The sequence below is a fragment of the Narcine bancroftii genome, chromosome 1 (assembly GCF_036971445.1).
Source record: "Narcine bancroftii isolate sNarBan1 chromosome 1, sNarBan1.hap1, whole genome shotgun sequence".
NCBI classification, from domain to species: Eukaryota; Metazoa; Chordata; class Chondrichthyes; order Torpediniformes; family Narcinidae; genus Narcine; species Narcine bancroftii.
In genome coordinates, this window is record NC_091469.1 from 416,381,865 (window position 1) to 416,453,953 (window position 72,089).

The 72,089-nt window shown below is 40.7% G+C and overlaps 1 long non-coding RNA gene across 2 annotated transcripts; it reads left to right on the plus strand.

The window, feature by feature from the left end:
• Nucleotides 1-8,356: 8,356 nt before the first annotated feature.
• On the plus strand, nucleotides 8,357-51,966 carry LOC138753322 (uncharacterized). Of its 2 annotated transcripts, none has more exons than XR_011351106.1 (3): nucleotides 8,357-8,463; nucleotides 10,182-10,261; nucleotides 48,991-51,966. It is a non-coding gene; the product is annotated as an uncharacterized lncRNA (long non-coding RNA). The 2 variants fall into 2 exon arrangements; XR_011351103.1 differs by lacking the exon at nucleotides 48,991-51,966 and adding an exon at nucleotides 17,472-18,153.
• Nucleotides 51,967-72,089: the final 20,123 nt, after the last annotated feature.

A 72,089-nucleotide genomic window follows, 5' to 3' on the forward strand; every position in this document is an offset into this window, starting at 1 on the left:
CCATCAAGATGGGGATCAAACTGTCTTTTTTTTAATGTATTGCACTCAGCACAGAGCAGATACTGCATTTACCAGCAATGTATTTTCATTTATTCAATTCTAATTTCTCTTTCTGTTTTAACTTTACAGAAATTTGTGTAAACCATAAATTGTAAAATTGGAACATGGTCATTCTCCAAATAAAATCTTGAGATATTGCTTATTCTAGCTTAGGCAGTCCCCAATCACAAAGCCAGAGCTCAAGAGTATTGGAGATAATATGTTGATATGAATAAGTGGCTAAGTGGATTGGCTAAGTGGTGAGTATGGATAGCAGGACATTTCAAACTGGAAAACTGTGGGTACTGGTATACCACAGGGCTTAGTGTCAGGACCATAATTATTCATAACATTTAAAAATGAATTGCAGAAAGGAAAGAAAAATGTAGCCAAATTTGTGGACAACACAATAATTGGTGAAAAAGCAAATTTCGGGGAAGAAACATCCAGTTTTAAGAAAATATTAATGGATTATTCATGCAAAAAGTTAGAAAATAGAGTACGACCTGGTAAAACGTGAAGCTGTTAACTTTGGAAGTAAGAACAAAAGAACAGATCATTATATCAATGAAAAAAAGCTACAGCATGCACTAGAATTTTAGGGGTCCTTGTACATGATACACAGAAAGTCAGTACATAAGTACGTCAATTAATAGCAAAGACCAATGCAAGGTTGGCATTTAAAGAAACTAGAGGATAAAAGCAGGAAAGTCTTACAGCAGTGAAAAAACAAGAAAAAAACAGTAAGAGACATTGCCCAAACTTTAGGATTACCAAAAGCAACAGTTTGGAACATCATTTAGAAGCAAGAGTGTACTGGTGTGCTCAGTAATCACAAAGGGACTGGTATTCCAAGGAAGAATCTCCATTGCTGATGACAAAGCAATTCTCATTATATTGAAAAATCCCCAAACGTATGTCTCATAGAGCAGGAGGCAGATGTGGATATGTCAATGACTACTGTCCACAGATGACCATCTTCAGAAATACAGAGGCTACACTGCAAGATGCAAACCATTAGTTAGCTACAGAAAGGATGGTCAGATTACAGTTTGCCAAGAAGTATTTACAAGAGCCTGCAGTACTCTGGAAAAAGGGTCTTGTAGATAGATGACAGGAAGATTAACCTGCATCATGGTGATGGTGAGCAAAGTGTGGAGGCATAAAGGAACTGCCCAAGATCCAAAGTATACCAATTTTGCCATGGTTGACATCTTGCAATGTAGCCTCTGTATTTCTGTTCATGAAGTCTTCTGTGGACAGTAGTCATTGTCGTATCAACACCTGACTCCTGATGAGAGTTTCTGATCTGTCAGATATACATTTTGGGATTTTTCTTCATTTTGATGAGAATTCCTCTCTTATCAGCAGTGGAGGTCTTCCTTGGAACATCAGTCCCTTTGTAGTCACTGAGCTCACCAGTACACCCTTTCTTCTTAATGATGTTCCAAACTGTTGATTTTAATAATCCTAAGGTTTTGGGCGATGTCTCTTACTGTTTTATTCTTGTTTTTCAGCCTCATAATAGCTTGTTTGACTTTCATTGGCACAACTCTGGTCCTCATGTGGAAAAATGGCAACTACGGACTCCATAGGCGTTCAAAAGCTTAGAAGAAAGCCTAGCTCTGGAATTCATTAAAGCTGGCCAACTATTGTCATGAGTCAGAGTGGTAAGGATTTGGCTCAACAGACTTCAGCAAGAATAGGTAAGACGTGAGGGATAGTAGGAGTTGAAATAAGAAAGGGTCATCCAATTCAAGGAGCAAAAAGGATTCAGCAGGTAGGCACAGGTAAGGGCAGGTTTTCGATATATATTTTGTTCCTCTCGTCAGAAACAGAGGAGAATGATCCTCTTGCAGAATGTGGGTTATCAGGGAAGCCAGTCATATCCCTGATGATTTAATTTGAAAGATGATGTGCATCCAGCTGCAGCTCATGACAAGCAGAGTTAAGGAACTGGAGCTGGAGTTGGATGTACTCTAGATCATTCAGGAGGCAAAGGGGGTGATTAACATTACAGGGACACTACCAGGGACAAACCGCAGCAATCTGATCTCTGGCATAGGGTCTGGTCCTGTGGCTAAGAAGGGAAGGGAGGAGATGAGGTGAGCTGTAGTGCTAGGGGATTTCATAGTTAGAGGAACAGATAAGAGGTTCTGTAAAAGAGAACAAGTATCCTGAATGGTATGTTGTCTCCCTGGTGCCAGGATCCAAGATATCTCAGATTTAGTTCACAGCATTCTCAGGAGGCAGGGTGAGCAGCCAAATGTCATGGTTCCTGTAGGGGCCAATGACATGGGTAGGAAAGGTGAGGAGGTCCTGCAAGGAGAGTTCATGAATTCGGCACTAGGTTGAAGGACAGGACCTCTAGGGTTGTGATGTCAGGATTGCTACCCATGCCAAATGCTAATTGTTAGAAATAGGAAGACAATGCAGCTTAATATGTGGCTAAAGACATGGTGCAGGAGGAAGGGCTTCAGGTTTCTGGATCATTGGGCTCTCTTCCAGGGAAGGTTGGACCTGTTTCCAATAGGACAGCTTGCATCTGAACTGGAGGGGGACTAATAACCTTGTGGGAAGGTTTGCTAATGGTGCTCCAGTGGGTTTAATCAAGATTTGCAGGGGGATGGGAACCAGAGTGCCAGATAAATAGAGGAGTGGAGGAGAGAAAGGATGATGTGAAAATTGCATGCATCATTAGAAGTTAACGAGTTGTATGTGGTGGAAATTTTCTAAAGTGCATCTATTTCAATGAAAGGAGTACTGTAGGAAAGGCAGGCAAACTTAGAGCGTGGATTGACACATGAAATTATGATATTGTGAGCATTAGTGAAACTTGGTTGCAGGAGGGACAGGATTGGGTGCTCAATGTTCCAGACTTCCATTGCTTGAGACACGATAGAATGGAGAGGGAATAGTAGAAAGGGAGAGGAGTGGTATTGCTTCTCAGGGAAAATGGTCAGGTAGGACAGACCAGAAGGCTCATCTATACTGAGGCTACATGGGTGGAGCTGAGAAATGGGAAAGGTATGACCACACTCATGAGGTTTTACAATAGTCAGCCCAATAGTTAACAAAAATTGGAGGAGAAAATATGTAAAGAGATAGCAGACAGCTGCATAGGTTGTGATAATAGGGGATTTTAATTTTCCACATATTGATTGGGACTCCTATACTGTAAAAGGACTGGATGGCTTGGAGTTTGTCAAATGTGTTCTTGAAAGTTTTCTAAATAAATATATAGAGGTACCAACTAGAGAGAATGTAATTTTGGATCTCCTTTTAGGGAATGAGATAGGACAGGTGATAGAAGTATGTGTAGGGGAACATTTTGGGTCCAGTAATCATAATGCCATTAGTTTCAAGTTAATTATGGAGAAGGTTAGTTCTGGGCCTCAAGTTGAGACTCTAAATTGGAGAAAGGCTACTTTTGAAGAAATGAGAAAGGATCTAGAATGCATGGATTGGGATTAATTGTTTTCAGGCAAAGATATGTGAGGTAATTGGAGGACCTTCAAAGATGAAATTTTAAGAGTAGAGAGTTTGTATGTTCTTCAGGATTAAAGGCAAGATTAATATCGAGGGATATTAGGGATCTGGTTTGGAAGAAGAGAGATGTGTATAGCAGGTATAGGCAAATGGAGTAAATTAGGTACTTGAGAAGTATAAAAAATGCAAGATAAACCTCAAGAAATAAGTCAGGAAGGCAAAAAAAAAGACAAGAAGTTGCTTTGCCAGACAATGTGAAGATCTGAGATGCTGGGTGAACTGTTGAGTTTATCCAGCACTTCAGGAGAACCAGGAATGACCACCTTCCACTATACATTAATAATTAATTTGTGGAAAGAGTAGAGAGCACCAGGTTCCTCAGATCCCACTTAAGATGTGACTTATTCTGGACACACAACATCTCCTCACTTGTCTGGAAGGTACAACAGTGCAGTCACTGTTGCACCATCCTGTCAACGTTCTATAGGAGCTCTATCAAAAGCGTTCTGGTCAGCTGTATCACAGTCGTTGCTGTAGAGCTTTGGTTCAGAGGTTAATCCACATGACAATAAGAAAGGATCTCTGAGGTCTCTCCCCCACCACCCCACCCCATTGATGTGATTTACTGGGACCGTTGCTTGAAGAAGGCATCCAAAATCATTGAGGGGCCCTACCATCCCACACACATCTTTCAGCTATCCCATAGGAAAAAGATGCAGGAGTATTAGAGACAGATCCACCAGGCTGAGGAACTGTTTCTTCCTGGTCAGTGAGACTGCTGAACAACTGAATGAACTGCTCATACTAACCCTCCGAGACTCTACTATTTATTAAACAATATTTTATTCTTATATATGTGCTACATATGCATTGTTTGTCTGTATGTGTGTTATGTCTGGTTGTATATTTGCCTGCTTTTGCACTGAGGACTGGAGAATGCTGTTTCATCGGGTTGTACTTTTTACAATCAGATGATAAGACTGGACATTGAAGATTTTGCTTCCTGAAAACTTCTGGATGTATTTTATGGATCACAAATATCTCCTTAAAGTTTTTCTATCATATACCTATTTAGACATAATCTATTTTTGTGATTTCCTGTCATTATTTTAAGATGACTTCAAGCTTGTAAATCCATGAAGTGCAATATGTCATTGAAAATTCATTGTCTGCATTTGGTTTTGGGCTTCTTCCCTACTGATCTTGGAGGAGTCAGTGATGAACATGGTGAAAGATCTCACCAGGACATTGTGACCATGGAAAAGTGGTATCAGGGCAACTGGAATCCATCAATGGTTGCCGACAATTGTTGGACACTGACACAAGAGGCATCAGATGCTGAGTACAAACTAAAATCAGCAGCAAAACATTTCTAGGAAAGTTGAACTAATGCAATGTGTCAGCAAAATTCAATAAAAGTAAATTTAATGTTTCTCCAAATTCCTACATGATTCAGCAAATCTGAAATTATCTTTGTGTTCATCTTGAAGTTGACTATCAAAATCCCCAATTTCTCTTCAGGAAGCAAACTTTTTGAAAAAATTGTTGCCCAGTTTAATAAACCGAACTTGAACTTGAACTTGTATTGCCCTTTGGTACTTTCTGTACCAGTGTTCTCCACATTACAGATATTACAGCTAATCCTCATTGTCATCTCCATCAGGGCATTTTGCACTGATTGCCAGACTGCATTCTGCGTCATTTCAGGGTGACATTGAGAGTATGTACAGGTGACAAGACAGCAGTATGTATGGAATCACTCCCTTTCTGACCTGATTTTCAGAGAATTTTCGGTATAATGAGAAAGTAGGGTCTTAGGAGTGGCAGAAAGATTAATGGAACAAATTTTAAAAATCACTAAAATAATGTATGCTTACAAATTCTCAAAATATATAATTAAAAAAGGATGACAGGACATTAATCTCCATTTAAAAACAAGGAATTGCAATGAGGTGGAAGTGACATATTGGAGTGGGCAATGATGCTGGGGCTAAAATCATTCAATTACAAAAAGTTTAAGTTTGTTCGTACAAAAATGAGAATGTTCAATAGAGGTCAACTAGAGCTATTTATGATGATCAAAGGAACTCAGAGTGTTCATCAAAACAGCGTCCTCTTGTGGGCAAGCACAGAAGAATATGGCAGAACTTATGAACCATTGTCCTGACTATTAACTTTCAACCAAAGGTTGATGAAACTGCTCGGAAACTGAATCCTGTAGCACCATGACTTTGTGCACTATATAATTTAGGTTATAAAAATAATGAAATGTATTTGAATTCACTCTGGTTCCTTTGAAAACCTGGTCTGTTCGCACATGGAAGTTCTTGCATCTGTGGTCACAATTTTATGAAATGGTTTGGATTGTTTTGTTTCTTTTAACCTGTTGCGCAAATGAAAGTTATTCTTATTTTTGTTGCTGATGTTACCCTTGTAGTCAGGGATGGTTCCATTAAACCAATGAGACAGGCGACAACATCCCGTTGTATTAACGTCGTACCATTTATGTAGATGCTTTGTGTCTGGCTCTCCACTCAGCTCTGATCACCTAGACTACAGCAGCACATACATTAGGCTACACTTCATCAACTACAGCTCAGTTTTCAACACCACCATACCCTCAGTACTGGTCTACAAGCTCCAAACCCTGGGCCTCTGCATCCCATTGCACAACTGGATACTTGACTTCCTCATTGTAAGTCCACAGTCAGTATGAATCAGAAAAAAATGTCTCCTCCTCCCTGACAATCAACACAGGAGCAAACTCAAGGTTGCATGCTCAGGCCACTACTCTCCTCACTCTACACCCATGACTGTGTAGCTAGGCACAATTCAAATGCCATCTACAAATTTTCCAATGTCACCATCAGCAGAATCACAGACGGCAATGAGAAAGCGTACAGAAGGGAGATAGATCAGCTGGTTGAGAGATGTCACAATAACACCTAATGAAAACGAAGGAACTGATTGTGGACATCAGGAGGGGGAAATCAGGAGAAAATATTCAGGGGTTAAGAACTTCAAATTCCTGGGTGTCAGCATCTCTAAAGATCTGTCCTTGGACCTCTAGTTGATGTAATCATGAAGAAGACTTGCCAGTGATTATACTTCATGAAGAATTTGAAGAGATTTGGAATGTCACCCAAGACTCTTGTTAAATTCTACAAGTGTACTGTGAAGAACATTCTGACTGGTCGCATCACTGTGTATGGAGACCCCAATGCACAGAACAGAAAAAGACAACAAAGAGTTGTGAACTTGGCGAGCACCATCATGGGAATCAATCTTCATTCACTTTACTTCTTCGACTGTGTGGCTCAGTACAACAATACCACCACCTACAAATTTGCTGACGATATCATGGTAGTGGGTTGTATAAAGAAAGATGATGAGTCGGCATACAGTAAGGGGATTGAAAACCTGGCTGAATGGTACACCAACAACAATCTTGCACTCAATGTCACCTAAACTAAGGAGATGATTGTTGACTTCAGGAAGGGAAAGCCGGAGGTATACAATCCAGTGGTCATTGAGGGATCAGAGGTTGAGAGGGTGAGCAAATTCAAGTTCTTGCGAGTCACTATGTTGGAGGATCTCTTCTGGACCCAGCACACTAATGGCATCGTGGAAAAAGGACGTCAGCACTTCTACTTCCTCAGGAGTTTGCAGAGGTTTGGTATGACATCAGAAACCCTGGCAAATTTCTGCAGATATGTGGTGAAAAGTGTGCTGACCGGCTGCATCAAGCTCTGGTATGTGGACACCAATACTCCTGAGTGTAAACCCTCCAAAAGGTAGTGGACACAGGCCAGGAGATCACAGGCAAAATCCTCCCCACTATCGAGAATATCTACAGGGAATACTGCCATCGGATAGCAGCAGCAATCATTAATGATCCACACTTCCACACCACCTAGCACATGCTCTGTTCTCCCTGCTATCATCAGGAAAGAGGTACACCACCAGGTTCAGGAACAGTGGTTACCCCTCTACTATCAGACTCCTCAACAACAGATTCAATGAGAGGCTCATTTAAGGATGCTTAATTTTGCACTTTTATTGATTTTTTTCTCTGTATTGCACATTGTTTACATTTGTTATCTCTTTATAGTTCTTTATTTGTTTACATATATACACTGTGTACAGTTTTTGTTTACTCTACCAATAAGTGCAATTCTGGTTCTCATGCAGAAAAAAGAATCTCAGGGTTTAATGTGATATCATGTATGTTCTCTGACAATAAATCTGAAAAGCTGAGGACATTTACAAGTGCTGGTGTCAAGAAACCAGCCTCGATCCCCAAGGACACTTACCACCTAGGCTCTGGCCTCTTGACATTGCTACTATCAGGAAGGAGGTATAGGAGCTTGAAAACGAAGACCCAGCGATACAAAAATAGCTTTTTCCCCTCCACCATCAGATTTCTGAATGGTCAATGAACCACAGACACAACCTCATTTTCTCTTCTTTTGCACTAATTTATTTATTTTTAAAATGTAGTTTATAGCAATATTTTCACCTCTAAGCTGCCGCAATACAACAAATTTCTTGACATGTTCATGACAATACATTCTGATTCTGATCCTTAGCAAAGTATTAGCAAATATGTGTAGCTTAAGGTGCTATTTTGAGAGAGTTGTACATTTCAATTTAAAGAATGCTCGAAAGAGAAAAGAATGATAAAAAGGAAGAGAAATTTAGGAAAGGAATTCCAGAATTTAGTCACACTGACTTACAGTACATCCACCTATGACAGAATAATTGATAATAGGAATGTTCAAGAATCTAGAATTGGAGTAGTTCATTTCTTGAATGTTTGTAGGGTGAGAGAAAATTACAGCGAACAGGAGGAATGAGGCAATAGAGGGATATGAAAAGAAAGGTTGGGATCTAAGCTTTAGTTGTGCCTTACCAGCAACCATTGGCGGTCAACAGGTACAGGGTGATGAATGAAGGGGATGGCAGGAATAAAGGCACTGACAGCAGAATTTTGGATGACTTCAATATTATAGTGTAAAGTAGGGGTGGCCAAATATTTTTGGATGTGGGCTACAAACAGAAAAATATAAGGAGTCACAGGGCCAAGCAATATTAAGCCCGGCAGTTTTCAACCAGTTACACTGAAAGAAAAAACAATGTTTTTAGACCAGAATACCCCTGTACCATCAAAAATTCATTTACTTTCAAAATAATGATTTGATACTACCAAACAGTTTAACTGTTGACATTACAGTAGTTTATTGATGTCCTCATATATTTCTGTATCTGTAGGCATTTCTGTATCTGCTGCTCTTAAACATTCGTCCACAACAGTCAGTGAATGAAGTTCATGGCCCAAGTGTCCACCTTAATGATTATGAAGCAATGTGTAAATCTGTACATAGATTATTAAGGTTAACTTGCAAATCAAACAAACACACTTCCCCTTGGCTTCTGTGAAAAAGTATTCATTTTACCACCGTCTGAAATTTTCAACACTCACATGCTACTTTCCGTCTTTTTTGTTCCTCCATGTTTAATCAACTGAGGAAAACATTTTTAATGGAGGTAAATGTTTTTTTTTAAACTGAGGTAAATGTTTTCATCAATGAGTAACATTTCAACATTTGTGCCACGTATACACACTCCAATTTATTGTTAGAGCCTATGTTCCAATGGACCATATTCCATTTTATTTTTAAAATTCACCCCAGGCCACAAAATGGGCAATGGGCCTCAGTTGACCTGGGGTGGGGTAGGGGCATAGTTTGGCCACCCCTGTTGAAAAGGAAGCTGTCTATGAAAGCAACAGCATGGTCAGATCTAGTGGTATCTTGCATAATAATTTGATAATCAAATGCCTGCGGTAGGGTAGAATCATGTGATATTATGGAGGTGAAGAATGGAGTATAGTGATAATATGGATATGTAGTCTCAAGTTCTCACACTAGTTCTTAGAGAAGAGTTTTCTCTTACAGAATGGAGCTAGTTACAATACTGTACGAAAAACAATGGCTGCTGTTGGAGGGTATTACTGGATGTAAGATAAGCAGTCTGGTGATTTCATCTCTTTCTAACCCTTCATCTAAGTGTAGAGAGAGTGGTAGTGAAAACTGTAAGGATAAGGTCTCATATGGAAATTGATGTGATTCTGGTTTTCACTGGAAAGGAACTGAAGATGGCAGAGTCTATGCATTCACATTAATGCTGTTTACTTCAACAAAACACAAAGTATGCAAAGTCAGTACAAACAAAGTACCTTAATAATAGGGATTCTCACTGTCTCTTACAAGGACTGGGATGTTCAGACAGTTCATAACAGAAAGTAGAGTCAGAGACAAGATTGATAAAGGTGGCAGAAAATAAACATAAACAAAAAATTTCCACAAAAATATTAGGCTTTACTGATCTCATTTATATTTTCTTTCTTTTCAATTTTTATTTGACTTCCCTCTTTCTAATTCTTATTCTGTGATTATTTTTCCATATGTGGCAGTCAGCTTTGAGAACCTGTAAAATCACTAAACAAAGGCCTTCTCCTTACACATTCATATGAAGTAGTAACTGAGGCAATGTACATGATATTTAATATTGAACAGGGAGGTTATAAATATTGGAAGTCCAGCCACGAATCTGGATCAAGGTGATCTTAATTCACTCTTGATTTTCCTCAGACAACAGACTGCAGTTTGAGAGTCTCCTTGGAAGCAGATGTTCGGTACCAGCTGTCTCTGTTATTTCCCCTCCATCAGAGGTGAGAAGACTTTGCAGACTGTTGCTCCTAATGTGTTGTGTATTGAAATTGGCCCCTCATTATTACTGAATATACTAATAGGCCTTAGGCAGTAGATGTGATAATTACAACACAAGTACCTTGACTCAGTGGTTCTTTGTGGGGGTCTGCTCACAGCGACTGAATGAATAGTGGGCTTTTCTTTTCCTTTGATCCAGTTATTTTTTGGGAGAGAATACTAAATGTGAAGATTCACAATTTTTTCATCCAAAGCAGATTAGACAACCAACGCAGTTTTTTGCAATTCTTCTTTACTTGTACACCATTCACATGCTTTTTAAAGGTGATGTTTACTGCTTCTATCAAAATAACCAAACGATTCTGCAGTTTTTAGGCTGCTTGTGGCGGGGACACATAGAAAATCTTTTGTGTGCTTCATACTGGTCCAATTCTTGCATGAGGTACGGAGCAATATTTTTCTTTCATATGTGCCCCACTTCTGCAGATTTTACATTTTATATGTTTTTGCTTTGTCAGGGTTTAGCCAAGTGTCTGTTGACTAGCATGCTTGCAGTCCAGTTTGAACTGCAAAGATTTATATTCCTGCTCAATGACCGACTACTGCTGATGTGACAGAGGGAAACGCAAGAACAATTCTTCCCCTTTCCTTCCAGTATTTTTCACTTTGCCATTCTGTTGTCTGTTCTTCTGTCCTCGCCTACATACGGCCTTCTTCCAAGCAGTGTTTTCAGGTGAAGCAGTGATTCTGTTGCACTTCCAAAAAATGAGTGAACTACACTTGGTGTACACATTTGGAGAAACCAAAGGCAAATTATGTGATCAGATCATAGTCCAGACGAATGACCATAAACTCCCGGGTGCCTGTTTCCTTAATTCACCATATCATCCCCATGCTGGTCTCTCACTCTGTGTCCTCCTGTAATGTTACAGCAAGACTCAATACTAGCTCAACAAACAGGACCTCATTTTTGCCTGACCATGTTAACAGCTTGCAGGGCTCAGTTTAGGAGACATGCTCTTCCTGTCCATATAAGAACTTGTGTATGCATCTTCTTAACATTTCCTCTCTATGTACAGATGGTCTGCTGGGCATGCCCCAATAGCACAGAAACATATGAGCAACAAACTACATAGCCATAGCAGCTTCACCTGTTCCCATCTGCCACATAACTTCACACCATCACTGAAATTCCCACCATGAGACGATTGAGTTTTGAATAACTTTACCCAGCAAGCCAAAGGGAGCAGTGAATATGGGTGTGTGTGTCTGTGTTTGCATTGTTAAATTACGCGTGCAATAACGATAAGGGTTGCAGAGATGCATTTTGTGTTCATTTGTCTGATGTACATCAGGACCAGGCAAGATCAAACAAATAAAAATATAAAATGAACTGCAGCTTTGAACCTGCTTGATGTATGATGTAATTCAAACTTGTAGGCAAATGTAGCTCTGCAGTCGGCGCGCACACACACACACACATACACACACACACACACACACACACACACACACACACACACACACACACACACACACACACACACACACACACACACATGCACACATTCATGCACGCACACACAAAGCAACTGTGGGATTTGTGCCCAAGATGCCAGTGTCTATGCTCGGCAGTGGCCACAAGGGGTTGCTGACTCAGGGGATGCAGTGGACCAGCACTGGGGACAAGAAACAGGGAGAACACCCCTTGTTAAGAAGGAGAAGCAGAGGAGATGACCCTACAGGACGGTGACCATGGCAGCAGGCCAGCAAAGGGCTCAGCAGCTGAAGAAACCTCACATGCAGTTGGCTGTCAGTGACTTGTGGTCAAGGGATTCAGGAAATCAGGATTCGTGAGGGTGCTGAGGGCAAGAAGGGCTCCTAGAGGGCCCAGGGACTGAAGGCTTCCTGACCTGTTGGAGCATTGGATCTGGAACTCGGGTTGCCAATGGATCAAACAGGGTTTTGTGCAGCTGCAGTGGCTGTGAAAATACTGGAGGTGAATCCATGGACATTCTGTCTCTGAAGGGACTTTCTAGGGTCGGTGCCAGAACAAGTCTTAGCGGGGGACATTAGGGTAATCATGGATGGAACAATCTGATGCTCGAAAACTCACTCAGCAGTGGGGGGTGGGTGGGGGGAGCCAAAAGAGGGCACTTACCATGTTAAATGAAGTATCCTGGGCTCCGTAGGCCATACGCAGCCATGTTTCTTATTCTTGCGTGAATGCTCTAGTGTCGGCTGGCATATGCACTTCCCCCTCCCTCTGACAGAAACGATGCTAGTGGCCCCAGTGCTCCAATCCATTGCAAATGCTCCAGTCAGCACTAACACATGTGCACAAGAAGAAACATGGCTGCGCACGACCTATTGACCCCGGGATTCCACATTTAACATGGTAAGTGCCCTATACTGCCAAATGGAGGACAAATTAATGTCCAGTTCGGGGTGGCGCCAGACTGTCTGGCCATTGTCACAATACCTCATTTTTTGGGGAAATGCCCATGAATGCCCCCCCTCGGCACTAACACTGGGACTATTACTTCTCTTTCTCTCTTGCTATAAGGGGCGGGCAATATTAATGGTGACTTTTTGTCTTTTGTCTGCCTTACGACCAGCAGAAGGAAATTTTATGTAATATTACAGTTTCTGTATTATTATATGACAATAAATGAATCTTGATTCCACTGTTTCCATCTCTTCTTTACCTACTCCTGTACTTACATTTTTCCCTTCTCTCTAAATTTTCTTCCAACACCCCATCCTCCCCTCCCCCACCAACTCTGTTGATCTTTCTCTCCACCAAACTCACCTTTTGTCCTATACCCCATCACCTTTGGGCCCCTCCCCCAGCCTCTTACACCATTTATATCTCTAATTTCACCTTTTTTTTAACCTTTCTTGGTAAATGGTGTAGATTCGAACACTTAACCCACTTCTACCCATGGATGTTATCTGACTGTTTGAGTTCTTCCAGCAATTCTTTGTTTGCTGAAGCTGTCAATCATTCTGGTTACTGGGCAAGACTTGGTAAATAAATTATGTCATTGCACATTTTTCCCTGTACCTGATTTAAACCAAATGGTCAGAATTACATTTTAGACCATGCATGCTCTCTCATTGACCTGACTTTAGCAATGGCTGAAGGTGCAATAGTTCAACATTGAAAATAGGCAACATTCCCTTCTGGTTTTTTTTTTATTGAATATTTGTGCAGAGTTATTTTCAGTAGGAGAAAGGCACTTGCAATGTTAACTGATTCTTTTCTCTCTGCACAAATTCAGCCTAACCTGGCAAGTGCTTCTGGTTAAGCAGGTGTCAGCACCTGGGCAGTCATAAGCAGGAGCCCAGGTCAATTTTCCTCTTCTGAGCTGTGAGGCAAATGGCAGTACCTTGGCTACCATCCTGCTAATTATTTAAATCGGCACTGAGTAAGGTGAAAACCTAATTTATATGGTGCAGAAATGCCATCGTTTTATCAATTAAGTTATTTTTATTCAGTGTGATGCGAATGGTAGCAGTTGGAACCATGGGAGTTTGTTTTTACTTTACAATGTATTGATTTTGTTTTGAGCTTTATCCAGTGATTCTAGTCAGTGCATTCTGTTATTCATGCAAGACTACTTGCTTCAGTCTCCAGATAATCTCATGTAATAAGTAACACAGCACACAACAAATTTCTCCCCTTTTATATTGTTCTCGCATTAAACTGGTGCCAAAATACAATTCAACACTAACCTAAAATTAACATGAGAATTGATTTCTCACCATGCTCTCTCTGATATTTCTATTGACCAGGAATTTTGACAGCTTTTCTAAACCTTGTTCTTTTTTATTTCACACTTAATTTTATATGATAAGCTGCATTGGCAGAAGCAAAGGGACATGACCCAGTTTCATGCCAGGAAGGAAGTAGTTGGAAAAGGCCATTGGGCTGTTGGAAGAGAGCAAACACTTTGTTTGGTAATGGATGTATATTTTTTTTCTACAATTCTGGTTCAGCTAAGTACATTATTGTTACACATGAAAACAAATTAGGAGTGCAGTAGAGGTTTCACCCCCTGAAGACTGCTCCATCAACCTTACATTAAATACAGTAGCGAAAACCTACCGGGGACAAACATTACCTAAGTTGATGGAAGGAGAAGGAAAGAAAAGAATGGACTCAGTAGAATTTCTGGTGTATTTTTGTTGAATGACAACATTGTCTGACTGGTTTAATGCAACTTAGATTGTATACCTAAAATGGATGAGGGGGGGGGTGGGGGGGTGGCTTGGGAGGAGGGGGGGGGAGGGGAGAAAAAGTCACTGTATATGTGTGAAAAAGAAAAAGTGAATATCATGGCAAATGTGATTTATGGTGTGAAAAAAAAATTTAAAAAAAAAACAAAAAAAAAAACAAAAAAAAAAAACTAAGTTCGAGATTATTGTCACACGTACCAAAGATGCAGTGATACAGGTTGTTTAACAAACAGGGTGGTTAGACATCTCATAAATAGTTCAAGATGGACATGATCCATAAAATGTAGAGAAGCAGAGAGATATTAGTGATGATATTCTTGTTGGTTACCAGTTCCACAGAGGTCAGTGTTTGCTTCAGTCTCCAGATAATCTTTTTATGTTGCATATCAATGGTTTTGATTATGGAATGAATGGCATTGTGGAGAAGCAGGTAGTGTTCAGGAAACAGGGAGACTGCAGAAGGACTTAGATTAGGAGAATGGGTGGATTAAATACAAAGTCAGAAAATGCATTGTCATGCAGTTTGGTAGAAGAAATAAATGGGCAGACTATTTTCTAAATGGGGAGAAAATCAAAAATTCACAGATGCAAAGGGACCTAGGAGTCCTTGTGCAGGATACCCTGAAGGTAAACATACAGGACATTTTACCCCCTCCATTAATCTTCGTCCGCGAAGCCAAGCCAAAGAAAACATATAGGTTGTGTCGGTGGTGAAGAAGGCAAATGCAATGCTGGTATTCATTTCAAGAGGAATAGAATATAAGAGCTGGGATGTGAGGTTGAGGCTTTATAAGGCACTGGTGAGATCTCACCAGTGGATTATTGTGAACATTTTTGGGCTCATCATTTAAGAAAGGATGTACTGACATTACAGAGGGTTCAGCAGAGATTCATAAAGATGATTCTGGGAATAAAAGGGTTATCATATGAGAACATTTGATGGTTTTTTGGCCTGCGCTTAATGGAATTTAGGAGAATGAATTGAGATTTAATTGAAACATTTTGAAGGTTGAAAGGCATGGGCAGAATAGATGTAGAAAGGTCATTTCCCATGATGAGGGCATCTAATACAAGAGGAAACAAAGTCAAGAGTGAAAGGTGTCATCTTAGAACAGGGATGCTAAGAAATTTCTTTAGCCAGAGGGTGGTGAATCTGTGTAATTTGTTGCCACAGGTGATTGTTGCCAAGCCTTTAGGTGTACTTTAGGCAGAGATTGATAGTTTCTTGATTAGCCAGGGCATAAAATGTTATGGGTAGAAGGCATCGCAGTGGCACTGAGTGGGAAAATTTATCAGCTCATGATTGAATGGTGGGGCAGACTTGACAGGCTGAATAGCCTATTTCTGCGCCTATGTTTTATGGTCTAAAACAGGGCAAAAGCAACATAATTTTACTGTTTTGATTTTTGTTCAAGAGTCTGACAATGACAGAAAAAATTGTCCTTGAATCTGGTGGCATATGGATCTCACACTTCTGAGTCTTCTTCCTGATTTGGGGGGCAGGGGCGGGTGGTGAAGAGAATGTGACTGAGGTGAGATGAGACTTTTAATGCATGGGCTGTTTGTCTAAGGCAGCAGGAGTTATAGGTGGAATTGATGTTAAGAAGTGGGGTTAGTGTAATGGCCTGAGCATTGATCACAAGCCTCTGCATCCTCTTATTGTCATGGGCACAGAAGTTTCTGTATCATGTAATGATGCAAACTGACAGGATGCTTTCCATGAAGTTGTTAAGGGACGCCGATGACATACTAATTTCCTCAGGCTTCTCTGGAAGTAGAGGCACCGATGCACTTTCTTGGCTTTTGCATCGATGTGGGTGGACCAGGGCAAAACCACTGGAGTTGTTTACCCCAAGAATCTTGAAGCTGTTGAATGCAACATGAATGCAAAATGGAGCTTTGCCCCTCTTTTAGTCTATAACCAGCTCCTTGGTCTTACTAACAGAGGGAGAGGTTGTTATCCTGGCACTAAGCAACATCTTGCTATCTCACAGTCTCCTTTCCTTGATGTTAGAGATCCAGCCTACAATAGTGGTGACATTTGCAAAATTATAGATTAGTTGGAATGGTGTTTAGGCATGCATCTGTGAGTATATATATGGAATATAATAGGGGGCTGAATTTTATTCTCAATTTTGAATTCCTACCTTTCCTCTGTAATTTTTACCATTTTGTTTATCACGTGTGCCTTAAAAATATTCAAAAATTGTCTTTCCATCATCCTTTGAAGTAAAGTTCTAAAGAATCACAAAACTCTCAGAAAAATCCCTCATGGATCTAAACCCTTATTCTGAAACTGTCCCCTGAGTTTTAGATTTTCCCACAAGAAAAGATCCTTTCCATATCCGTCCTATTCAGACCCCTCCGGATCTTATTTTTCAATCAAATCGCCATTTATTCTTCTCAGCCCCTGTCAAAACTATTACATTTGCAAATTCTGCCCTTTTTTTGTTATTAATCCAGTAAACCCTCCCTGAATGATTGCTCTATTAATATCCTTCCTTCAGTATGGAAGCCAATATAGTACATCACACTTCACATGATCTGATCGATATCCTACTTAACTGAAATAATACATCATCACACCCTTTGTATTCAATTCTGTTGCAAAATGATGGAGAGTCTGTTAGCTTTCCTAATTGCTAGCTGTCTCTGCACACCAGCCTTTCCCATTCATGCACTCAGATATCCATGCACGCCTACATCTTGGCACTCTGCAATGTCTAACTATTTAAATAATATGCTTCCTTTTAATTTTCTTGCTAAAGTGGACCATTATACTCTATTTGCTAGATTTTTACCACTCATTTAACCTATCTATATCATTTCAAAATTATTTCATAATGATCTTATCCATATTTGTGTCACTGCAAATTTGGCAACCATACCTAATTCAAGTGATTCATATAAATTGTACATTGGCCCAGTTATAATCTTTGTGGCTCACTATTCATTGCATTTTGCCAACAGAGAAAATCTATAGGTGTACCATGAAGAGCATTCTGTCTAGTTGAAATACTGTCTGGTATAGAGGTACCAATATACAGGACAGGAAAAGCTCCAGAGAGTGGTTAACTCGCCCAGCAACATCACAGACACTAGACTTCTCCTCATCGAGGACATCTACAGGAGGTGGTGTCTTAAGAAAGTAGCCTCTATACTCAAGGACCCCGATCACCCAGGCCATGCCCTCTTCAGATTGCTACCATCAGTTAAAAGGTACAGGAACCTGAAGATGAACATCCAGAGACACAAGAACATCTTCTCTGCCTCTGACATCAGATTTCTGAATGGACCATGAACCACAGACACTTCCTCACTTTCTCGCACTATTTTTTTTATTTTTAAATGTAATTGATAGCAATATTTCCACTATAATTCTGCTGCAAGAAAAATAATTTTGTAACATGTTCAGCCAATAAATTCTGATTCTGAAGTCTTATTCCAATGTCCTGGTGCCAGCACATTGAGGCAACTATGAAGGACGGTCTGCATTATGGAATGTCAGTTTTTCTTTGCATTAGGATTACTATGAATATTTATTATCTTTCAATCTTATGTATTCATTCTCTCTTTTAATTTAATTCAGTTAGTTTATTATAGTTTTTCTTCACAAGTTTTTGGCTGCAGCAAGTAAGAATTTTCGTACATATGTGCATTGTGCAATGTGCAATGTGTTGACAATAAACATTATCTTTCTCATTGTCAGTTGTACCTACTCTGTTTCCTGTTTCTCAGCCAGTCTTCTAACCACATGAATACCTTACTTTTAACTCTATGAACTTTTACTTTTTATAACTTAGGTGGTTCATCAATTATTGTCTTCTTAAAATCTTGGTCTATTTATTGTTTCTCCTTTTATAGCACTGCATGTTACTTCTCCAATTGATAATTAGCCATTAATCCATGTTGATTTCATTTTGTTTCAAAGTGCTCTGCTATAATATAGCTTCTTAACAATAACAGCATCTATATTTTCCATTCCAGCTATTACACTAACTGACCTGTTGTTTCCTATTTTCTGTCTACGCCTCATCCTGAATAAAGAGTTTTTTTTCTATTTCCATTATAATAGAAACTCCCCTTAATCCAAGAAATTTAGGAATATTAAAACAAAGGCATCAACAATCTTACTAAACTCTTCACATGTAGTCAGGATAAAGTCCAACAGGACTTGACTGATCCCCACATATTTTGGAATTGTTCTATGAATATAATCACCTGAAGTCTAACAAAAACCTATCTTGGGTGCTGTTTGCTTCTTTTACTTATTACAGAAGAAGATCCCAGTTTTAACAGGATCATTTTTATCCTTATAGGAAGCTTCTGCAGCTCAAAGGCTGCATCACAATCACTTGTATTCAGGTCTTTATAAAACCATAACAATATGCACCTTTTTAGGCACCTTGACCAGGTCACATTTCTTAAGGTACTTTACAGGAGAACAACGAGACAAAAGCAATGGACTCTGAAGGAGCAATTGGTTCTTCAATATCCCCAATGCAAAAAAAGGGAAAAATAATAAGGATTCTGGAAATTTGAACAATATGCTGCCTGTAAAGAGTTTTAATGATGGTTTAAATTAAAAGGCAATGATACAGCATTGTAATATTGATCTTCAACAAAAGACAGTTAAATTCTCTGCTGGCTTCATCTAGCAACATTTCTACTTGGATCAGATATAGCAATTGGCATTAAAGCAAGAGTTTCATACCCTTCAGATAACTTTCATGTTCTCATAGTAATCAGCTTTATGCTTGCATCCATCTGTCCATTTATGGGAGCTGAGATATTTAAATAAAATATTCAGGAACTTCCAGATCCTCTACTCAGGTCTCATCAGCAACATCTTTTCTTTCTCAGTCATGTTTCCCATTATTCTCTGGAGGTGGCAACTCTTCTCACAGAACCGGCATCACCTGAGACCTGAATGAGGGTACATTGGCATATGTTGAACTGCCCAGGGCATTACAGCTAATACTGATATTGGCATTAGGTGATGCACACATATTCTCACTCTACTGCATCAGTAACTGGCACAGTAAACCTGTTATATGTTATTGCCTTCCTTTTCCTGTGCCTTGTTATCAATTTTAATGCCTTTATCACTTCCCCTGCTTGAATTCGTGCTTTACTCAGTCCGCATGGGCTATCAACCATAGTTTTGAATTAACAAGTATATGCAATCATCACTGCATTTTCTTGACTGAGTAAATGAGTTTCAGGCTCCTGGAATAACTCTGAGTTCTTGTGCATGAAATAGCTGATAGGATCTTAGGTTCGCTCTATAATTTGACTGAACAACTACATATCTGTTAGTCTAATAGCAGAGGAGCAAAAATTTGAATCTTTCCATGAATCTAAGAATATCATGGAAATATCAGCCAGATTCTCAGCCTGCCCGATTCAAAAGTAATTCAGTAGAAGTCAGGTGACATAGAATCTGATGATTGTAGCTCAAACTAATTCACACTCTCTTTCCTTTTTCAATCTTTTTATGAACATTTTATAACATACACTGCATAAGGAGAATAGAAACAACACAATTAAAACGTTATGTCCAAGTCTACATAGTATAAATATCATACATAAATTCCAAAGGGTGAAAATGTGCATTGTAGTGAGTAACGCAGTAGATAAAGCACAACAGAACCAATAGAACTGTTTAATGGAATCTTTCCAGGATTTTGAATAATTATAGTGGACGCGCTATCACAATGATCCGACTTCTGAAGTCACGCGCCTCCCAGAGTTCTTTGTGCCCGCCCCCCCCCCGGCCACTGGAAAGCCCTGATCCTGTGGGGGCCCGCAACTACGGATGCCGGTTTTCATAATGGAGTGGCGCAATCTGCTACATAACTCCCCCCCTACCCCACCCCCCAGAACCAGAGTTCAGAAATGACACCGCAGTTTCACCTATATGGCTAGAATGGGCCGGTGGATGCCCCATGCACCGGGGGCATGCCACATGTACTGGTTGATCTAGCTCCACATTTGCTGGCTTAAGGCAATCTACTGAAACTATTTCTTACCTGCTGCCAATGTCTATAACAAACATGGAACTGTCATTCCGTACCACCTTGGAAGGACCATTGCAACAGCGTCCTGTGCACATCCCTGTGCAGGAATACATAACAGCAGTCCTTGAGTTCAGGTGGAATGTATGAAGTCATAGACCCATGCCAGCTGGCTGGGATAGGCGCCAGTGTATATTGTTAGGTCTGCTTTGTCCATGAATGAGTGAGACAAACACCAGACTGAGTCGAAATCAGGGTTCTTTGTTCTTTATTACCGGATTGTAACACTTGCAACTAACAATGTTAGTCGGAGAATGCATTCTGCCGTTATCAGCAAAATGGTGATTTTTTTATACCCTTGGATACGTGCTTAGAACATCATCATATCATTACTTGTCCAATGACTAAAACTGTTGCTATCCTTTCCCTGCTAGCTTCCTGCCTCTCAATCCATCAATGTCTCTCTTATCTTGTAAGTACAAGGATGCATTCACATCTTGTTACAGCCCTGCACAGGGTAACTCCTTACACATTCCCATCTCATGATGTTTTACCTAACAGGAGTACAAGGACACCTCCCCTTCTTGTTACAGCCCTGCACAGGGTAACTCCTTACACATTCCCATCTCATGATGTTTTACCTTACAATATCCACCTTCTTCCTTAAGCATGTGAGTAGCAAAGTGGAAGATTCCTGTTGCCCACATGTTGCTGGAATGAAATCCCCTGGGCTCCATAAACCAGTGCTATGGAGGACATAGCTAGATCTTCCTTTGGTGTGGTACGGATACCTTAAAATACCCAAGGCAGTTAATTTATCCAATCTGGTCCCTTAAGATGTGCCATGAGAGCTGTTTTCATTATGATGGTGAAAAGTTCCACTGAGCTATTGGTCTAGGGATGGTAGGCCATCGACTGATGCAGTTGTGTGCCCAGCAACTATGTGATTATAACCCGATGTAAACTGAGCTCCTCTGTCAGAGGAAATATGCATGGGTAGTCCAAAACATGCTACCCAATTGGCAATGAGTGCTCTCACACAAGCTGTGGCGGAGGTTTTGAAAGCATCTCGTGAACCTGTCTACTATTGTGAAGAGGTGAGTAGCGCCCTTTGACGGGGACAACGGGCTGATGATATCCATATGGATGTGATCAAACCTGCACTGTGAGGGTGCAAAACCTGTAGTAGGGCGCTGAACGTTTGAAGTCTGACACTGGATGCATGTCCTTGCCCAAGCGCTGACTTGCTTGAACAGGCCATGCCACATGAATTTTCCTGCCATGAGCCTTGTTGTTGTCTTAATCGAAGGGTGAGCCAAACTGTATATGGCGTCAAACACCCGACATCACCACGCAGCAGGTACAATAGGCCACGGTTGGACGGTAGATACATCACAAAGTACGGAGGCATTTGCTGGACCAAAACGCATGTCTTCCAATTTCAGTCCCAATATGGCGTGCGATATACGGCCATCTCTTCATCTTTCTGCTGAGTTGCTGCCAAAGTCTATACCAGGAGCAGGCGAAAGGAGGGAAGCGATAGTGGTGCAGCAACTAGATTGTTTTTCCCGGTGATGTGTTTTATCATAATCATAAAACCTGAAATGTAGGAGAGTTATCATTGTTGTCAAGCTGACCATCTAGCATCTTGGCAAAGGTGAAAGTCAATGGCTTGTGATCTGTGTAGACCATGAACTTTCTGCCTGCTAGGAAATACCCGTATGTCCAAGTAGACCCAAGGCGCTCCCTGTCAAGCAGCTACTTTTGCTCCGGTGGTTTCAAATGACGACTAAAAATACTGATCTCCAGATGCCATTGATAAGCTGTTCCAGGACCTCATCTACTGCAGTTCCCAACTCATCCATCACCAGAGCCATTGGCACAACAACCCTTGAGTGCATGAACATAGTGACTCTCGCAAGCACTCCTTTGGCAGTCTCTAATGTGGCTGTGGCCTCGTCATTCCATTTCAGTTCCTTGGGATGTCCAGACAAGAGTTTGAAAAGTGGCTGTATAACTTCAGCTGTAGCTGGCATGAAACGATGGTAAAAGTTAATCATCCCAACAAACTCCTGCAGGCCTTTAATGGTAGAGGGTTCTGGAAAGGGCCTCCAGCTTGGAAGGTAGTGGAACTGCTCCGTGCTGACTGATGTGGTGGCCAAGGAAATCAATTGATATGGGGCCAAAATGGCATTTGGCCAGGTTGATCTCTAACCCATGGTCATCTAGCTGCTGACAAAGTTGATGGAGATGCACCTGGTGCTGCTGCTGTGAGTGGCTGGCAATATGGATGTTGTCCAAATAAACGAATATGAAATCCAGGCCCGGGGTAACCGTGTCCATTAGACATTGAAATGTCTGGGCTGCACTTTTTAAATCAAAAGGCATAAGGAGGAATTCAAATAGCTCAAAATAGGGCAATCAAGGCAGTCTTGGAATGTTGTCTGGTGAACTGGGATCTGATGGCACCCACACACCAGGTCAATTTTGGAGAAAATTTCAGCTCCATGAAGGATCGCAGAGAAATCCTGTATATGGGAAATTGGGTAGCCATCTGCCGAAGTGATGTCACTCAGGCACCGTTAGTCCCCACAAGGTCTCCACTCTCCAGACGCCTTAGGTACCATATGCAGCAGTGATGCCCAAGGCTGTTGGAGCGGTGAACAATCCTCATTTCCTCCATCATCTTTAGCCAACTGCAATTTACCTGGAAGTAACCTGCAAGCTCAAGCATGCAGGGGATGTCATGAGTCACAATGTGGTGGTGCACTCCATTTTTCAGTTGGGCCATTGAGAAATGTGGAGTAATAATGCTGGGGAATTCTGCTAGGATTCTGGTGTATTCATGGTCTGAGAGCATCACTGAGTCAAGGTGAGGTGCAGTCAATGCAGCAAGGCGAGGGACATGAGAGTCTTCAAATTAACTAGGTGGCGACCTGTGAGATCTACTAGAAAGGGAGTGTGCTCACAAAACAATCAACTCCCAGTAGTGGCTGTTCCACATCAGCAATGGTGAAGGATCATCTGAACCGCGACAAGCCGAAATTGAGTGGAATTGTCTGTGACCCATAAGTGTGGATACTGCTGTTGTTGACGGCTGTGAGAGGAGGGCCCTTTTTTCCTGAACGTGTGTCTGGGCTGGAGGAGGGAAACATGTTAACCTCTGCTCCTGAGTGTCGATCCCAGAGGAAAAGGAGGTTATTCTTTTGGCCGGCTGTTGCAGCCACTACTGATGGCTGGCCTCAGTATTTCCCGGATGTGTGTGGGAGGGACGGCAGTGGCAGGCTGTAGCTCCCCATCTCTGATGGTAATAGCACCACTGCTCTCTGTCTGCGCTGCATCCAGTTGAGTCTGATGCCACATAGCAATTCGGAGTGGCTAAGGTTCTTGCCCTTTGCTAAGGCACTGCTAAGCACCCAACCAAAAGTCTACCATGCTGCTTAGCGTGCCACAGTTCATCAGCATAGGCTGCTAAGTAATGGGTGTCATTCAACTCTCTGTCTGCTAGCAGCAAACGGATGTCTTCTGCCATTTTCTCAAGAAAAAGTTGCTTGAAAAGCAGACAGGGCTTCTGTCTGTCCATGAGCGTTAGCATCTTGTTCGTTAGTTTGGAAGGAGTGCGATCACCCAAGCAGTCCATATGGAGAAGTTGTGCTACCCTGTTGAGTTGGGAAAGACCAAAAATACATATGAGTAGGACTTTGATGGCTTCATACCTGTCGTTGGCTGGAGGCTGGTGTAAAAAAATGCAGTGTTTTGGTCCAGCAAAGCAACGACAGTAGTACTTCATTGGATCAGCGGTAATCAGGCATAGATAGAACTAGGCCTTGGCCTGCTCGAGCCAGACCTGTGGCTGCGAGGTCCAAAATACTGGAAGTGTGTGCGCATCGCCATTCTGCGCATCCACAGCGAGGTCCAAAATGTCGTTTGGACCATTAGGGTCACCAAAGTGGCGAGTGATGCAGCGAATAAAACACAACAGAAGTTGTCCATAGAATTCTATAGTTCTATAGAATTTTCGCAAATGTTATCACAATCACCTGACCTCTGAAGTCACATGCTTCTCAGAGTTCTTTGTGCCCTTAGCCACCAGTAAACCCTGATCCTGCAGGGGTCTGAAATGCCGGTTTAATGTTTGTATATTCTGCCCCCACCAGTGCAAATGCCAAGTAAGCGCTCACTGAACTGTATGGGGCCATTAATAAACTACAGAATGCACACCCTGATGGTCTGCTCATTACAGCTGGGGATTTCAACCATGCGAACCTCAAAACCATGCTGCCAAATTTCCAGCAGTATGTTGACTTTGAGATGAGAGGGGCGAGCGTGCTGGACCTTGTGTACACAAACATTCTCGATGCATATCAGGCAGAGCCCCACCTCCATTTAGGCTACTCAGACCACGTCTCTGTAATACTAATCCCAGCATACAGAGAACTCATCAGATGCTCCAGACCAGTCAAGAAGCAGGTAAAGACCTGGCCGGCAGGAGCTATTTCTGCCCCTCAGGACTGCTTCGAGAACATTGACTGGCACGTGTTTAAGGAGGTAGCAACGGATAGGGATCGCTTCAAGTTAGAGGAGTACATGGCATCAGTGATCAACAAGTGCACTGGTGACGTCACCATGCCCAAGACCATCATTATTCGCCCCAACCAGAAGCTATGGTGATGCAGAGATTCATGTTGAAGAACCGTGACTCTGCCTTCAGAGCGGGTGACAAGGCAGTCTTGGCCAATGCAAGAGCCAAGCTGTCCAAGGCCATCAGGGAGGCAAAGAGGGCTCATCCCTGGAGGATTCAGAGTCACTTTCAGGACAGCGGCAACACACGGTGCTTGTGGGAGGCTATCCGTGCCATCACTACCCACAAAGCCCCACCAGCCACCTATGCCAGGAATGCCTCTCTCCCAGATGCTTTGAATGACTTCTACGCATGCTTTGAGGAGAAAAATTATGTGGTGGCTTGGAAGTCAACACCTCCCCCATAAGAACAGGCATTGCGTCTCACGGGGGCTGAAGTGAGAAGGATGCTGCTCAAGGCCAACCCTCATAAGGCTGTGGGACCAGATAACATCAGTCAGTTCAGATTGGAAACAACATGTCCAACACCATCACGCTGAGTATGGAAGCCTCCAGGGCTGCATGTTTACCCTGCTGACCCATGACTGTGCAGCGAGAAACAATTCTAATCACATCATCAAGGTTGCTGACAACATGAATGTGGTCGGGCTCAAAAACAAGAACAATGAGTCAGCTTATAGATAGGAGGTGTAGAGACAACAACCTACACCTAAATGTAAACAAAACAAAGATGGTGGTGAACTTCAAGAGAGTCCAGGGGTTTCACTCTCCACTTATCATTGACACTGTTGAGGTAGCCAAGAGCACCATATTCCTTGGCATGCACCTGGCAAAGAATTTCTCCTGGTCCCCTATCTCCAGATCCATTGCCAAGAAGGCCCAACAACACCTTTACATCCTATGGAGGATGAGGAAAGTCCAGCTTCCACCTCCCACCTTCACTACATTCAACAGGGGATGCATTGAGAGCATTTTATGTAACTGTATCACTGTACCATCTTAGAGCGCAAGTTCCTGCTGCGGATAGTAAAGACTGCTGAGGGGTTTATTAGGGTCTCATTCCCTGCCATGATGGACATTTATAATGGCTGTTGTTTGTGGAAAACCATAAACATTGTGAAGGACTCCACACACCACTCACACAATCTGTTCTCCCTCCTGCCATTCGGGAAGAGGTACCAAAGCGTTTGGGCCCTCATGATCAGATTGTGAAACAGATTTTTCTCCAAAGCCATAAGGCTTCTGAATTCCGGGGACACAAAGCTAGTATGTGCAACATGAATATTTATAAGTGATATGTTATTTATAAAAAGGTTCTGATGTAATTTAGCCATGTAGATAACCAGCTCCACGGTCTGGAGGAACGCTATCTCGTTATGGTTATGGTATGAACAACAAATAAATGCAGCTTGACTTGACTAGATTTGAAAATGGAGTGGCACGGTTCGCCAAAAAAAATTAGAGATAGTTCACCTAACAAAGAAAACAGAGATAAATAAATAATTATAGTATGATATATAAAAAGACTCCAACTAATCTACTAAAAAAAAATAAACAACTGAGCAGCCTATTCCAAGCGTCTGTCAAATAGTTTAAGACATAGCTCCAGTCCACACTAACAGATAACAAAAATGGCAAGAATTATATTATGTCTGGAAAGAAATAATTAGTTCATGGAATAACACCTGTTATATCCCCAAAAGTATCAATAAATGGTTTCCGTTTCTTCAGATTTAGTAGTTGCAACTAAAGTACGACTTCTGATTTTTTTTTCTAGATCTAAGAAAGACATTGAAATAATGTAGGAGAATCAGAGTCTTTCCATTTAAGTAAAATGGTTCTTCCAGCTAATAGGGTAGAAAAAGCTATTACTCCATATAATCACATAATAATTACAGCATGGAAACAGGCCATTTTGGCCCTTCTAATCCTTACCAAGCTAAGTACTCTCCTCCAATCCCACCTACCTGCACCCTGCCCATACCCCTCCATTCCCCTTCCATCCAAATATCTATCTAATTTTTCCTTAAATGACAAAATTGATCCTGCCACCACTAATTCTCCCGGAAGCTCATTCCACACAGCCTCTACTCTCTGAGTAAAGAAGTTCACCCTCATGTTACTTACAAAACATTTCCCTCTTAACTCTTAACTCATGACCTCTTGTTTCAATCTCTCCTACCTTCAAAGGAAAAAGCCTATCCATATCAACTCTATATATCCCTCTCATAATCTTAAATTCCTCTCAACCTTCTATATGCTCCAAAAAAAATAAAGATCCAATTAGCTCAATCTTTCTTTGTAATCCAGATTCTGAAACATAGGTAACATTTTTGTAAATCTTCTTTGCACTTTCTCTACCTTGTTGATATCCTTCCTATAATTTGGTGACCAGACCTGCACATAGTACTCTAAATTTGGCCTCACCAATGCTTTGTACAGTCTCAACATCACTTCCCAACTCCTGTATTTGGTGAATTGATTTATAAAGACCAGCATACTAAAAGCCTTCTTCACCACACTATCCACATGAGATTCTACCTTCAGGAAATGATGCACCGTTATTCCTAAATCTTTCTGCTCCACTGCATTCCTCAATGCCCTCCCAATTTACTACGTATGTCCTATTTTGATTATTCCTACAAAAATGAAGCACTTCACATTTATCAGCATTAAACTCCATCTGCCATCTTTCAGCCCACTTTTCTAAGCAGTCCAAATCCCTCTGTTATCTTTGAAAACATTCATTATCCACAATTCCACCTATTTTACTGTCATCTACATATTTACTAATCCAATTTACCACCCCATCATCCAGATCATTCATGTATATCACAAACAACAATGGACCCAATAGAGATCATTTGTCACCAACCTCCAACCTGACAACAGTTATCCACTATGACTCTCTGGCATCTCCCTTCCAAGTGGAACTGTATTGAAGGCCTTACTGAAGTCCATATAGACAACACCACTGCTCTACCCTCATCAACATTTCAAGGCACCTCTACAAAAAAATTCAACAAGATTGGTTAAACATGACCTTCCCTGCACAAACCCATGTTGAGTGTTCCTGATCAGACCCTGTCTCTCCAGATACTTATATATACTATCTCTAAAAATGCTTCTAATTAATTTACTTAGCACAGATGTCAATCTTACAGGCCAATAATTGCTAGTCTTGCTGCTCGAACCCTTTTTAAATAAAGGAACCACACGTGCACTACGCCAATCCTTCGACACTATACCCATCTCTAATGGCATTTGAAAAATCACTTTCAGAGCCTTTGCTATTTCCTCACTAACTTCTCTCAAGGTCCTGGGGAAAATCTCATTGGGAGCTGGAGGCTTATTCATCTTTATATGCTTTAAAAGCTCCAGTACTTCCTTCCTTTGGCTTGGCTTCGCGGACGAAGATTTGTGGAGGGGTAATGTCCACGTCAGCTGCAGGCTCGTTTGTGGCTGACAAGTCCGATGCAGGACAGGCAGACACGGTTGCAGCGGTTGCAAGGGAAAATTGGTTGGTTGGGGTTGGGTGTTGGGTTTTTTCTCCTTTGTCTTTTGTCAGTGAGGTGGGCTCTGCGGTCTTCTTCAAAGGAGGTTGCTGCCCGCCGAACTGTGAGGTGCCAAGATGCACGGTTTGAAGTGATATCAGCCCACTGGCGGTGGTCAATGTGGCAGGCACCAAGAGATTTCTTTAGGAAGTCCTTGTACCTCTTCTTTGATGCACCTCTGTCTCGGTGGCCAGTAAAGAGCTCGCCATATAACATGATCTTGGGAAGGCGATGGTCCTTCATTCTGGAGACATGACCTACCCAGTGCAGTTGGATCTTCAGCAGCATGGATTCGATGCTATCGTCTCTGCCATCTCGAGTACTTCGATGTTGGTGATGAAGTCGCTCCAATGAATGTTGAGGATGGAGCAGAGACAACGCTGGTGGAAGCGTTCTAGGAGCCGTAGGTGATGCCGGTAGAGGACCCATGATTCGGAGCCGAACAGGAGTGTGGGTATGACAATGGCTCTGTATACGCTAATCTTTGTGAGGTTTTTCAGTTGGTTGTTTTTCCAGACTCTTTTGTGTAGTCTTCCAAAGGCGCTATTTGCCTTGGCGAATCTGTTGTCTATCTTGTTGTCGATCCTTGCATCCGATGAAATGGTGCAGCCAAGATAGGTAAACTGGTTGACCGTTTTGAGTTTTGTGTGCCCGATGGAGATGTGGGGCTGCTGGTAGTCATGGTGGGGAGCTGGCTGATGGAGGACCTCAGTTTTCTTCAGGCTGACTTCCAGGCCAAACATTTTGGCAGTTTCCGCAAAACAGGACGTCAAGCGCTGAAGAGCTGGCTCAGAATGGGCAACTAAAGCGGCATCGTCTGCAAAGAGTAGTTCACGGGCGAGTTGCTCTTGTGTCTTGGTGTGAGCTTGCAGGCGCCTCAGATTGAAGAGACTGCCATCCGTGCGGTTCTGGATGTAAACAGCGTCTTCATTGTTGAGGTCTTTCATGGCTTGTTTCAGCATCATGCTGAAGAAGATTGAAAAGAGGGTTGGTGCGAGAACGCAGCCTTGCCTCACGCTATGGTTAATGGAGAAGGGTTCAGAGTGCTCATTGCTGTACCTGACCCAACCTTGTTGGTTTTCGTGCAGTTGGATAACCATGTTGAGGAACTTGGGGGGCATCCGAGGCGCTCTAGTATTTGCCAAAGCCCTTTCCTACTCACGGTGTTGAAGGCTTTGGTGAGGTCAACAAAGGTGATGTAGAGTCCTTTGTTTTGTTCTCTGCACTTTTCTTGGAGCTGTCTGAGGGCAAAGACCATGTCAGTAGTTCCTCTGTTTGCGCGAAAGCCGCACTGTGATTCTGGGAGAACATTTTCAGCGACACTAGGTATTATTCTATTATGGAGAATCCTAGCGAAGATTTTGCCTGCAATGGAGAGCAGCGTGATCCCCCTGTAGTTTGAGCAGTCTGATATCTCACCTTTGTTTTTGTACAGGGTGATGATGATGGCATCACGAAGGTCCTGAGGCAGCTTTCCTTGGTCCCAGCAGAGCATGAAAAACTCATGCAGTTTGGCATGCAGAGTTTTGCCGCCAGCCTTCCAGACCTCTGGGGGGAATTCCATCCATACCTGCTGCTTTGCCACTTTTCAGTTGTTCAATTGCCTTATATGTCTCTTCCCGGGTGAGGACCTCATCCAGCTCTAGCCTTAAGGGCTGTTGAGGGAGCTGGAGCAGGGCGGATTCTTGGACTGAGCGATTGGCACTGAAAAGAGATTGGAAGTGTTCTGACCATCGGTTGAGGATGGAGATCTTGTCGCTGAGGAGGACTTTGCCATCTGAGCTGCGCAGCTGGCTTTGGACTTGGGGTGAGGAGCCGTACACAGCCTTTAGAGCCTCGTAAAAACCCCTGAAGTCGCCAATGTCCGCGATGAGCTGTGTTCATTTGGCAAGGCTCGTCCACCACTCATTTTGGATCTCCCGGAGTTTCCGCTGAAGATGGCTGCATGCGCGACGGAAGGCTCGTTTCTTCTCTGGCCAGGACAGCTTTGCAAGGTGAGCCTGGTGGGCAGCTCGCTTCTTTGCCAGCAGCTCCTGGATTTCCTGGTTGTTTTTGTTGAACCAGTCCTTGTTTTTCCTGGAGGAGAAGCCCAGAATCTCTTCAGTGGATTGAAGTATGGCAGTCTTCAGCTTATCCCAGAGGGTTTCAGGGGATGAGTCCGTGAGGCGGATTGCATCCTCGAGCTTTGCTTTGAGGTTTGCCTGGAAGTTTCCTCTCACTTCGTCTGACTGCAAGTTTCCAACATTGAACCTCTTTCTGGGGGCTTTACTGTTCCTGGACTTTGGCTTGAAGTGAAGGTTGAGCTTGCAGCGAACAAGCCGGTTGTCAGTGTGGCATTCCGCGCTGGGCATGACCCTGGTGTGGAGCACATCTCGTTTGTCTCTTTCTCGCACCAGGACGTAGTCCAGGAGGTGCCAGTGTTTGGATCGAGGATGCATCCAGTTAGTCTTCAGGCTGTCCCTCTGCTGAAAAAGGGTGTTTGTAATGACAAGCCGCTGTTCTGCGCAGAGCTCCAACAGGAGGCGCTCGTTGTCGTTGCACTTGCCAACACCATGCTTACCCAGGATTCCTGGCCAGGTTTCTGAGTCTTTGCTGACACGAGCATTGCAGTCACCAAGGATGACAACCTTGTCGGCTGTAGGGGTGCGTTGAATGAGGTTGCACAGATCAGTGTAGAACTTGTCCTTTTCTGCTGGTTCCGCCTGGAGGGTTGGAGCATAGACACTGATGAGGGTGATGCGACGCTTGTTTTGAAGGGGGAGTCACATGGACATGATCCGGTCCGAGTGGCCTGTCGGGAGGTTTTCGAGTTTGGAGGCAATGGAGTTCTTGACCATGAAGCCTACACCAGATAGGCGTCATTCATCCATAGGCTTGCCAGACCAGTAGAGTGTGTCTTACAATAAATATAAGAAACAAGGAATAAAAGAGAACTCCGCCGCGTTCTTGGAGGCTGCCTACATCTGCAAGGCGGACTTCACTGAGAGTGGCTACATCGATGTTAAGTCTGAGGAGTTCATGTGCGATGAGGGCAGACCGACGTTCAAGTCGGTGGCTGTCAGTCTTGTCTAGCATGGTTCTGATGTTCCAGCATGCTAGCTTGAGTTTGAGAGCATCTTTTGAGGGGGAGGACGTGGAGGGGGAGGACGTGGACATGTCATCGGGCCCACGCAAAGGAGCTTTTAGGTGGAGTGCAGTGTGCGCAATACTGGCCCCACCCTTTACACCCATGGTTCGTGTGCCGTGGCCAAGCAAGCTGGGAAGTGGCAGCGAGGTCCTTGGGTCGTAGGTTTTTAAATCGGAGTGGCCTTCTCCTATGCAGGTTTCTTACCCAGGCTGGAGGGGCCTGCCTCCCCTCCTAGGTCAGACGATACCTGGTCACAATCCAACCTGTCAATGGTTGTTGGGGCCTCCGAACGCCATAATCACGCTCCTAAACTGACTCTGAAAGTCAAGGCCTAGGAGGATCGGCGTGCAGAGGCTGTGCATAATTAATAACACTATACATATCATTATTTGTCTAGTGATTTGTCTAGTAGCTATGCTGCTTCATTGAGCGGCGGCCTCGGCCCCGGTCCGGGCAGAGGGTAGGCAGCGGCGGCCCTGGCCCCAGTCCGAGCAGAAGGTTGGCGGCGGTGGCCCCGATCCGAGCAAAAGCGAGGGGGAGGAGGCGGCCCCGGCCTTGGTAGAGCGAAGCAGGCGGAGGCCCCGGTCCGGGCAGAAAGAAGGAGGCGGCGGCCCCGGTCCGGGCACAGGGAAGGCAGCGGCGGCCCCGGCTCCAGTCCGGGCAGAGGGTAGGCGGCGGCGGCCATGGCCCTGCACAATTCAATATCCTTCTCCTTAGTGAATACCAAAGAAATTGTTCAAGATCACCCCCATCTCATTTGGCTCCACATACAGTTGTCTGCTCTGATTCTCTAAGGGACCAATTTTATCCTTCACTCTCCTTTTACTATTAACATACTTATATAAACCTTTTGGATTTATTTTTACCCTGTTTGCTATAGCCACCTAGTACCTTCTTTTAACTTTTCTAATTTATTTCTTAAGATTCTTTTTACATTCAATGTATTCTTCAAACATCTCTTTTATTCCTTGTTTCTTATATTTATTGTAAGTCTCCATGATTTTTCAAACCAGCTTTCCAATATCCCTTGAAAACCATGGTTCTCTCAAACGTTTGACCCTGCCTTTCAACCTAACAGGAACTTAAAGATTTTGTACCCTCAAAATCTCACCTTTAAAAGACCTCCATTCCTCTACTACATCCTGCCCATAAAACAAATCGTCCCTATTCCCTCCTCGTAAATCTTTTTGCATCTCCTTAAATCTAAATTTTCCCCAATCGAAAACCTCAACCCTAGGCCCTGATCTATCCCTTTCCATAATTACAGTGAAGCTAATGGCACTATGATCACTGGACCCAAAGTGCTCCCCAACACATACCCCTGTCACCTGACCTATCTCATTCCCCAACGGTAGATCCAACACAGCCCTTTCTCTAGTTGGTACCTCTACGAATTGCTCTAAAAAACTATCCTGCACACATTTTACAAACTCCAACCCATCCACCACTTTCACAGAATGGGTTTCCCAATCTATATGTGGAAAATTAAAATCTCCCACAATCACAACCCTGTGCTTATTACAAATATCTGCTATCTCCCTACAAATTTGCTCCTCCAGTTCTCATTCCCCATTAGGTGGTCCATAGTACACCCTCTCCCATTCTTCAATTCCACCCAAATAGCCTTCCTGGATGAGCCCTCTAATCTATTCTGCCTAAACACTGCTGTAATATTTTCTCTGACAAGCAATGCAACACCACCCACTCTTACCCCTCCGATTCTATCACACCTAAAGCAATGAAATCCAGGAATATTTAGCTGGCAGTCAAATCCCTCCTGCAACCGTTTCACTAATTGCTACCACATCATACTTCCAAGTGTCAATCCATACCCTCAGTTCATCCAACTTCCTTACAATACTCCTAGCATTAAAATATATACTTTTCAGAGATTTCTCACTTCTTACTTTCTGTTTGCCCTTATCTTTACAAACAACTCTATTTTGTTATTTTTCTATAATCTCCCCTCCATCTTCGTGCAGAGCATCTCCCTTCTCTATCACCTGCCTCTCCATACTGAAACACTGTCTACAAGCTTTCTCTGTTTGCAAACTCATCTTCTCCTTGCTGTTCTCTTCCATTTAGTTCCATACCCCCAACCATTCTAGTTTAAACTCTCCCAAGTAGCCTTAGCAAATATCCCTGCCAGGATCCTGGTCCCCCTGGAATTCAAGTGCAACCCCTCCTTTCTGTACAGGTCACACCTACCCCAAAAATGATCCCAGTGATCCAGAAACTTGAATTCCTGCCCTTTGCTCCACCCCTTCAGTCACACATTTATGCTCCATCTCATTCTATTCCTGCTCTCACTGTCATGCTACATCAGTATTGCATCTATCACAGGTAGAGCTTGTATGAGGAAAGATTCACAGTCTCAACCTTGAGGGACCACAAAGGACTCTTAAATTTGGCTTTCCTCTGAAATTAGTCTCCATTCCATGTAGCCATGGTATACTAACTGCCATAGAATCAATTGCAAAGCAGATTGGGGGAAAGGAAGGGCATGCCATTGTTCCAATCCTCTTCTCAATTATCATCATTAGAATATTTCACCTCATCTCCAATAAATTTCCAATGATGAATGGAAATCTGAATAATCTCTTTTACTTCCATAAGAATTAAGGTCATTTGGAAAAAAAAGAGAGAAGAAAAAAGGTTTAAATGTGAAGATAAAAGTCTTTTCTGGAGGGGATTGGGTGGGAGAAAATAACAGTCACTGTGAAATCAGTTGACACTTGCGAACAGGTTTGCAATCTGAATGGAGAGGGGAGTTGTGGTTGCATGGCAAGGGTCAAGGGGCAACTTAGAGAGGGGGGGGGACACTTGGGGTTAAGGGAATTCTAGATGTGGGTGTGGTTGAAGTATATTATGTTTTAGAAGTGTTGTCATACATTGAGTTCAAAAAGGGAAAACTGAGAGATGAAAATGGGGAAAAGGAGAAAGGTGGTGGTGAGGAAGTGGAAATGAGAGGTAAACAAAGTATGAGATGGCCATGTTGAACAATATGACTATAAATATTAATGGAACACATAACCAAATCAAATGGAAGAGGCTATTAAATTTACTGAAAAATGAAAAAAAATAGATATAGCATTTGTGCAGGAAATGCATCTAACTGAAGTGGAACACAAGAAATTAAGGAGAGACTGGGTAGGGCATGTGACGGCAGCATCATATAACTCAAAAGCCAGAGGTGTAGCTATATTAATCAATAAAAATGTACCAATCAAAAATAGAGGAGGAAATAATAGATCCAGCAGGGAGATATGTAATGATAAAGTGTTAGTTAAATTCAGAATTCTGGAATGTAGTCAATATATCTGCACCTAATGAAGAGGATCAAAAGTTTAAGCAAGATATTTTTTTGAAGATTGTAGATATGCAGGGGAATATATTGATAGGAGGGGATTTTAACCTTAATTTGGATCCAATGTTGGATAAAACTGGACAAAAGACTAGCAAAAAGAACAAAGTGGCCAAATTTATGGTTAAATCAATGCAGGAAATGCAACTTTTGGATATATGGAGGAGGCAACACCCAAAGGAGAAGGAATACTCATATTATTCGAGTAGACATAAAACATCTCAAGGATTGACCTGTTCCTGTTGTCAACGCATATCCAAGGGAGAGTTAGGAAAATGGAATATAAAGCTAGATTGTTATCTGATCATTCACCCCTGTTATTCGCAATAGAACTGGAGGACATCCCACCAAGAATATATAGATGGAGATTAAACTCCATGCTACTTAAAAGACAGGAATTTAGAGAATTTATTGAATGCCAAAATAAAATGTACTTTGAAATAAATAGGGAATCAGTGAAAGACAAATTTATATTATGGGATGCAATGAAAGCCTTCATTAGAGGGCAGATAATAAGTTATGTAACTAAGATGAAAAAAGACTACAATCAGGAAATACAACAGTTGGAAAGGGAGATAGTAAGTACAGAAAAAGAACTAGCAACAAGGCATGATATAACAAAAAGAAGAGAATTGGTGGACAAAAAAATAAAATATGAAACATTACAAATGTATAAGGTGGAGAAGGACATAATGAAAATAAAGCAAAATTATTATGAGCTAGGAGAAAAAACACACAAAATATTAGCATGGCAACTTAAAACAGAACAAGCTAAAAGAATTGTATTGGCATCAAGGAAAAAGGACAAACAAATTACATATAACCCAATGGAGATTAATGAGAACTTTAAGGAATTTTATGAACAATTATATCCAAACTGAGAATGAGGGGAAAGATGATAAAATAGAAGAGATTTTAACTAAAATTGAACTGCTGAAATTGCAAGAAGAGGAACAAAACAAACTGATAAAATCATTTGAAATAGAGGAAGTACAGGATATATTAAAAAAGCTACCGAACAATAAAACGCCTGGAGAGGATAGACTCCCAATAGAATTCTATAAAACATTTAAAGAGTTATTAATTCCTCCTCTCCTGGAAGTAATGAACAGATAGAAGAAACACAAAACTTGCCCGATTCATGTAAGACAGCAATAATTACAGTAATACCAAAGACAGCATTATATAGACCAATATCTCTACTTAATTCAGATTATAAGATAATAGCAAAACTATTAGCAAACAGATTGGCCGACTGTGTACCAAAAATAGTAAAACTAGATCAAACTGGATTTAGTAAGAAAAGATGAACAATGGACAATGTCTGTAAGTTCATTAACTTAATCCATGCAGTACAAGGAAATAACATACCAATAGTGGCTGTTGCTTTAGACGCAGAGAAAGCCTTTGACAGAGTAGAATGGAATTATTTATTCAAAGTATTACAGAGGTTCAACCTACCAGAAAAATATATTAATTGGATTAAAGCATTATATAATGAAACATTGGCGAAGGTAACAGTAAATGGATATATATCGAACCAAGTTAAGTAGGTTGACTAGGCAGGGATGTCCACTCTCTCCCTCACTGTTTGCTTTAGCAATAGAACCATTGGCAGAACTAAGAACAGAAAATAAAATAAATAAAAGGATAAAAATAAAGGAGAAGGAGTATAAAATCAGTTTATTTGCAGATGACATGATAGTATACTTAACAGAAGCAGAAATATCAATAAAAGAACTACATAAGAAATTGAAGGAATATGGAGAAATATCGGGGTACAAGATCATTGCAAATAAAAGTGAAGTGATGCCAATGAATAATGCGGATTACACAGAATTTAAAAAAGAATCACCATTTAAATGGTACTGATACCTAGGTATTAGATTAGATAATAATTTAGACCACCTATACAAATTAAATTATCAGCCATTAATGAAGAAATTACAGGAGGACTTAGAATATTGGAAAGAATTGCCTCTAACACTGATAGGGAGGGCAAATTGCATTAAAATGAATATCTTCCCAAGGATACAATACCTTTTTCAATCGTTACCAATTCCCTTAACAGAGAAATTCTTCAATGAACTGAAGAGAATAATAAGGAAATTTTTATAGAAGGGGGGGAAACTGAGGATAGCACTAGATAAATTAACAGAATGGTACAAACAAGGTAGGTTGCAGCTACCAAACTTTGAAAATTATTATAGAGCAGCACAATTAAGGTATCTATCAGATTTTTATCAAATAAGGGAAAACCAGATTGGGCCAAGATAGAGCTAGATAAAATAGGGGAGAAGGTACCTGAACATATACTTTATAAGTGGGATGAAAAACTGGTGCAATATCGAACTTCACTAGTACTGCTCCATTTATTCAACATATGGAAGAAGATTCATGTAGAAACGAAAAAAACAAATTACCAACTACCAACATTATTATTGAAGCAAAATCAACTAATCCCTTTCACAATAGATAACCTTTCCTTTAGAGAATGGGAGAGCTAAGGAATTAAAAGAATAGAAAATTGTTTTTCGGGAAATAATTTATTATCATTTGAACAAATTAAGTACAAATATGGAATAACTCATGGTACAATGTTTGCATACCACCAACTGAAAACCTACTTAAAGGACAAATTGGGAAACAGACTGAGATTACCAGAAGGAAGCAGCTTTGAATACGTGATTACAGAAACAACGATAATAAAAAGATTTATAACAAACATGTACATCAAGCTGCAAGAGAAAGAAAATGATGAAATAATCTATAAACCCAAACGAAAGTGGGAAAAAGATTTAAAGATAAAGATAAAAAATGAAATATGGGAAAAGTTATGCTCTGGAACTATGAGAAATATAATAGATACAAGGCTATGCATGATGCAATATAATTGGTTACACAGGCTATATATCACGCCCCAAAAGTTAAATAAATGGGATCCAACATTATCAGATAGATGTTTTCGCTGTAAGAAGGAAACGAGAACAACAGTACATGCAATTTGGGCATGTGGAAAAAGTTTTGGGAAGATCTAAATTAGGTATTTAATAAAATCACAAAAAGTAACATACCAAAAAATCAAGAGATCTTCCTTCTAAGTAATATAAGAAATAAAGAATTAGGCCTCAAACTGGATGAAGTGCAAAAAAGATTTATTATGATACCCTTAGCTGTTGCAAAAAAAGTATAATGTCAACTTGGAAATCAGAAGAGAGCCTGAGAATACAGCAGTGGTACATGGAAATGAATAAATGTATTCCATTGGAAAAAATAACATATAATTTAAAAAATAAAGTCACATTATATGAACAAATTTGGAACACAACAGAGATGGCTTACCGTGGACCTCCACCCCCTAAAATGATAGAATGAGAAGAAGACAAAATGACCTGATCCAGTTTGTAAAAGTAGATGACACAATTTTCTTGTTTATTTTCATTGTGTGATGACATTGTTTAATGGTTTCATTGTATTGTATATGTTGAGCGTTTAATGGATTTGGAGGGGGGTGGGAAGGAAGGAGGGAAGGGAGGGGGAAAAAAGGGGAGAAAATGCCACTGTGTATATTCAAGAGGGAAATGTTTGTGTGTATTTTGATTGATATGGTTCATAGTGTGAAAATTAAAAAAAAGAATTAAGGTCATTCAATCTCAGTCATTGCTGTAGTATAAATATACATATGTAACAAATTCAATGCCATCTTGTTAACTGAAACATCTGAGAGAAATCATCTTACACAAGATATCAGGAGGAAAGTGTCATCAATAACGCAGTTGACACTTATTCTCCAATAACCTGCTCTTTGATTCCTAGTTTGAACTGCTTTCCTCCAAACCTCACCAAATCCTTGGTCTAAACAGGAATAAAGAACTGAAATCCAGACATTGAGCAATATGTGAACAAGTGCGGCACCAAGGAATCATTATAAAATTAAAGTAAATTTCCATCAAGGCAAAAGTCAAGTCATGTCACCTTTATTTATAACTTATACCATGCTCACACAAAAAGATGAGATAGTGATTCTCCAGGACCATGTAGCATATTTACATAAATATAAGTTAGAATAGAAGATAAACACATTAAAATATTAAGAACGTAAAATTTCACAGTACACTATCCACAAATATTCTGGGAATTCAGGAACCTGATGGCTTGGGAGAAAAAACTGTAGCCCAATATGGACACAAGGGCCCATGTGCTACAGTACATCCTACCAGATAGCAGAAGGGAGAACAGTTTATGTGAGGGGTGTCTGGAGTCCTTCACAATGTTCATTGCCTTTCGCCTGCATCGAGTGTTGTGGATGTCCTTCATAGTAGGAAGAGAGCTCCCAATGATCTATTTCACTGACTTCACTATTCTCTGCAGGATCTTGCTGTCCGAGGTGCTACAGCTTCAAAACAGATGGTGATGTAGTTGCACAGGATGCTCTCAAATCATCCTATGTAGAATGTAGTGAGGATGGAGGGTGGGAGTTGAACTTTCCTCAACCTTCGCAGGAAGTAGAGGCAATTTTTTGCTTTCTGTCTCCCTCCTTTCTTGTATAGTCAAGTTACATTTGTAGTTCTCCTGGGAATCCTAGGAACTTTGTTAGATTAATACCATGTATCCACTATCTCTGTAACCTCTTCTTTTAAGGCCACAATAGCCAGAAGATGGCTAGGCAGAGTCAACATGGATTTATAAAAGGTAAATCATATTTGATAAATCATTTGGAACCTTTTGAGATTTTAACTAACAGAAATGATATGATTGTGGTACATTTGGATATCCAGATGGCCTTCAAAAAGATGTCAGAAAAGAGATTACAACATCCTATTATCTGGAATCCAAGCAACCAGCAAAAAAAAAATGGAGAAAATAATGAGATTAAAAAATACATAGGTTTTAAATTGGCATGTCTCACTGTTAGTTCACCAATCACCCATCATGCAATCTCAAGCAACCAGAAAATTGACTTATCTGGAATCTACCAATCCCCATAGGTGCCAGATAGCAGGGGTTTTACCATATTAAACAAAATTCCATAATACTGGGGATAAAATGGTTAACAGATAGAATTGGATTGGGAGTCCGTGGCTAGTGGGGTGCTTAAGGAATTGGTTCTGTAACCCCACAGAACCAATGTTTTTGATTAGAGGATCAAGCATTATATATCCAACTGACTGATGACATAAACATAGTGTGGGTAGCTTCAAGTGAAACAGCAAGGGCAAGTCAAATGTAGAAATATGTGGGTTAAATATTTTGACAAAAGAGATGGGAGAGTGAAATATATTTTAGACATGAGAGACTGAACAGAATTAATTTTCAAAGAGACCAAGGTATCATTGTTTCCAAATAACTGAAAATTATTCTGTAAATTTAGCAAGCAATTATGAAGGAAACTATATGTTAGGCTTTATTACTATAGTCTCTGTAAACTGTTTTGGCATACGGGCTAAACCAGATGAGGGTAGCCAATGTGTCTCTGACCCTTGGTGAGGTAGGGGATCTGTCTATCCCAGTGTGTGAAGTCTGGCCCTGGCGGATTGAGCGGAAGAGACCGATTAATGGTCCAACTGTCAAGAAGGCAGGCCTAGCGTTGTAGAGTACTAAGAGCATGAAAGACACTTAGATGTCCTGGTCATCCACTTCAGCAAGAGAGGTCTCCAGCCATAATGGTTGTCTGTTCCACTGGATCAAGGTCTCTTCTTAAAACTCCATCATGCACAGGTTTCTGTTGTGCATTTCATCAATGAACAGCACAACAGCATGTCTTCTTCGACTCGAAGGACGACCAATTTTGAACACTTATTATTTAACTTTTGTGTTTTTCAGTCTTTTTCAACTTAATTTAATGCATTCTATTGTAATTGATTTTTAAGAAGTTCCTTTTGCTTGGTGCAAACGTACATTGTACAATGTGTCTGACAATAAACTCATTATCATTATTGCAAGAACTTTGAGTAAAAATGTATGGATATCTTATTTCTGTTATATAGGTGTTTGGAATATTGTGTGCAAGTCTGATCTCCCTCATGAATGACACAACTTGTGATCGAAGGGTTGCAGTAGAGGTTCACCGAAGTGTTTCCAGGTCTAGTGGGCTTGTTGTATGAGTAGAAATTAAGTCTAATAGGCCAGTATGCTCTTGAGCTCAGAAGAATGAGAAATGATTTCACTGAAAGGTATAAATTTCTTGTGGAGATTGATAGAGTAGATGAGGAGCTAATATTTCCCCTGGTTACAGTGCCTAGACAAGATGGCACATTCTAAAAATAATGACTCAGCCATATACTCTTTGGAATTCCCAAGCCAGGAGTGCAATGAAGCCTCAAACACCCAGTATATTCAAAGGTTCTGATATATGATGAGAACAAGAAAGTGCATCTGAGGTCAAAGTTTGGCAAAAATCTTATTGAGCCATGGACAAAGGGGTAGATGGAGACACAAGATTCTGCAGATACCAAATTTTGAGTAAGAAAAAAACTGCTGGGGGTATTCAACAGGTCAGGCACCATCTGTGGAGAAAAAGGAGACAGTTGACATTTTGGAATGTCATCAGGATTAAAAGTCTTGACTTTTGACCCAAAAAGGCGATGGTCTCGTTCGCTCCACAAATGCTGCTTTACCCACCTGTTGAGTTCCCCCAGCAGTTTGTTTTTTTGCACAAGTGGTTAGATGGTGTAGTCCTGTTTCCATTTCTCATATTCTTCTGTTTATTTTCTATTCATCTTTGTTAAACCAGGAGACAATGCCTTCAAGATATAGAGAAAGATAGGAAAAGCACAAGCAATGAGATTGAACTCAATTTCCTGGACAGTGTAAAATACCTAATTTAGTCAAGGTTTGAGCAACTCACACATTAATTTGATGTCTGTTTACAACAAACACATTCTGTGAATATTGTCTTAATGTCATCCATGCCTCTAGCTTCCCAGAGGAGAATCTTGCAAAGATCAAGTACATTGTCAAAAATGCATATTGCAAGGTGTGTTATTAGGAATATTTGTTTTGTCTTTAATTGTTATTTTCATTGATCAGATACATTTGCTGCTGTAGATACAATATAGACGTGAGATGAAGAAAGAAACATAAAAACAGTAGATGTTGCAATCTTGCACAAACCAACATCTCAGTGAGTTTCTCCAGCATCTCCCAGCTGTGAGAGCGTTTCCAGCATCTTCACAACTTCATCAGGATTTTTCAAAACAAAACCTTTGCTCTATTAAAAGCTGAGTAAAATAACTGAACCCAGATTCCTAACATGCTACCTTGGTCAAGAATACCTGGAACTAAACCTTATAATTTTATTTGCCCTGATATCTCACTCTTCTCTGAACCCTCTCCTTACTCTGCTCTTAGCCCCTTACCCAAACAGATTCTCGATCTCCATCCCATAATCTGACTCAATGTCATCAGCAAATTTATAGATTGTGTTGGAGCTGAATTTGGCTGTGCAGTCATGGATGTAGAGGGAAAGGATCAGGGGAATAAGCACCCAACATTGTGTTGATGGTCAGCAAGGAGGAAGTGATGTTGCCAGTTCACACTAATCGGAGTCTGACAATGAGGAAATTAAGGAACAGAGTCCCAGATCTCTAAGTTTGATTATTAGTTTTGCTGTTATGATGGTGTTAGACACTGAACTGTCATCAATGAATAACAGCCTGATGTAGGTGTCTTTGTAGTCCAAAGGATCTACATAAGGTGGAGGGCCAGCAAGATGCCATTGTTGTTAATCAGTTTTGATGATAGGTGAATGGAAGTGATTCTGAGGCAGGAGTTGATTTGCTCATGAACCAACCTCTCAAAGCACAATCATGGGAGACATAAGAGACATAAGCATCACTGGCCGATAGTCATTAAGGCAGGTCACCTTGGCCTTCTTGGTGGCCACAATATGATGGATGTCCTTTTGAAGCAGATGGGGACCTTTGATCATAAGAGTGAGAGATCGAAAATGTCTGCAAAAATGCTAGCTAATTTGTCCATACATATTCCCTTCATATTTTTATTTCAGTAGGATTCTATTGAATAAAGTTGCCACATGATGCAGCAATTGACTATATAACCTTTCCGGCTTTCACTGAAAGAACTCAATCTGACAATTTTACACTTCACTAGACAGATATCAGTGTATCACTTCTTTGGAATACCTTGGCTAGTGACCCAGTTGATTTAGAACACATGTCCTTAGTATTACAAGTTGGATATTGATTGAAATAGCTTTCAGATATTTATTGATATGACATGGTGTGAATTGAATTGAATGAGGACAATCATCTGTGATGGAGGGTTTTCAAAAGGTATCCATGATGGTACATCTGGGTGAAGGTCATCAAAGCAAGACTCGCCATCAAAGATAGGGATATTCATGGATCCTTACCTGCTTAATCACGCAGTACTGCTCACAGTTGAATATGGAGCAGGGTTAAATCTTAAGGCCAATCAGCAGCTTTCATTTCCCTTTCCATGTCTCCCATTATTTTTGCCATGTGTATATCCAGCAGTTCCCTGTTTTTTTTCTCTCTATGGAGTGAGAGACCTGATATTATGTTTCCCCGTGGTTATTCTGTGGATATTTTCTCTTGAGGTTAAAAAAAAGATGCCTTTCTTTGGCAGCACATAGCATCTAACCATGTTGGCAGTAAGCCACCCCTCTGGGTTTGAATTTTAATCTAATGTGCTCGAGGTGTGATCATTTAGCAATTGCATATTGTTTTTTTTTTCTCTTTAGCATGGACATAATACTATGTTGTTCATCAGCATAGCACATGCTGTCTCAGTACTCCTGGTAGTTAGTGTTCTACATTCGTCTTTGAACCAGGGTTACCTACGAACATTGGAGTGTGCAGCTAGGCTGATTAGTCCCCAAGTGTGGTCTGGTGTTGAATAAGACCATGACTGAGCCTATGGTAAACTCAATTCTGCATTTCAACCCACTTACAGAAATCTTTCACTCACTTGTGAGTGAATTATAACATTCAAAGTCTTGGTTTCCACTTCCTTCTGTGGAAGACATTTCTAAAAACACATGACCCACTGAAAAAAAAAACAAAATTTATCACAAAAAGGAAAATCCTCTCCTTATTCACCAAATCAAGATCCCTCATAACTTTTGATATATTTCAATTATCATAGTTTTTAACTCCAGTGGTTAAAAACCTAGTCTGTTCCACCTTCCTTCACAAGACCATCTGCAGATCTGAGCTAATTCTTTAAAACCTTCTTTAACTAAGGAGGCCAACCTATACAAAATATTTCAGATCAGGTATAGCAAAACCATAGCAACCCAAATTTTGTATTTAATTCCCGTATAATTATTGCTCATGTTCTGTTTGCTTTCCTAATTGTTAATCCGCAAATTATCCTTTGTGTTCATGAGCTGGAACATCTAGATCCTTCTTACTATTAGAGCTTTGTTATCTCTCACCATTTGGATAATTTTGTTTCCCTCGGTTTAATTATAGTCCTGAGAGATAAGACACGAGATCATAAATTGTGTTGTTGGGGTTTTATTGATCCCCAGTTTTGGAAAACCAGTCCTGCTCTGAGGTCTACTCTATTTAATTTATTTTTTTCAATTTGTAGGGATTGGGGTTGATATTGACTTACTTTCCTCTATCTCTCTGTGTTCTGAGATGTTTGATGAAGTCTGTGTGTGACCCACAAGTCTGCCACAAGTGGGGTAGGAGGGGCTTGACGAGTTGGGAAAATAGATAATTTAAAAATTGATGCATCACTTTCACCATTTTAGTATTTATGCTGGGCATATTTGACAGAAAAGAATTTCCCAATGACAAGGTGAAATTTTATCTCCGTCATGTCTTTGAGTTGGTCATCCCCCTTCAATGTCATACATTGAACAACATTCAACAGACAAATTATTTCAGGGAAGGATCTTTCCCAATGTTGGCTCATTTATTCCCCATTGCAGGTCTTGTTGGGCAGTGGCACTGCTGGCTTTCTCCTGGTTATTGGGATGGACAATAAAATATTTTGTGGCCTTCCTGTTCTCAGTGCTACTTCCAAGTGCTTTTCAACATGGTTACGCAGTGATTGGCTGATGAAGAAGAGTGGGTGGTATCAGCAAGTTTCCTTCTTCATGAGCTACATAAATATCCGTGCATAATGTGTTTTGTATATAATGCGACCCCCCCCAATTATGAGGGGAAAAATGGGAAAATTTTACCCTGTGTATAATATGACCCCTCCCCTCGCCCGCCCGATTCGCGCTGCCATCTCTCTCCCCTCACCTGTGTGATTCGCACTGCCGTCTCTCTCCCCTCTTGCCTGTCTGAGTCACTCTGGCATCTCTCTCCAACCTTGCCCACTCGATTTGCGATGCCATCTGTCCACCCTCACCGGCCCGATTCGCGCTGGTGTCTCTCTCCCCCTTCACCTGCCCGATTCGCACTGCCGACACTCCCCCTCACCCACCCGATTCACTCTGTCGTCTCTCCCCCCCCCTCACCTGCCCGAGTTGTGCTGGTGTCTCTCTTCCCCCTCGCCCGCATAAGTTGCGCTGCTATCTTTCCCCCCGCCCCTCCCCCCCCCCCCCCCCCCCCCCAGTTACGCTACTGTCAATGTAGGCAGCTGCTGATAATCTTATTTATTGTTAAAGCTGGCAGAAAATTTTTTTAAAAATTATAACCTCATGTATAATGCGACTCCCTCTCTCTACTTTGAGCTCGAATTTTGGAACATTTTTTTTATCATTATACTCAAATATTTACGTTAATGTCGAGAGGATTCATGAGATTTGAAGTCAAACTTGAAACCATTGTTGAATCAAGAACAATATGGTAGATCTACTGTTAAAAAGCCCAGAGAAACATTTCATTTCCAAAAGATTTTTAAAGATTGGATGCATTTTAATGACAATTTAATGGTTTCAGAGCCACTGCTTCTGACACTAGCAAAACAATCTGCAAGAAGAACTCAGAGGGTGAGCAGCAGCTGTGTGTCAAAAAAAATTGTCTGTAGTGTTTGTGCTACAGAGCAAATATCGAGTCCAGTTGTCAACATGTTCATTCCAAAACCCACTGCTTTAAAGGTGCTCCCTGTTCCCGCCATTGGGAATTGGAAGTTGCGTTGCTGACTGACAGCTATTCATAATTTGCGCGTGTGGACGCTTACTTTGAGGGGAAGGGTAAGGTGCCCAGCACCATCTTGGCGTAGGCTGCTCTGACCACGCGTGCATTACAATCGAAACCAGTTCGCCTGAACACCAAACGTGCCAGTACAGTATTAGTTCCCGTTCCCATTCTGTAATTTCAGTAATTGTCCTTTCTTATCAGTCTAATATGCTTTTTATTGCTTTTGATGTCATACATCAATATTTCTTTTCTTTGGCTTGGCTTTGCGGACGAAGATTTATGGAGGGGTAATGTCCACGTCAGCTGCAGGCTCGTTTGTGGATGACAAGTCCGATGCGGGACAGGCAGACACAGTTGCAGTGGTTGCAAGGGAAAATTGGTTGGTTGGGGTTGGGTGTTGGGTTTTTCCTCCTTTGTCTTTTGTCAGTGAGGTGGGCTCTGCGGTCTTCTTCAAAGGAGGTTGCTGCCCGCCGAACTGTGAGGTGCCAAGATGCACGGTTTGAGGCGATATCAGCCCACTGGCGGTGGTCAATGTGGCAGGCACCAAGAGATTTCTTTAGGCAGTCCTTGTACCTCTTCTTTGATGCACCTCTGTCTCGGTGGCCAGTGGAGAGCTCACTATATAACACGATCTTGGGAAGGCGATGGTCCTTCATTCTGGAGATGTGACCTACCCAGCGCAGTTGGATCTTCAGCAGTGTGGATTCGATGCTGTCGGCCTCTGCCATCTCGAGTACTTCGATGTTAGGGATGAATGTTGAGGATGGAGCGGAGACAACGCTGGTGGAAGCGTTCTAGGGGCCATAGGTGATGCCGATAGAGGACCCATGAATCGGAGCCGAACAGGAGTGTGGGTATGACAATGGCTCTGTATATGCTAATCTTTGTGAGGTTTTTCAGTTGGTTGTTTTTCCAGACTCTTTTGTGTAGTCTTCCAAAGGCGCTATTTGCCTTGGCGAGTCTGTTGTCTATCTCGTTGTCGATCCTTGCATCTGATGAAATGGTGCAGCCGAGATAGGTAAACTGGTTGACCGTTTTGAGTTTTGTGTGCCCGATGGAGATGTGGGGGGGCTGGTAGTCATGGTGGGGAGCTGGCTGATGGAGGACCTCAGTTTTCTTCAGACTGACTTCCAGGCCAAACATTTTGGCAGTTTCCGCAAAACAGGACGTCAAGCGCTGAAGAGCTGGCTCTGAATGGGCAACTAAAGCGGCATCGTCTGCAAAGAGTAGTTCATGGAGAAGTTGCTCTTGTGTCTTGGTGTGAGCTTGCAGGCGCCTCAGATTGAAGAGACTGCCATCCGTGCAGTACCGGATGTAAACAGCGTCTTCATGGTTGAGGTCTTTCATGGCTTGTTTCAGCATCATGCTGAAGAAGATTGAAAAGAGGGTTGGTGCGTGAACACAGCCTTGCTTCACGCCATTATTAATGGAGAAGGTTCAGAGAGCTCATTGCTGTATCTGACCCAAACTTGTTGTTTTTCGTGCAGTTGGATAACCATGTTGAGGAACTTTGGGGGGCATCCGAGGCGCTCTAGTATTTGCCAAAGCCCTTTCTTACTCACAATGTCGAAGGCTTTGGTGAGGTCAACAAAGGTGATGTAGAGTCCTTTGTTTTGTTCTCTGCACTTTTCTTGGAGCTGTCTGAGGGCAAAGACCATGTCAGTAGTTCCTCTGTTTAGGTATTGTTACCATATTGAATGATTTTGTGTATTTTCCAACTAATGGACAACAATTAATGTATAGATGCTTGTAAAAACAGAACCCCGTTCATAATCTGGAGATGCACTGTATTACTAGTCCAAACCTCTAGATGACATATTCATTAACATTACTGGATTAAAGTGTAACCATATTTTAATTCTCAGATGTTAAATTAGACATTTAGAGAATCCAAATTTTGGATCTTTTACTGCAGTGAAGTAGATTGCATTTCTGATAATAATGTGTAAAGTCACATATTGAAATAAAAAAGACTTTGAAGAGGTTGTGTTTATTTCCTTTCTAGAGATTATCTTAGTTGAAAGGAATGGGAATATTCATTTTGGAATATTTGATCTATAGTTAAAAACAGTTGTGAAGGATTCCATTGTTATTTTCTAAACAAAGCTCCTTGAAAATTAATGTAAAGTTTATGCCAGTGTTGTTGGAGATGGAGAAGGTTGTAGGAGGAAGCTGGGTCTACCAAAGGAACCAATGCAAAGATCCACAGTGACTCATGATTAGTTTTAAGATAATGCAGGAAATGTGTTGTTTACTTGCATTAACATACCAAGGTGTGAATGTTGATCAGAGATAATTGACTACAGTACATTTGGTTAGGCAATGAAGAATCAATTGATATCTTTGCTGTAATTTTCATGTTAGCTCTTCTCATTCCCTTTCATAACTTTGAAGGGATATTCCTGCACACCCTGCAGAATGATGTAAAAGACCTGGTTCTGCTTTCCAACTGGAGTTATGGTGGATGCCTGGGAATCTCCACCCTGTTGATTGAAGTGCAAAATTGATGGAATTATGATATTCTTATTCTGGCAAAGGCATAAACAAGGATTTAAAAAAAAGAACTCAATTCTTTTCAGTGATTTTACTTTAGCCAATGTTGCTTGCTGTGGAAGCTAATCCTGAATATGTAAGGGATGCTGAAGGAAGGTTCATCCAACAGACTTTATTGTTTGATATACTTTTTTCCCTCCAGTGTTAAATAAAATCATTTGAGTTTGATGGTTATTTTGCTTCTAACTTTATCTCTCTTTTTTTAGGAAAGTAGCAGCTAAAGAACGGGACTGAGAAGAATAACCACAAAACAGATACAACGCTCAGTGTTCAAAGTTGACTTCACGTAGGGCGCCAGAGAACATTGGTGGCTAGTAAGCTGTGGAACGTAGCAATAGGATGTGGGCACTTGTGTGAAATTCTCTGTGCAGTGTATTTTCTGCCTTCACAGTGCTGTGTGGAGGTGTCAAGCAGAGGGCAGGCACAATCCTTGTTGGGAAGGGAGAAGGCAAAGAGATCATTTGGGGCCATTCTCCTATTGACTGCCTGTGGAGAGACATAATGACATTGAAAGATCTCCAGGGAGGAAGGTTACTTTCTGGATGTTTTGTTCAGAAAATGATACACAATGCCAGTAAAGCAAGAGAGAGCGAAAAAAAAATCCAGACAAATCTTCATGTATTTTCTTGTCTAATTTGTAATTTAAATGACACCACTTTCTAGGATGTTTGACATACACCATTCACCCTGTTTAACAAACGAAATATTATCTGAACACTCTGTGAATGAAGTGTTACAAATGAACTTAGCACCTTTGGTAATATGATTTGATGAGTTAAGTGTCATCATATACAGTGCCAATGGAAACACGATTACTGCAGAGTTAGCTGTGGAGGGCAGATTGTGATTCAACAGCGGCAGACAGAGGCAGGAGTATCCTTATATGCACAGGAATAGGAGAATTGGTTTCAGTGGATCCTGCTTTTCCCACTTGGGGGAGCTGCTGTAAACTATCCTGGAAGCAGGATTATTAAAACAAGCAGTTCTCTCACTGGAAAAACCTTGCATTCCTGCTGGATTAACTAGTTGGGTGGTTGGAGACAACAAAGAAAATAAGTGCTCAGTCTCAGTTTTGTCATTCATGCACTTCAGCCCATGTTAATTATTCATAGAATATCACAATACAGGCATTTCATCCCACAATGTGTGTTGACCTAGGCAAGCCTACTCCATAACTATCTATTATTTCCCCTTCCTCATAATCCTTTATTTTTCTTACATCCATATGCCTAAGATTCTTTTAAATGTCCCTCTTATACCAGGCTTTACCACCAACTCCAGCAATGCATTCTAGGCACCCACCACTCTCAGTGTAAAACACTTACACTGTCTCCCCTAAATCTTCCTTCACTCACCTTAAACAGATGTTTTCTGGAATTTGCTATTGTCGGCCCTGGAAATAAGTCCTGGCTATCCACCCTATCTATGCCTTTTGTAATCTTATGCACTTCTATTAAGTCTCCGCTGATCCTTCATCAGCCCAAAGGTAAAAGCCCAAACTTTGTCAACCTTACTTCATAAGACATGTTCTCTCATCCAGGCAACATTCTGGTAAATCTCTTCTGCACCCTCTCCAAATTATCTATATCCTTCCTGTACTGAGGTGACCATACACCGTGTTTGGTCTAATGAAAGTTTTATATAGCTGCAACCTTACCTCATGGCTCTTGAATTCAATCCCCCTACTATTGAAGGCCAACACATCATATGCCTTCTTAATCACCCTATCAATTTGAGCAGCAACCTTGAGGGATCTAGGTACCTGAACCCCAAGATTTTTCTGTTCCTCCACACAGTTAGGAATCCTGCCATTAACCACATACTCTACCTTTAGATTCTACCTTTAGATTCAACCTTCTAAAATGTACCAGCACACTTAACTGGATTAAACTCCATCTGCCACTTCTCTGCCCAACTCTGAATCCTGTCTATATCCTGCTCTATGACAACCTTCTACACTATCCACAACTCTTCCAACCTTTGAACCATCTGCAAACTTACTGTCCTACCCCTCCACTCCTTCATCCAAGTAATGGATGAAGAAGTGGAGCAGCACAGTTGGTACAGCAGTTAGAGCAACACCTTTACAGCTCCAGCAATTGGGACGAGGGTTCGAATCCCGCGCTGTCCATAAGGAGTTTGTACATTTCCCCCCGTATCTGTGTGGGTATTCCCTGGGGGATCCAGCTTCCTCCCACCATTCGAAATATTCCAAGGATGTAGGTTAATTGGGTGTAAATTGGGTGGCACGGACTCTGGACTGAAATGGTCTGTTACTGTGCTGTATGTCTACATTTAAAAAAAAATTTAAATTAAAAATTTTTAAAATTTATACAAACTACAAAGAGCAGGGGTTCCAGAACAGATCTCTGCAGAACGGCACTAGTTACTGACCGCTTGTCTACTCCAGGAAATCCATGCTTCCAATGGTTGAGGTTCTTAGTGACTGACCTCCGAGACCAGCAACCATCCACAACCATCCCCAGATGTATCTTCTCAAAATTAATAATAAGATTCCCTGGTGTGTCCAATTCAGAGCAACAAATTATTGAATTTCTGGTACGTCTTTACCCAGCCAACACTCACTCCTCTTTCCTTAGCCTCCTGTACACTTCCTATAACAGTTAATGCAAGACTGCAGAATACATTTGACCTTCCTACCAGGCATATTATAATGTTCTGAACTCAAAACAGAGTTCAATAATTTCATTTAAGGCCTCTCCCTCTTCACTTGCACGTCATCTGGATCACTTTCTTCTTCCCATTAACCCATTTTGCCTTGCATCTACATCTATTTCATTACTTCATACCTTCAGCCTCCCATCTCATCACCAAATCCTTTTGTTCTTATTGCACCCATACACCTGAACTTTTAATTTTTAGTATTTATTATATTTTTCTCTTCTTACGTGTTGCGTGTTTAATGTACCTGAAAGAAAGCAAATTCCTCTGTGCTTTATAAACCCTGTACTTTTGTTTTCTTGATGAAGGGCTCAAGCCCAAAACATTGGTTATGTATTTTTTATCTTTGCTATATAAAGGACACTGTTTGACTTGCTGAGTTTCTCCAGCTTTGGGTTTTTACTTTTGTTTTATTATTGCTCTACCTGCTGTACTTAAATATTGGTTCATTCACCTGGATATTATCCAAAATTAAGTATTTTGCTATGCCACTGTACACACATCACCAAACAATTCAATTAAATTCTGTTTATGTAGATGACAATAAACTTCACTTATTCTTTCCCTGTGTACTTGTTTCAAACTTGTTTATAACAGCTTGATCAGTGACAGATTAGTTTCTTATTCCACAGATGCTGTCTGACCTACGGAGTATTTTCAGGATTTTTTTGGCTCACTTTTCTGAATCCCGTTCTCTTCTTTCTGTGCTAAAAGCAATCTAGGAGCAGGAACTTAAATAGCACAATTATAGTGTCAAATCGCCACTTTATAGAGGAGCTGTGGACTTTATGTGCTTGTGTTCGAAGATCTTTGGTATATTTACATCATCAAAGACCAGCAAAATTATTTAGTTGTAAAAACATTTCCTCTTATATATATTCTGTATTCTTCAGTATTTCTATTTTTTCTTTCGGACCAGACATTACAAAATTGGTTAAAAAATATATTTACTTCCTGAAATTATTTTGTCACTTTTTACAGTTCTACAAACACAGGAAATAAGTATACTTCCCAAGTTATTTAAAGCTCTACCAGTGAATGTTCAGTCTATATTGATGTTTTATCATGTTTTGATAAAAAAACAGACACAGAAATTTATTCTATTTGGAAAATTTGATCTAATTTTATATTGTTTTCCCATCTTCTCATGTTTTCCTTCCTGGCACTAAAAAGGCTTGATCATATAGATGCTGTGAGTATTTCCTGTATCTCTTCATCAAAGAAGCAAAGCATTAGGTATAAATGGACTATTTTAGCACCAGTCCCATCACTTTTAAGTCCAGTCCTTTCTTCTGTCTAATGAGAAGTTAAGGCAGTTAAATATCTTAATGTTAAAATTAAAATTAAAATCTTGCCCACACACAAAACACTACTTCATGCACAAATATCCAACTGCTCAAGCAATGATACAGAATCACCATGGAGTCATAATCACGAAGATAGCTTTCAAGCAGAGAGTACGAGGCAATTTAACACAATAAACAAAAGTGTTTCATCAAATGAACGATTGCAAAATGAAATGCAAACTTCCAGTTGAGACACATAAGTCTGGATGACCTTCCTGACCTCTTTGTAGTATAATGGTACAATGAGGCCAACTGTAATTTTCTCACCTATCCTGGATTTTCCTTTCTGCTTCTCCAACCCTTCTGAGACTAAGATAGTCACCCTATTGCTCCCCTCTTCCCCCCCCCCCCCCCACAAGCGGGCTCAGTATCCACCCATCTCTTTCTCCCCCTTATCAGTCCCTTTGTATGTCTAACTTCCATTCCAGTTCTGCAGAGCTTCAGATGGTTGCACTATCCAATGTGCCAATCCAATCAATCATTCTCACAGCTGCTCATTTTCAAAATCTGATGTATAGTGGTTCAGGGAATAGAGAAAGCAATGGTTCCAAAGTCCCCTGATTCAAGAAAAAGGCTGAAGAAAGGTCACTTTTCTATTAATTTATTTGCTCCGTATCCCACTTGTCTGTTTGGTTCCCACACCAGGCTCTTTAATTCTGTAAAATGACTTACTGATATTGCTGATCTGTAAGAAATTTGGTGACTTATAAAGAAGATTGAAATTCTACTGGCAAACTGTTTTCAACCTATCAAGCCGATTGACTCCAATAGTTGAGTTGAAGTTTGATGCAGATTTTGTCTTGCTTGAAAGAAAGATCTAAAGCCCAAGAATTCAATGTAAAAGGGACTTTTCACATTGAGCTATATAGCACCCTCACTCACCCTGCAGACCAAGTTGGCATTCTGGGCTCGATCCATTTACCTTCATTTGGTCTATATCCTTCTACGCAACTATATATCTATCAAAATGCTATTTGAATATTGTCTTTTCACCATTTCTACATTTTCGTCTGGCAGCTCATTCCAGATATGGATTACCAATTGAGTAAAAAAGTTGCTTCTCATGTTTCTCTCAACTTAAACTGTGCCCTCTCATTATGAAATCATCTACCCTGGAAAATAAGACTATGAGCATTCACTTTATCCATGTCCTTCATGATTTTATAAACCTCAAAAAGGTCATCCATCAGCCTCCTATGCTCTGGGGAAAAGACACAATCTATCCAACCACTCTCCATAACACAAGCTGCTCAGTCCCAGCTACATCCAGATGAATATCCTCTGAATGCCTTAGATCGTAGTGAAATCCATCCAAGAGCTGGGTGACCAAAATTGCACCTAGTACTCCAAGTGTGGCCTCACCAATGCCTTGTACAGCAGAATCATGAGGTCTGAACTTTCGTACACAAATTGCTGGATGGGTCTTTGTGTGAATCTGGAACATTTGTGGTATGTTAGGGTTAGACGTCATTCATTCCCACAGCTCATTGTCGAGATTTGATGTATGTTGGCCCAGGGAATTGTAGCACCAGTGACCCAGGTTTGAACCTGGTGCTATCTGTAAAGAGTTTGTACATTCTTCCTGTGACCTCATGGGTTTCCTCCAAGTGCTTCGGTTTCGTCTCACCCTCCAAAAAATATCGGTGTATTTGGGGCATGGGTTTGTGGGCTGGAAGGGCCTGTTACTGTGCTGTATCGCTGAATTTAAAAAAAGCTGTTGTGGCTATAGGCACATCTAGGGTATGGCAGCCAGGGCACATGCCCTGGGCACCATTTGAAGGAGGGGGTGCCACTGTCCTTGCCTTACCCGCCCAATATCAATCTCCCAAGCCCAATGAAGAATCTCCATCTGACAAAAGAACTTTGATGTATGGGTACATCTGAAGTTCTTTAATGACACTGCCACATTTTGCTTTCTGATGGAAATATAGCTAGTGTCTGTATAAATGATTTGTAAACAGGCAATTAAAAGACCCATAAAGCTTATCAATTTGTTTCTTTGTAAAGCTAATTCTAGCTATGAATAGATCAACAAGCACTAAATAAAACAAGGAGCTCTGTGGCAGGGATCCTCTGTGATTGTGCAGTTCTTCGCGGGCTTTGTGAAGCACATTTATTTGTAAATATAATTGTCATCAAATTCGTCTATTTTATAAAATAAAATGTTTCTTTAGTTTAGCAAGAGTGCAGCTGAATATGTGACTATTCTTAAAAGGCTATTAGATTAATGGCAGACCTCAAAGTGTCTCAAAAAGGCAGTGCCCCAGGTTAAACTGCAAAGCAACTCCAACTGCCCCATGCCCATTATCTAACTCCCAACAGCCAACTGCCTTGACCTCACTGATCCTACCATATGGTAGGATCAGCAAGACTGAGGTGGTTGCATGTCAGGAGTTAGATGGAGGAAGCGGGCAATGGATGGAGCTAGGTAAGAACCCTACGTAGCCTTGTCCATTGCACCCCCTCCCCACACTACCAAGGCCTGACCTCCTTAGCTTCACTGAACTTACCGTATGGTGCCACTGCCCCTCCCTCTCCCCTGTTTCCCTCTCCCGCTCTCTCCCTTCTCTCTTCCAACCTCTCCCCCTCTCTCTCTCCCATTCCCTCACTGTCTCCACCATTCATGTTGGGAGTGTGCCCCAGCTGTTGGTAGCATGTAATTTTGTGTCAAACTCATTTCCTTGGGCCTTGGGATCCCTGTGCTTTGGAATTGTCCCGGGACAAAGAGAAAAAGAACCCCCTTCCCCTGAGGTAGGTGAGCCAAATTGACTGTGCCACCCCAAGGGACAAACACCCTCTTCACCACCCAGAAAACCCAAAGAAATGAAATCAACAGTTCAGAAGTTCAAGAATTGTTGCCCCAGACATTTTAGAAAGCTTCTCCCTCGCTCTTGAATTTCATCCTGGTGGGTCTGTTGGTGGGGGGGGGAGGGGGGTGATGGAGGGTTTGGGAATGGGGGGTGTGTTTTGGGTGCCAGGGAGTGGGGGTTGAAGCAATCCCAGGAGTGGACTTTACAGCAAAGGGCAGACAAGTACGAGTGGGTCATTGTAACACATTGCGCACACGGTCTGTCCGGCCTTGAAAGCAGCATGCAATCTCCTTCCCCCATCCCTCTCTCTCACTCCTCCTCACCCCTTCTCCTTCCTTTCTCACCCCCTTTCTCCTCTCTCTCACCACCTCCCCTTCTCTACCTCTGTCCTGACCTCTCTCTCCTCTCTCTCTCATCCCTCTCTCACCCTTCTTTCCCCTTTTCTCCTCGCTCTCCCCTTCAATCACCCCTCTCTCTCCCCTCTTTCTCTCCCTCCTATCCCCCTCTCAAAATCAGAAGGCTCGTGGCTCTGTTCAGCAACATATTAGTTTCATCATGGAGTACCACCCAAGAAGCGAACACACTCTTAACAGTAGCCCAAAACCCGCAACTCACAAGTGCTCAGAATTTCCCACAGCCGATTTTCAAAACTAGCCCAATTCTGTGTGGAAATAGCCCAAATGGCAAGTTTATTAGTGATTTTTTTTTTATTGGGGGGCGCAATTTCAGTGCTTGCCATAGGCACTATTTTATCTAGATGTGCCACTGGGTGTGGCCTCAAAATCACATTGTTAGGGAAATTAAAAAATATCAGTTTTTTACTTCAAACTATTTGAAATAGTCCATAAAGGATATGGTCAACAGTGGTTGACAATATGCATCAATATTTTAATGAATATGTAAACCGAAAATGTTGGAAAAATTCAGCAGATCAGATGATATCTGCTGTTGCCCAGCATGAGCAGTGGTAGAGACCTTCTTCAGGACAATAGTGAATTCAATAATTTTAGTTAAGCAGGTTTTCCTGTTTGTATTAGAAGTAGCCATTTTGATCCACATTAAGTGATGCCACTGAACAACATGATTGCCATGATAGATGGAGTTCCAACACAGTGTGGTTATTATCCTATCCAACAGGAACAGATCGAAGGGACCTCTGAGAAATTTATCAGGTTTGTTCAAAATGGCATGAATAGTGTAAATTATATTCTAATAATATGAAGGGGGCGATTATCACAATGTACTGGGGACATCACGGGCTGTGAATATTCTAAAAACTGTGAACTAACTTCCTCATTTACACTTCAGATTATTTTAAGACTCTAGAAAACAGTTGGTACTGTAAAAACACAGAAATGCTGGAGGAACTCAACAGGGTTCTCAGCGTCCATAAGATGTAAAGATCCATTACTGACATTTCGGGACTGAGCCCTTTTTAATTAAGTCGACGAGCTCATCATGTATTCATAACGCAGCATTAAAGTAGTCGTTGGTAGAAGGACAAACATTCCAAGGGGGTAAGATTGGAATGAGTGAGGGGAGTGGTGAAGTCAAGACTGCTAATGTCTCAGCAGCAGTTGGAAATATAGAGGTGTCTTGGAGGAGGAAGAAGGTTTAAAGCAGGAGAAGGGGTCTATTCTGGGGAATGGAGAATCTTGGTTGTAGAAGTGGACACAGAGACAGAGCTGCTGGAAAAGTGTTCATGGCAGGCATGGAGCCCATTGAGGTGTGGGCAAAGAGGACAAAGGTGAGGTCTCTTAATAAAGACAGAACATTCTGTCTCCGAGAGAGGAAGGATGGAGGGGATCGTGATGAACAGGCAGGGGTTGGGGGAAGAGTCAGTGGAGTCGAGGATGTTGGATGGGGGGAGGAAGATGGGGTGGATCAGGAGATGAGTATGAAGAATCTAAGGGAGGGATGATAAGGTTGGGGAAGTCAAAGGGAGGAGGTGGAGGGTGAGAGGGACCAAGGAGGGAGTTTACAACAGAGGCTTGGTTATGTGGGCTGCTAGGGCCAGGACTTTTGTACTTTAGAGTTGGTACTGTGTTTATCTCTGGGCTATTGGTTTCATTTGGTTTTAAATTGAATTTCAAGATGAAGAAAAAGAGAAATGCTTGGGATCTTACATAGGATATGCTCCAAAAGGATTAATATTAAATGCAAGCATTATTGTGTTGCTTAGTACATTTTGCATTTAGAAACTTTAATGGAATTGTGCCAAACAAATGTCTTCACGGTACAACTGGTATCAGTTCAACTTACAAAAGGAACTATAGAATGAAAACATTTGTCCCTTCATCGCATGGCTTAATGAAGATTGCTCAAAAAAAAGATGGCTCATTAATAGTATTGCTTTAATTCAGAAATAGTACAACATAGCCTTATCTGGGATACTGATATGAACTTGCGTACAAACCTCCTCATTTTATTAATTGGCTTCCAATGTAATCTCTAATTTACAATGATCATCTGCATTCCTAATCTGAAGGTTCAGAGTCAACAATTATTTTTCTCTGAATGTATGCATTGACATAACTTCTTTTACTATCTGCTGTCATAGTATTGATAGGATCTGCTGCAAGTAACATTATTAATGAAACATCATTCACATGATGTTAATTTCAGCTGGGCATGAAAAGTCAACATAAAATTATGTAGTCACAGCCACGTTGCCTTCCTCTCTAAATCCCCATCTGTAATCCCTCTCAAACTTTATGATCATAAAATTATGTTCCAGTTTCATTTGCAGAGTTCAACAGTTAAAAACTATAACTTTGGCGCATTTAACTCCTTAACATGTTGCCGATACTATATATCTCAAACACTTTACAAAAGGGTTTATATCTTTGAAGTGCCTGCTTAGATGGTCCTTTATCAGCAACTGTCCATGAATAGCAGGGAAGTGGATGACTGGACCTTCTTTTAGTTTTGTGGTACAAAGAAAGAGAGAACACTGGCCATTGCAATGGGAGTCTCTCTTTTTTCTCCTAATTAGGCTACAAAATCTATAGCATCCATTTTTCAAACAGATGAATGGTTTAGCATAAATTAAAATGCTGCCTGGGATATGGGATCAGAGATGATAATATTATACTCATGTGACTATTGAATGACTAATTTTTCATAATTTTCTACCTCCTTTACATTTACATTCATCATTTCCTTTCCTTTAATTCACTAGAAGGATATGCAACCAACATGAATGCCCTTTTTCTGGCCAACTTCCCCACTATTGAGGTCTTAATACTCACAATTGATGGCATTGGATAGGCTATGTCATTCAATGTCCAACATCACGGTTCCTGAAATAGACACATCATTCCTTGCTCTGTTATGGGAAGAAATGATCAGGCAGGCAGAGAAAAAAGATGTAAGGATGTGCTCAAATCATCTTTGTTCTAGCTCTGTCTCTCTCTCTCTCTTCCCAGCTCTGCACTCATGGAGCCAACCCCCCCTCCCCCCCACCCCCAAATCAATTCTCAACTTTCCTCTCTCTTGGCTTCCTCTACATATCCACTCAACTCCTTTTGTTTATTGGCCTGTACTCTTAAACCCCCCTTGCCCCCGTTCTCTCTCCTCCCAACCCTTTATTTAATTCAGGCACCTGTCTACTTTTTGCTCATGCCTTGAAGAAGGGCTCAGGCCTGAAAGGTCAGTTATACATCTTTATTTCTTATGGACACTGCGAGATTTGCTGAGTTCCTCCAGAGAATCTCTGTGATTTTGAAACAATCTCTCCTGTTCTCTTGGGAATCTCTGGCCCGTGACCACTTAAAGTGGATAGCGATCAATTCAAGGTTAGAGAAGAACCTCTTAAGAACATGCATTGGTAGTATGCAGAAATACAACATAAGTGGCAGAAAGAGCAAAACTGCCTTACAAACGACTCACTCACCTCCCCTAGGAGATACCTGTTTCCCCACCAATAGAAGAATCTGCAGTTCCACATTGGCCTCATTAACCAACTCAAAACCTAAAAAATTGGAGTGGAAACAAGTCATCTTCAATCCCATGGAATTGACTCAGAGGAAGAAAAAATGATGCAACATAATTATAGCAACAGTACTCAATCCAATACTAATATCAAGGCATAAAAGGTCCAGGAAAACCTGGCAGAACACAAAGAGAGTTTTGCACATTTGGAAGACACAGTCAGATTAGCGACAGTCAACATGGCTTTGTGAAGAGCAAGTCCTGTCTTATTAATTTGATTGAGTTTTTTTAGGAAGTGACAAAGGTGGTTAACACAGGTAGAGCAGTGGATGTTGTCCACCTGAACATTAGTACTTGATGTTCTTTCATGGTAGGCTGTTCCAGAAGGTACAGATACATAGGATCCATGATGAATTGATAGTTTAGATATAGATTTGGCTGGCCATAAAAACCAGAGTGTAGCGGAGGAAGGGTCTTATTCCAGCTGAAGGCCAATGTCCAGTGGTGTTCTACAGGAATCATTGTTGGGACCTCTGTTGTTTATGATTTATATCAATGACCTAGATGAAGATGATGTCACATCAAGGTTGCAGATGACACATCAGTAGGTGGCGTCATCAGCAACAGAGAAGAAGTGGAAAATCTTGTGAAATGGTGTGAGAGTAATAACCTGATTCTCAACATAGACAAGAAGAAGAAGTTGGAGGACCAGGAGTGGCTACCCTCCATTATAGATTAATAACTCGGTAGTGTAGAGAGTAGAGAGCACTAAGTTCCTTGGAGTCCACTTAAGATGTGACCTATCCAGGAGGAGTCACATGATGGAGTAGTGGCCGGTAGGAGAATACCAGCCCTCTCCAGAAAAGAAGAAATAAAGTGAAGAAAACACAAAGTTCAAGAAACACAAAACATAACAAATAAAAGATAAAGTTGTAGAGAAAAGAAAGAAAATGGCACCCAAGAAGGAAAAAGTAAAAACAATGGGAAAAAAAGAAGAAAAGATGCCGGAAAAGAAAAGAGAAGGCCTTACCTGCATGAAGAAACAGGGAGCCATCGTGGAGAAGAGAGCCCGTTCCCCAAGGTTCGTGACGACCCCACAGAGTCGCGACCTCCCAACCGCTAGACTGCAAAAATGACTCTCTGAGCCAAACAACAGCACGCTCACTAAGGAAAAAGAGAACACCGACGGGAGGGGGGCCCAGCTGAGGAGCGAGCAAACACAGCGCGACCAGCTGAGGGATGCCCGACACCAGGGCTCTCAGCTGGAAGAAGAGGAAAGGACAGGAAAGGGAGTGATAGGAAAGAAGAACAGCGGCAGGAGGCCCAACAGATGACTAGCCCAGAAGAAGAGGACCAGCAGCAAGAAGCCAAGCAAGAAGAAGCCCAGCAAAGTGAGGCAAGCAACTCAACAGGAAATTCAGAAGAAACACAGATACAAGGAAGAGAATTAGAAGACACAAACACAGGTGCAGACACAGAAGAAGAAGAAGAAGACCAAGATCTACACAGATAAATAGAAGGTAAAATAGATGGACAGAATATAGATTAAAACATTTTTCAAGAACAAATGAGAGCATTAAAAGAATGGTTGAAATTAGAATTTAGTGAAATGAAAAGTACAGAAGAAAAAGTGAGTAGAATAGAGCTGGTCATGACAGAAACAAGGAAAAGATTAGAAAATGTGGAAGAACAAGAAACGGCTGTAGAAATGGAAGTGAATGACATAAGAAGAAAATTGGAAGAAAGTGACAAAAAGGTTAAAACAGTCACAAGAGTTGTTAGCTCAGAAGATTGATATGATTGAAAATTATAGTAGGCGAAACAACATAAAGATAGTGGGCCTAAAGGAAGATGAAGAAGGCACAAATATGAAAGAATTTATAAAAGAATGGATCACAAAGGTCACAGAAATACAGGAAGGAATGGAAATAGAAAGGGCACATAGAACACTAACTCCGAAACCACAGACACAGCAAAAACCAAGATCCGTTTTAATAAAATTTCTGAGATATACGACAAGAGAAAATATACTGGAGAAGGCAAGGAACAAAATTAGAGAAGACAAAAAATCATTGGAATACAAGGGTCAAAAAATATTTTTTTACCCAGACATAAGTTTTGAACTCTTAAAGGAGTTTAATACAGCAAGATCGATCCTATGGAAAAAAGGTTTATAAATTTATGTTAAGATATCCAGCTGTGCTTAAAATATTTATCCCGGGGGAGCAAAACAAACTGTTCTCGGATCTGGAGGAAGCACGAGAATTTGCAGAATACCTGCAGGACAGAAGGAGAGATGAAGAGATGTAACAAGAATGAAGAACTATGATAAAATACATATAAAGATGTAAAAATAATGTATAAGTAAGAATTAAAGAAGGCAAAGAAAAGGGAAGAAAGGAAATAGATGGGGGGAAAGAGGGTGAGCTTTGTTATATGTGAAGATAAAAGTCTTTTCTGGAGGGGGTTGGGTGGGAGAGAATAACCGTCACTGTGAAATCAGTTGATGCTTGTGAGCGGGTTTGCAATCCAAATGGAGAGGGGAGTTGTGGTTGCCGGCAAGGGATAAGGGGCAACTCAGAGAGGGGGGGACATTTGGGGTAAAGGGAATTTTAGATGTGGGAGTTGCTGAAGTATTTTATGTTTTAAAAGTGTTGTCATACATTGAGTTCAATAAGGGAAAATTGAGAGATAAAAATGGGGTAAGGGGGTATGGTGGTGGTGAGGAAGCGGAAATGAGGTGTAAACAGGATATGAAATGGCCATGTTGAACTATATGATTATAACTATTAATGGAATACATACCCAAATTAAATAAAAAAGGCTATTAAATTTCCTGAAAAAAGAAAAAATAGACATAGCATTTGTGCAGGAAATGCATCTAACTGAAGTGGAACATAATAAATTAAGGAGAGACTGGGTAGGGCACATAGTGGCAGCATCATATAATTCAAAAGCCAGAGGTGTAGCTATATTAATCAATAAAAATGTACCAATCAAAATAGAGGAGGAAATAATAGATCCAGCAGGAAGATACGTAAAGTTAAAATGTCAGATATATTCAGAAATTTGGAATTTGATCAATATATATCCACCTAATGAAGAGGATCAAAAGTTTATGCAAGATATTTTTTTGAAGATTGTAAATACGCAAGGGAATATATTGATAGAAACTGATTATAACCTTAATTTGGATCCAATGTTGGATAAAACTGGACCAAAGACTAGCTAAAAGAATAAAGTGGCCAAATTTATGGTTAAATCAATGCAGGAAATGCAACTTATGGATATATGGAGGAGGCAGCACCCAAGAGAGAAGGAATACTCATATTATTTGAATAGGCATAAAACATACTCAAGGATTGATATGTTTTTGTTGTCAGCCATATTCCAGGGAAAGTTAGAAAAACTAAATATAAAGCTAGATTGCTATCTGATCACTCACCCGTTATTAGCAATAGAGCTGGAGGACATTCCACCAAGAACATATAGATGGAGGTTAAACTCCATGCTACTTAAAAGACAGGAATTTAGAGAATTTATTGAACGCCAAATTAAAATGTACTTTGAAATAAATACGGAATCAGTGAAAGACAAATTTATATTATGGGATGCAATGAAAGCCTTCAATAGAGGACAGATAATAAGTTATGTAACTAAGATGAAAAAGGACTACAATCAGGAAATAGAACAGTTGGAAAGGGAGATAGTAAGTACAGAAAAAGAACTAGCAATAAGGGATGATATAACAAAAAGAAGAGAATTGGCAGACAAAAAAATAAAATACGAAACATTACAAATGTATAAAGTGGAGAAGAACATAATGAAAATAAAGCAAAAGTATTATGAGCTAGGAGAAAATACATATAAAATATTAGCCTGGCAACTTAAAACAGAACAGCTAAAAGAATTGTATTGGCATCAAGGAAAAATGACAAACAAATTAGATATAATCCAATGGAGATTAATGAGAACTTTAAGGAATTTTATGAACAATTATATCAAACTGAGAACGAGGGGAAAGATGATAAAATAGAAGAGTTTTTAGCTAAAATTGAACTACCAAAATTGTAAGAAGAGGAACAAAACAAACTAATAAAACTATTTGAAATAGAGGAAGTACAGAATATATTAAAAAAGCTGCCAAACAATAAAGCGCCTGGAGAGGATGGATTCCCAATAGAATTCTATAAAACATTTAAAGAGTTATTAATTCCTCCTCTCCTGGAAGTAATGAACCAGATAGAAGAAACACAAAACTTGCCCGATTCATGTAAGACAGCAATAATTACAGTAATACCAAAGATGGGGAAGGATCCACTAACACCAGCATAATATAGACCAATATCTCTACTTAATTCAGATTATAAGATAATAGCAAAATTATTAGCAAACAGATTGGCCAACTATGTACCAAAAATAGTAAAACAAGATTAAACTGCATTTAGTAAGAAAAGACGAACAACGGATAATGTCTGTAAATTTATTAATGTAATTCATGCAGTTCAAGGAAATAAGAAGCCAACAGTTGCTGTAGCTTTAGATGCAGAAAAAGCCTTTGACAGGGTAGAATGGAATTATTTATTCAAAGTGCTACAGAGGTTCAATCTACCAGAAAAATATACTAGTTGGATTAAAGAATTATATAATGGACCATTGGCGAAGGTAGCAGTAAATGGATATGTATTGAACCAATTTAAATTAAGTAGGTCAACTAGGCAGGGATGTCCACTATCTCCCTCACTGTTCGCTTTAGCAATAGAACCATTGGCAGAACTGATAAGAACAAAAAATAAAATAAAAGGGATAAAAATAAAGGAGAAGGAGTATAAAATCAGTTTATTTGCAGATGACATGATAGTATACTTAACAGAACCAGAAATATCAATAAAAGAACTACATAAGAAATTGAAGGAAAATGGAGAAATATCGGGGTACAAGATCAATGTAAATAAAAGTGAAGTGATGCCAATGAGTAATGCAGATTATACAGAATTTAAAAAAGAATCACTATTTAAATGGCAAACACATGCAATCTGATACCTAGGTATTAGATTTGATAATAATTTAAGCCACCTGTACAAATTAAATTATCAGTCACTAATAAAGAAATTTCAGGAAGACTTAGAACATTGGAAAGAATTACCACTAACATTGATAGGGAGGGTAAATTGCATTAAAATGAATGTCTTCTCAAGGATACAATACTTATTTCAATCTTTACAAATTCCCTTAACAGAGAAAATCTTTAATGAACTAAAGAGGATAATAAGGAAATTTTTATGGAAAGGGGGGAAATTGAGGATAGCATTAGATAAATTAACAGAGAGGTACAATCAAGGTGGTGTGCAGTTACCAAACTTTAAAAATTATTATAGAGCAGCACAATTAAGGTATTTATCAGATTTTTATCAGACAAGGGAAAAACCAGATTGGACTAAGATAGAACTAGATAAAATAAGGGAGAAGGTACCTGAACATATACTTTATAAGTGGAATGAAAAGCTGATATGATGTAAAAGCTCACCAGTATTGCATCATTTACTCAATATATGGAAGAAGATTCACTTAGAAAGGAAAAAAACAAATTACCAAATACCAAAATTATTATTGACGTAAAATCAGATAATCCCTTTTACGAAAGATAACCTTTCCTTTTGAGAATGGGAGAAAAAAGGTATTAAAAGAATAGAAAATTGTTTTTTGGGAAATAATTTATTAACATTCGAACAAATGAAGTACAAATATGGAATAACTCATGGTACAATGTTTGCATACCATCAACTGAAAGCCTACTTAAAGGATAAATTGGGAAACAGACTGAGATTACCAGAAGGAAGCAGCTTTGAATATGTGATTACAGAAACAATGATAAAAAAAAGATTTATAACGAACATGCACATCAAGCTGCAAGAGAATGAAAATGATGTAATAAGCTATAAACCCAAACAAAAGTGGGAAAAAGATTTAAACATAAAGATAAAAAATGAAACATGGGAAAAAGTTATGTTCTGGAACTATGAAGAATATAATAAACACAAGGTTATGCATGATACAGTATAATTGGTTACACAGGTTATATATATCACACCCCAAAAGTTAAAAAAATGTGATCCAACATTATCAGATAGATGTTTTCCCTGGAAGAAGGAAATGGGAACAGTACATGCAATTTGGGCATGTGAGAAAGTGATAAAGTTTTGGGAAGATCTAAATCACAAAAAGCAACATACCAAAAAATCCAGAGATCTTTCTTCTAAGTAATATAAGAAGTAAAGAATTAGGCCTCAAACTGGATGAAGCAGAAAAGAGATTTATTATGATAGCCTTAGCTGAAGCAATAAAATGTATAATGTCAACTTGGAAATCAGAAGAGAGCCTAAGAGTACAGCAATGGTACATGGAAATGAATAAATGTATTCCAATAGAAAAAATAACATATAATTTAAAAAATTAAGTCACATTATATAAACAAATTTGGGAACCATACATGGAACACAACAGAGAGGGCCTACCACGGACCTCCACCCCCTAAAATGATAAGAAGCCAAAATGACTTGATCCAGTGTGTAAAAGTAGATGACACATTTTTCTTGTTTATTTTCATTGTGTGATGACATTGTTTAAGGGTATTATTGTATTGTATATGTTGAACATTGAATGGGTTTGGAGGGGGGTGGGAAGGAGGGAGGGAAGGTAGGGAGGACAAAAGGGGAGAAAATGCCACTGTGTATATTTAAGAGGGAAATGTTTGTATGTATTTTGATTGACATGGTTCACAGAGTGAAAAATTAAAAAAAAAAGATGTGACCTATCCTGGACATACAACATCTCCTCACTTGTCAGAAAGGCACAACAGTGCCTGCACTTCCTGGGAAGACTGGAGCGGGAAAGGCAACCAGCCATCATCCTGTCAACATTCTACAGGAGCTCTATTGAGAGTGTCCTGGTCTATTGCATCAGAATATAATACAGTTACTGCAGAAAAATGGATCAGAGGTCAATCTACATGAACGTAAGAGTGACAGAGAGAATTAGTGGAGTCTCCCTCCCATCCATCAACGTGATCTACTGGGTTCATTGTCTGAAGAGGCCGCGCAAAATCATCGAGGACCCCTTCTACCCTGCACACAGCATCTTTCAGGGGCTCCTGTCAGATGCAGGAGTGTCAGAGGCAGCCCCACCAGGCTGAGGAACAGCTTCTTCCTATGGGCAGTGAGAATGCTGAACGACCAAAGGAGCTGCTCACACGAACCACCTGAAGCTCTCATAGGTACGAATCAATATTTTTTAATTTATTTGATTCGATAAAATACTTGTCCTGCATTTGTTTTATTTGTCTGTATGTGTGTTATTCTAGTTGTGTGTCTGTATGTTTTGCATTGTGGAGCGGAGAACACTGTTTCGTCGGGTTGCACTTGTACTATCAGATGACTAGAAACTTGACTTGATGATTCTAATATTAGTGGAGCTGTGGACAGTGTAGAGGGCTATCACAAAATACGAAAGGATGTAGATCAGTTACAAGCCCTGAGGACCCCAAAACTCAGAAGCAATAGAAATTCACCAAGACAAATGGTTACTTAAACAGAAGTTACTTTTAATTTTCTTTAAACATAAAAAACAGGATCAAATCTTAACTTACTGCTATTAACTTAACCTAACTTAGCACCTTTCTAATTCTAAGCGCACGTGTATATAATGTGTACATGTTCAGGAAAGTTCTTTGCTTTAATAATCCAATCATTCACTTCTCACTTCTCCAAGTTCACCGGTATCAGGCAATTCTTATACTGTGCACAGAATTTAACATTTATGAATTTTCACCAGGCTCTGGTGCTTAAAAATAAATGGTTACTGCTCAGGAAGGTTCTCATTGGTTTCAGAGAGAGAGAGAGGTTTGTTGCTCGTTAGACACACACAAACTGATTCCCTCCAATCAGCCACTTCAGTGCCTTGCTAAAGAAACTTGCCCCATCATGGGTTTTCCATGGTCACCACAGAGTTCCTCTTGTTTCCTTATTTCAGGAGAAACACTCTAGCCAGCCATTCCTGCTCTCTCTCTCTCTCTCTCTGTCTCTCTCTCTCTCTCTGTCTCTCTGTCTCTCTCTATCTCTCTCTCTGTCTCTCTGTCTCTCTCTCTCTCTCTCTCTCTCTCTCTGTCTCTCTCTCTCTCTCTCTGTCTCTCTCTGTCTCTCTCTCTCTCTCTGTCTCTCTCTCGCTCTCTCTCTCTCTCGCTCTCTCTCTCTCTCTCTCTGTCTCTCTCTCTCTCTGTCTCTCTCCCTCTCTCTGTCTCTCTGTCTCTCTCTCTCTCTCTGTCTCTCTCTGTCTCTCTCTCTCTCTGTCTGTCTGTCTCTCTCTCTCTCTCTGTCTGTCTCTCTCTCTGTCTCTCTGTCTCTCTCTCTCTCTCTCTCTCTCTCTCTCTCTTTCTTTTTCTCTCACCACAATTAGTTCTGAGCCTGACCATCTGTTGCTTTAAAGACAATAGTCCATTTATTCCACAACATCAGTCCAATTAACACCTACTTGTGAAGTCACCAGAGGCATTCTTCAAAGTTTCTATAAAGTAACTATGGACATGAAGTCTCTACTCATGCATAGCTCTTGCATTTCAAATGAGATGCCTTTTGTGAAATGTTAATGTCTGTTTGTGAAGTGACTTCCACTAAAGCCCCCCACAATCTATCTCTTTTAAAGATATATTTATGTATAATATAAAATATAATAATAACCCCATAATAATATGGACAGAGAAATGGCAGATAGAGTTTAATCTGGACAAGTGTGAGTTGTTGCCCTATTGGAGGTCAAATATAAAAGGAAAACATATAGTTAAGGCAATAAGGTTTAGGAGCAGAAGTAGGCCATTCGGTCCATCGAGTCCACTCTGCTATTCCATCATCTGATCCATTTTCACACTCAGCCCTTCTCCCCATAAATTTTGATACCCTGACTATTCAGGTACCTATCAATCACTGCTTTAAAAACACTCAATGATGGCCTCCATATTTGCCCATAGTAGTTAATTCCAGAGGTTCACCATTCTCTGGCTATAGAAATTCCCCTGCATTTCTGTTTTAAATGATCACCCTTTCATCTTGAAGTTGTACCCTCTTGTCCTAAACGCCCCTACCACATTTGCCACATCTATTCTGACCAGGTCTTTCAACATTCAAAATGCTTGTATGAGATCCCCCCTCATTCTTTTAAACTCCAAGATGTATAGTCCAACAACCGTCAAGTGTTCACCCCTTCATTCCAGGAAACATTCTTGTAAATCTTCTCTGAACCTTCTCCAGTGTCAGTGTATCCTTTCTTAAATAAGAAGCCCGGGGACCTGGCAAGATGGCATGGAAGACAGATGTGCAATTCCACCCTTTACCAGCTAGTTTTTTAAATACCCATTTAAAAAATTTATAAAAGTGATTAAAAGTAGTATTTACAGTTATTAAAATACTAGAAGACTACAATGGCTACCAATGTGAAAAAAAACAAAAGCTCAATTACAGAATAAACTACCTTACAAGAGTGTTGAAGAATTGAGGCCTACCTGTTCAGTTGAAACCACGGAGTAATCGGTGGGAATCCCTAAGGGTCAGAGGACTCCTGCCTGGTTAAGTATGATGCCGGCACCGATCCTACCTCCGAAAGATGGCGCCGGCTTGATAAAAAACTCAGCCGGCGCGTGGGCGGTCCGGCTGAGAGAGGGGCCCTCAAGCCCACGATATTGTTGGGTGGGCCGGGGACGCACAGTGCTGTGTCGGAGGACACACCTGCGCAGTCGCTGGTCCTACTGGGCATGCGTGGTGCTTCAAGGGTTCGGGATTTATTAGAACGGGTGTGGGCAGTGGGGGGGCCTGAGCGGCGGCGCCCCAATGAGGTTGGGGTGCTGTCATCGGGTGTTCAGACCCGCAGCTGCACCGGAAAAGGACCAGTGGTGCCTGAAGAAGAAGAAGACTTACCTTCACTGGGCAGCACATGAGAACAAATGGAGGTGGAAACCAGGGAAGGTAGACCTCAAAGGGAGGTGATGGAATCCGGAATGGAATCTATGTGTGCTGTTTTGGAAGGGGTTGACAATATGTTTAAACAGATGTCTTGAGGATTTTTGGAATTAAAAACTAAAATGAGCACTATGTGAAGACATGACAAATATGAAGCAAGATATGTTTGTAGTTAAAAGTGATGTTAATAGATATATAAAATCAGTTGATACAGTACAATATAATTTAAAAAAAATTGAAGCTGCTTTTTTTGAATGTAAAAATCAAGTTGAATGTAATAGGGAAAAATGGAAAAAGTGGAAGATTCTTTTGGGGATTGGGGAATTCAGAAGAAAGAATTATTGAAGAAAATTGATTCATTGGAAAATCAAAGTTGGAGGAATAATGTGAAAATAGTAGGTCTCCCAGAAGATATTGAAGGTTCTGACCCAATAAAATGTTGAAAGAAATGGATTCCTGAGATGCTGGGCAATGAGTTTTTTTCCGGAAGGTTTGGAGTTGGATCTAGCACATAGAGCATTAAGGAAGAAGCCGTTTCCGGGACAATTGCCACGGACAGTTTTAATTCATTGTTTGAAATATCAAGATAGAGAAATGATATTATGACTGGCGGTGCAGAAGGGACGACAAAGTCAAACTTCAATGGTGATTCAAAATAATAGAGTATTCTTTAATGCAGATTTGAGTCAAATTTAATACCCTACTTTTATACTCAGCCTGTAGTACTCTACCCTGTAAATGTGTCAATACCATTATATAATAATCAGCTTATTCCTTTTTCAAGATTTAATAATCATTTAAAGAGTTGGGATTCTAAGGGTATAAAGATATTGCAGGATTATTTTGAGGAAGGACAACTTCTTTCTTTTAATAAATTGAGGGAACGATTTGATATCTCTGAAAATTCTCTGTTTGTTTATTGCCTGGAAGTCAGCCTGAAGAAAACTGAGGTCCTCCATCTGCCAGCTCCCCACCATGATTACCAGCACCCCACATCTCCATCGGGCACACGAAACTCAAAACGGTCAACCAGTTTACCTTTCTCGGCTGCACCATTTCATCGGATGCAAGGATCGACAACGAGATAGACAACAGACTCGCCAAGGCAAATAGCGCCTTTGGAAGACTACACAAAAGAGTCTGGAAAAACAACCAACTGAAAAACCTCACAAAGATTAGCGTATACAGAGCCGTTGTCATACCCACACTCCTGTTCGGCTCCGATTCATGGGTCCTTTACCAGCATCACCTACGGCTCCTAGAACGCTTCCACCAGCGTTGTCTCCGCTCCATCCTCAACATTCATTGGAGCAACTTCATCTCCATCATCTGACCGACAGCATCGAATCCACGCTGCTGAAGATCAAACTGCGCTGGGTAGGTCACGTCTCCAGAATGGAGGACCATCGCCTTCCCAAGATCGTGTTATATGGCAAGCTCTCCACTGGCCACCGAGACAGAGGTGCACCAAAGAAGAGGTACAAGGACTGCTTAAAGAAATCTCTTGGTGCCTGCCACATTGACCACCGCCAGTGGGCTGATATTGCCTCAAACCGTGCATCTTGGTGCCTCACAGTTTGGCGGACAGCAACCTCCTTTGAAGAAGACCGCAGAGCCCACCTCACTGTCAAAAGACAAAGGAGAAAAAACCCAACACCCAACCCCAACAAACCAATTTTCCGTTGCAACCGCTGCAACCGTGTCTGCCTGTCCCACATCGGACTTGTCAGCCACAAACGAGCCTGCAGCTGACATGGACTTTACCCCTCCATAAATCTTCGTCCACGAAGCCAAGCCAAAGAAGAAGAAGAGCTTTGGTATAATATAGCTATGGCAAAGAGATGAATCTACCTGTATTGACAAAATTTGAATCTTTGATTTCCTCTATACCAAAAAAGGGTTATATTTCAGTTCTGTATCAAGTGTTACAAGATAGTATGGATAAACTGGACTGGGAGATGTCTAAGCTTAAATGGGAAAATGATTTAACTTTTATTTTCCTGGAAGATCATTGGGTGGATATGTGTTATGATAATGTAACTAAATTGACAAATGTATGATATCGAATGGTTAATTATAATTTTTTACATCAGTTATATTTAACTCCGGAGAAATTGAAAAAATATGGTTTTAGTAATTTGGAATCTTGTTTTAGATGTGGTTTATGTACTGGAACTTTTTTACATGCTGCTTGGTCCTGTGTTAAAGTACAATGATTTTGGGAAGAAATTAGGTTAGTTTTGGAAAAATTATACAATATTAAATTACCCCATCTATTTTTCTAATGGGCTACATGGTTCCTTTAAGGGGATTAGGGTTGGATAAGTTTCAAATTGCATTTGTACAATTAGTGTTGTGTGTGGCACGAAAATGTGTAGCTAGTACATGGAAAGATAATATAGCGATTAGTATAATACGTTGGCAGAATGAACTGAAAGCTTGTATTATTATGGAAAAAATTACATATAATCTGGATGATAATTATTCTTTTTTTTTGTTAATAAGTGGCTACCTTATTTGGAATATATGC